This window comes from Dreissena polymorpha, chromosome 3 (genome assembly GCF_020536995.1).
Source record: "Dreissena polymorpha isolate Duluth1 chromosome 3, UMN_Dpol_1.0, whole genome shotgun sequence".
Taxonomy (NCBI): Eukaryota; Metazoa; Mollusca; class Bivalvia; order Myida; family Dreissenidae; genus Dreissena; species Dreissena polymorpha.
Window position 1 is genome coordinate 97,012,174 of NC_068357.1, and position 60,868 is coordinate 97,073,041.

Below are 60,868 nucleotides of genomic sequence, written 5' to 3' on the forward strand. Positions count from 1 at the left end.
GACTTGGATCTGAGCTTGACTCCCTCTGTGTAGCATAAACGACCACTTCTATAATTAATTTCTAGAAATGTAACAAAAAAAGAACAAAATTCCTTTTGTTCTTAAGTGCTTGGCGAAAACCGTGTTCTATGCAAAATGTCCGCAAGCGACAGTGCTTTAAGTATGAACGAGATAATGCCTTCGTGCCTCTGTCACAGATGTTTATTCAAGACCATTATCTTACTTAAATGGATAAGCGGTTCGTACTCAAGGTAATGTCACTACGGTATGTATTTTTGACGTTGTACATTTGTTATGTTAGAAATAAACCTTAATTGAAGAAAAAGAAAAAATAATATCTGTCAGTTCAGGCAATAAAGGAAACATTGGAACTGTAAGAGTTGAAATCACAAAGGCAGAAATTAACTCGTCACTAAAAAGTCGGGCTCGGCCTGAAATCTTACAAACTTTCAATAATGAGAATCTATAGAATGTGTTTCATTTACAATTACAAAATTCATGTTCGTCTGTTCATTTTTATAATACCATTTCAAACGATACTTACATTAGGAATATAATAGGGACACAATCAAGTTTAAGACAAAGGCAGCTATGTACTTAAAAAACCTGAAGAAAAAACATCTCCAGTATTGTCCATAAACAACAAACAAAAGGGCGTTAAATAAATATTATTCGCCATATTGAAATTACCCCGGCTATCGACCATGGTAACTTTAGTGTGTGTTTTTCTATTTAAAGGCTGTTAACACTTAATATTTTTACACATAAAATTTTATATTTAGTTTAAAACTCTTCAAACTCTCATACTTTAATCTTAGTATTTTGATAACGTATACAAAACAGAAAATGACAACCCGTCTGAATAAAACGGTACCCTGAATAATATCATGCCATTTTTAAAAGCGTTTACCACAAAAACTTTACCGAGGAATGTGATTGATTATTACAAGAAAAGCGGTACCAAATGCCAGGACACTTGACGAGGTCAAATATGAACAAAAAGATCCAGAAAGCGATTGAATACACTAAGAGCGGGACGTGTTAGTTACTAAATAACAAGTTAAATGACTCAGAGCAGTAATTATACAACAACAATTATTTGCGAAAAGTGAGGGGCGAGCTGGCGGTAAAAACTGAACATTTCTTGTTGCGACATGACATAAGTGTGATGCAAAGATTGCTTTGACCGAAAGCAACCAAATAAGGCCTTGAATGACACAAATGTATGTATAACTACAACCAATTAAAGAGCTACATTAGATCAAGGGTATGATTTCCGAACTTGAATTGAAAACGAAAATCCGCGCCGAAAAGGCGTTCTGTAAATTAAAACACATTAATTGATAGATCATGCTTATCTGGATTCCATCGTATTTTAGTTTAATGTATATCATTTCTATGTGAAATCATTCAGCGTCGTAGCCACGCTGAGGCACACCGAGGCAGTTGCCTCGGCTAAAATTTGCAGAGCCATGTTGAGATTACAAAGAAAAAAAGGAAAATTAATGTCAAAGAATAAAACCTATATAAGAAATTGAGGCAATTTAATGAATTTTAGGCACTCATATTCACAAACATATAATATCATTGAGTACAATAGGTTCGTGTTGAGGCAGATATTATTATTTCAATTTCAGCGTCGTAGCCACGCTGCAAATCAAATACCGATAGGTAAAAGTACGCTAATTCTGATACGGTTAAGTGTACAATTTTCGCAAAGAAAAAGAATCGTGATTAATTCTGAACAATCTGTTCCAAATAATATTAATAACTAACTGATTAAATGGTCATTTGTACGGTGATGCACATGGCTGAATGATCTTTTAGCAAGTTTAGTACATAGGTTGAATCATGAATCCTACTTAGTCCTTTTAGCACCCTTTTAGCCTAATTAGTATATTTAACACGTTCAGTACAAAGGTTGGAAAATACATGATAATAAGCCTATTAAGTTTATTTAGCAGCCTTTTCAGCCTATTAAGGAGGTTTGGTACATTTTTTGAAAAAATAAATCCTAAAAGCATATGTACCAGAACCGGTAGTTTTCGCCTATTAAGCGACGTAAGCAAGTTTAGTACATGTCTGTTATAAAATACATCATATTTAGCATATCAAGCTTATTTTGCAGCCTTTCAACAAGTGTATTAAATAAGTTGAAACAAACATCCTATTTAGGCTATTAAAAAACCCATTCAGCCTATGCAGTCTATTTTGCTTTTTAGCAATCTTATTGAATAGGTTGAACCATTTATCCTATTATTAAGTGTAAGCCTATTTAGCAAGCCATTTGCATTATTTACACAACCAGTTTGTATGAACTGTTAAGTGCCCCTTTCGAACAAACAAGAGTTATCCCAAGGAAGTGACATAGCGCACGCTGATCTTCCTTCGGCTGCCTGTCGGGCTGTTCTAGTTTCGGCCCAGGGTTTTAGTTAGGGTTGTCGTCAGGAAGACGTTCATCAAGCCTATTAAGCGCAGCTTACGCAATATCTACGGCAAGTCGATATGCAACTTTAAGAGGAAGAGGAAGAGACATTGTGCACGCTGATCTCCCGGCGGCTGCCTGTCGTGATTACCTTCTTTCGGCTCGGAGTTTTAATTATGATCGGCATCAGGGGGACGTACATGAAGCCTTTTAAGCGTATTATACTATATATCGACGACGAGTTGGTATGCACCTTTAAGGGCCCTCTTCGAACAAACAAGAGTTATCCCCCGGCATCGACCTTTTGCAATCATATCTCCCGCCGGCAGCGTGTCGGGCTGACCTAGTTTCGGCGCGGCGTTTTAATTACGGTCGGCGTCAGGGACGCGTTGATACAGCCTATTAAGCGTAGTATGCGATAGATCGACGACGAGTGGCTATGTATTTTTAAGGGCCCCTTTCGGACAAACATTAGGTATCCACCGCAATCGACCTAGTTTGCGCTGATCTCCCGTCGGTTGCCTTCCGGACTGACCTACTTTCGGTTCAAGGGTTTAATTAGGGTCAGCGTCAAAGGGACGTTCATGCAGCCTATTTATTGTATTATGCGCTTTAACCAAGGCGAGTGGGTATGCACTTTTAAGGGCCCCCCTTCGAACACACAATAGTTATCCCCCGTAGCGACCTATTGCAAGCATATCTCCAGTTGGCTGCGTGTCGGGCTGACCTAGTTTCGGCTCGGGTTTTTAATAAGGGTCGTCATCAGGGGGACGTACATACAGCCTATTTAGCGCATTATGCTATACATCGACGACGAGTGGGTATGCATCTATAAGTGTGTTTTTTTCGGACAAACAAGAGTTTTCCCCCGGAATCGACCTAGTGAATGCAGATCTCCGGTCAGCTGCCTATCGGGCTGACCTTATTTCGGCCCGTGTTATAAAAAGGGGTTGTTGTCCGGGGGACGTATTGACAGCCTATTTAGCACATTATGCGCTATATCTACGGCGAGTGGGTATGCACCTGTAAGGGCCCCTTTCGAAACAAACGAGTTATCACCGGTATTGACCTAGTGCACGCTGATCCCCAGTTGACTACCTTTCGGGCTGACCTAGTTTTGACCCAGGGTTTTATTTAGGGTGGGCTTCAGGTGGACGTAGATACAGCCTATAAAGCGTAGTATGCGCTATATATACGGCGAGTGGGTATGAACTTTTGTGGAAACCTATCGGATAATCAAAAGTTATCCCCCGGAAGCGACCTAGTGGAGACTGATTTACCGCGTTGATCATTACAAACACCATCATCACCGTCACCACCACAACCATCACCTTCACAACCACCTTCACCACCAACATCATCACCAACACCATAACTACCAACACTAGCAACATCATCATTTCCACAACCACTACCACCATCGCCACCACCATCAGCATCATAATAACCACGACCACCATCAGCATCACCATCACAACCACCGTCACCAAACCACCACCATCACCACCACCATCACCTCAAATATCACCACCACCACCAACACCACCATCATCACCACCACCATCACAATCATAACCACCACGATCATCACCACCAGCATCACCACCACCGGCTAAATTGAAGAATCTTCATGGCATCCGTAAACGATGCGCCATCCTTCTCCAGCAGTGGAACCGAATCGTGAAAGAGTCCCATCTGACACGAACTAGTAACTGAAATGAAAATAAATAACACATTACTTTATTGAAAATATACACTTTAGTATCATTTTAACCAACGATGATATTAAGGGGCGATAACAGATAAATAAAATAAACACGTATTAGCATATATACCGGTAGGTAAATTAGAATACGTCTATTTGCAAGAAAATGTCAGAGTTAACGTTAAACATCTGCACTGAAAAAAAAGGATAAGGTGATGTAAGACCTTAGTTACTGCCTTTAGTTAACCGTATTGCTGTTGAAAAACAGAACGAAAACGCTATCGAATAGACTTGATTTTTAGAGCTAAGGCGTTTTAACACTGCTTACGCTGACTCGGACGACTCGGACTCGCTGTACCAGCACCGTCGACCCGCGTCAGTGTTTACGCTAGCGGGCAAAAACGTGTGTCCCTCGCAGTAAAACTGAGGAGCCTTGCCAGAGTTTGAGCAGACAGACAAACAGACAGAGCGTCAACAACATTAAAACGCCCTAGCTCTAGAAATCAAGTCGATTGGACAGTGTTGTCATTCTGCGTACCAACAGCAGTACTGCTTACCATAGGAACTCAACGACAATCGCACATCACAATTGTCTCTTTAATTATACCTGTTTCACGTCAATTTCAAAAATATATGTTATCACTTATCTTTGTATTTGCAGGAGTGGCAGAGATGACATTTCAACGATCCATACTTCGGTCTTTTTACTGTGACCTCCAGCAGTTGGTCGTGGTGTATCCGATCCCATCGCGTGTTACTGTCTGTATCCAAATAAACGGACAGCTGTTCGAAAAAGATGTTAGAGATGACACCCATTGTGTTTATTAAATACAGACAAAGGACATGTCGTCAATATGCTTTGTCGAAATCTATTGATTAAAGTTTTAAAGTGTTCCAAATCACAATGTGATTTATTTTTTTTCCAAATTAGTTGCAGCGCGACAACCTTTTATTTACGATAAAAACTGTCAGTTTTGAACGTTCAAAAGGAGTGGATTCCGTAAAAGTATTCATACACATTTGGGCGCACACGTGCTATCGCTTCCATGTGGAAAACAGCAAACATATAAATGTGTGTTTATGTTCTGCTTAAATTCAGTGATATACTCATTGTTTTCAATACTTTTAGCGGTATTTTAGTCAACAAACTATTTTTTCGTGTGTACATGTGTATTGTTTTTTATTTTCCTCAACCAAACTTTTTAACACTAATCACAATTACAAGCTCTGTCACAATTGCAAAGCATACGCAAATAAGTAATAAGCATTTATATTTACCTAATCAGGCGAACTGCACATCCTTTCATTTCAATATCCCAAAAACCATTGATCAACCCTATAAAGTTTCACACCTTGATAAACCACCTGATCACATCTCAGAAAGGTGTAACGTGCCACTAGCTAAAATAAAAATAAATAAAGTAGTTGTGCAAAGATGGGCACTGTAATTGTATTTAATACAGCAATTATCAGCTTATTCACACAACTGAAGCATTGCGTCGAACTGATAATGTATGATTAAAAAAAGAATACTTTACACATTTTGTGATTTAAAGTCTGCATTAACTGTAGTCCTATGAGCTAACCCTAGGCTTGAAAGCGTATGCAACTTATAATTATTATATAAAAAGAATCGCTGAATGATATTTGGATGGCACCAGTCGAAGTTTTACGAATCCTTTAAACGTTAACACACACCTAGTGTTATAGATTTTTTAGTTTGGCCGCACACTGTCTGATCGTCGATGGTATTTTTTTTACTTGATCGGACGCAGGTTCTTTCGAATAAGATCGTGGCGACAAATTATGCAACGAAAGGCACTAAGTAATGTTCAATAGACTGATACATGAAAAGCAAGGGTTTAGAAACCCCACTTATCACCCGGAACAAACAACGCTGGTCCATTATATCAACCAATTAAACAAAGATAGCTTACTTTAAATAATAACGATTCACACGGTGTGTAACTTAAAAAGGATCAAAAAGGGTCAGCTTTATTTGTACCTGCAGATTAGTGTGTTTTCCCAAAAAGTTCCCTTTCCGGGATACACATATTATCGTCAAGGTATCGGACGGCAACCGGTACAGTCATCCAAAGGCCCTTATTTTACGTGCGGCGGTAAACCCTATTCATCTTTTAGTGAATTTCATTGGCAATATTCCTGCATGCGCGACGACCCTCACATTCACATCGGTACATTTATACTGTTATAAAGATTGAAATATATATATATATATATATATATATATATATATATATATATATATATATATATATATATATATATATATATATATATATATATATATATATATATATATATATATATATATATATATATATATATATAAAGAAATGGATCTGCGAATGATGCGGTTGACATGCTGCATCGTACGTCAGTCGGTTGTTGTGAATTATGCAGTTAACTGTAAACAACCGCGAATATACCGCCAGAAAAGAAAACAAGAAATATCTTTAAAAAAAGATATTCGGCGTATATCCTGACTTTGAAATAAAGGTAGAAAATTGACGTTTCTAATTTATTAAATTAAAAACAAAGGTTTTAGTATTGCTGTGCTCTTTTTCACTAAATAGTCGCAAATCCACCGCATGAAATGTTTGTTATGAAGTGCACGAATATTAAACCACATAACAGTGTTCGTAGATACAAACAAATTTTACTACGTGAGATCACATCACATGGTTTATCATGAATTTATTTCTTCGTCATCGAACCATGTGGTATGTTGATATTTAATTAAGACGCAGTTTTCTTTGCACACATTCAAATAACACGGTTACATTCGTGTCACGCGAAAATGGGTCTTATGGCATATGCGGAAAGCGTAGCTTAAGCCGAGCCTGCGCACTTACGCAGTCTGGTCAGGGGCTACGCTATCCGCTATAAAAAAAAAGCACGAAATGTATCGTGATATCTCCCGAGTAGCCTATTCAGATATCTCCCGAGTAGCCTATTCAGTATGCATGTTCTGACAAGACTGTGCGGATGCACAGGCTGCGCTGGAGCCACGCTGGCAGCATATTGCATAAGACCCATTTTCGCATAACGCGGATCTTAAAAAAAATAATATTGCGTCTTGTAAATGGAACATCAAACCAACATACATTCCGATAGAAAATTGAAGTCACACTGTCTTATCTATAGTAAACTGACCATTGTCGGTAGCTCTGGCTTTCATACGTCACACATGTGTGGCTAGATAATTAAATGATTTCCCTTTTATCATGGATACTAATATTTCGTGTTTTTTTTCTCACAATATAAGACACATGTCAATTACCGATAGGTTTTCACGATATAAAAGAACATGATACTACTTTTCATAATAAAATACTAAAACAAAACATAAACTAAAATCCTTCCAGATCTCAGCGTCGTAGCCACGCTGAGGCACGCCGAGGCAGTTGCATGGGCTAAAATTTTCGGAACAATGTTGAGATTACAAGGAAAAAAAGAAAACAATATTTTAAAGAATAAAATCTTTATAAGAAATTGATGCAATTTAATATATTGTAGGCGCTATGATATTCACAAACAAATAATATCATTAAGTACACTTGGTTCATGTTGAGGCAGATAATTATTTTAATTAAATAACTTCAATTGATGCCAAATTGGCTCAGCAAAATGATTTGGAAAAACCGTATATTAAACAAAGCGTCGCACTGTACGCTTCGATGCTAAAATCATGGTGGACATCGAAACGTACCGAGCTAGAATAGGGTGTTTTACGGCAAGGTCTGTCTCTATTTTAGACTTAGACACACTTCGGGTGGTTGGCGTTTTCGGCTTTATTGGTGTTCTCCTCTTTATGGCCGGCGTCGAGTTAAATCCGGGACCGTTTCAAGTGGAAAGAATGTTTGCTTACATTAGAATTTTCAAATTATGATATCCCGCGTATCCAACTTTTTTAAGAAGTTCAAGTCTTCTTTTTATTAGTCAATGTAGTTGATGATAGAACGGATAGAAAATGATGACGCATTGCTAAATAAAAATTTACACAAGAAAATTGAAAAAAATATGGCAAGAAACTTTACTGATTTAAGTTAAATATTTTGTACTCCTCATGATAATCAATATGTCCCTATGACGCACTCGGTAACACGTCCGACTCTGGATCCATTGACCAGTATTATATTTTCACTGCCTTGGTTCGAACCCCAGAGGGTCCTGCATTTTTTCAAATAACTTCCATCAATGATCCTTTTTATATGTGCTAATGATTGAAAACGCTTTTGATGTAATGTATTATGTAGCGCCCATGATTCCGATAATTTAGGTATAAAATGTGGTTTAAATGACCTTAAAAACGCACCAGAGACGTTCTAGGTATAAAACAAATACGGGGGGGGGGGGGGGGGGGCATGCCCGGACCCCCTTGTATGACCTAATATACTGCCTCGGCTAAAATTTGGGTCTGACCACAGGTGGTTAGCGTGTGGCTATGATATTAATTAGTGAAAACATCATTTTGAATGATAAATAATCATATTATAACGAAAAATTAACTTTTCTGAAAAAAAATATTTCACTATCAAATAGTTATATATATATTTGATAGTGAAATATTGTTTTTCAGAAAAGTTAATTTTTCGTTATAATATGATTATTTATCATTCAAAATGATGTTTTCACTAATTAATATCATAGCCACACGCTAACCACCTGTGGGTCTGACTACACCACTGTCATTACAGAGTTTTCAATAGATTGTTAAAAGTTTGTGTTTAATATGAATATATATACTCTGACTACCGGTAAGTTTCGTATGTATCATTAACCGAGATGGCAAAATAAAGTCTTTTTGTGTTTTTATACTTCTTTACAGAGTGCTGTATTCTATAGGTCTTTGGTCGATTGAAAGTAATAGTCAATAGTCGATAACGAAATATTCATTCGATCTAATCCATGGCAAGTTCGATCACTCTAGCAAGCAAAGACCATGTCTTATGAAAATAAATCTGATGAACGCGATCCAAGTTTGCTCACTAAACTGTACAATCGAGAGGTAATGCACATAAATAACTCAATAGTTATAATACACTTATTATTTAATGGCATGCATTAATACATATTCACAACTTACCGTTTGAAACGCATTTTTTCTAGAATTTGTTCTGTAAGGGGAGACTACCCATTTGTTTATTTTTTTTTTAAATGCTAGAATAAGCAAGAGAACGTGTTGTTTTTTTTAATTGGAAATATTTTTACAATACCGGGCGGTGATGCTATAAAATTAAAAAGAAGTAGATGTAAACATTGCATGGAAATAGTCTGAATTAAGTCAATAAATTACTTTCAACACACTTGATTGATTTTCAACTGTTGTGTTTGTTAAATATTTTATTTGTAAACACTTAAAATCAGCACTCAAATAACATTAACGGGCTATTTTCTTGGTGTCTGCCATGTTTTCATAAAAATACACACATTGTTATGAGTAAAGTCCATGATTGCTTATTGTAAAATAAAGTACAGATATGTATTGGGAAGGATTTGAATTGTTTTATTTATTTGTCTTGAAGTTATTGTTTGTTCCCATGGTTATATTTTTTCAAATCAAAATATTCACAGGTGTGATTTATCAGGGGATTGTAGGATGTCATTTTCCAATGGAAATTTCAACTAGCACATGACTTTTGTATAGTAGGTTAGTGCAAAGATAGTGAACTGAACAGTTATCTTAAATAAGTTTAATAACATGGTAAGAGCATTAATTTTATTGAAAGCAATTGACATTTGAGAATTCAAATGATTGTTAGTGGGCAGCTGATTGCTAACAGGTTTGTTTTATGTGAGTCATAGCAGGGGTCTCACTAAATTTTTAAAACAGAAGTCATTGGACTCCTAACTTGGAAGAAGTAGGAGTCTTAAAGGAAAAAAATAGGAGTCCCAATGAATATTGCACACGTCTTCAAATGTTCAGCAAAAATCCATGTAAATAAAGAATGAATATATAATAATACATAACATAATTGTTGGTTTCATTATTAAAACCCCAAATACAAAATGTACATTAGGAATTCTACTCATTATGTTCTCTTTTTATTTTATGCTTTCCGGTGGTTTATAGAGAAATATCAGTGAATTAAAACTGATAATTTCACTTTTTCAAACAATGAAAATTATCAGTGAAAATTATCGATAATTTTCACTGTTTATGTTAAATGACGTCATTTTTTGACGAAATGACGTCATTTTCCCAGCGAAATTCTGTCGTTAAACTCTTTAACAATGTATATAAAATGTGAAAAAAAGCAATAAAGAAAAAGAAAATTTGTTGGGTTCGGTGGATTATCGATTTTAATTCACTCATGATCATATAAAATATATATTTTCACTCGTGGCTGCGCCACTCGTGAAAATATTATTTTCTATGATCGCTCGTGAATTAAAAGCGATAATCCACCGAATCCAACCAATATCATCAATATTGTTACTTAAATAAAAAGTCATGTAGACAAAAGTATAATAAACAATTATTTACAGGCAAGTGTGCATTAAAGTGCTTAATATATTTACATACACACCCCACTTATATACATTCACTTATTTTTGTAAACAAAACATTATCATTGCCTTGCAATCATATTTCTCTTTGAAACAACAATAAAACCAGTTAAATACAAAAGTCTTTGTCAATTACAACAGTGTTACTGGATGACATTAATTAAACCTATGCCTTAAAAAACTGCAAGTTGTGAATAGTGTCTGCAGACATCAAAGGTCTGTGATGTGAATGCCGCGTTGGGGCGAGTTTCTAGGAAGTTAAACTGTAAATTTGTAACACATCAGCAAGTGGCCATTTCAAAGGGCATTTATCAATACTACATTACTGGTAGCATGCTCATAGTCATACTGTTAGATAAAGCATTAGAGCTTAGCTCCATAGAGGATGGGATATGAGAAAACTATCGGACAATTTCAAAACATTGCTGCATTTCATTAATTGGAACAGGTGTGAGGAGATAAATTGTGGTGGATTGAGTTTAAATAGGAGGTTGCTTTACAGGTTTTGTTTGTTTATGTTTTGACTTGAATAACCCAGTTATGCAAAAAGGTGCGTCCTTGGGACTCTCAATTGGTTTCCAGTAAGCATCATTTTTTCAAATGTATGCGTTAAAATACGCTTGATTAAGCGTTTCCAAGACCCCTGCATAGGTCATGGTAATAAAAGATACTAAGTATTTTTGTTTTTGCAGATCCATGGATCAGATCGCATTCACCGCAAGGCCCGCCCTCAGAGGTTGTTCAAGAAAATTCCAAAGAGGCTATGCTACAGACTCTCTGCTTTAATCCCACAATCTGTTTTGGAAACAGAAGGGTGTGTATGGCTTAGCCACATAAAACCCTGTTTGTAAGAGCTTTGAACAATATTCTTTGAATGTCACATTTGTAATCAGTGAAAGGGCAGTGTAGTAACTTAGGACGGCTGCAGTTGAAATATAGAAACATGAACACTTTTTCTTGCCATGCCAGATTAATTTATTTGTGCCAGTTTGCATTTTTGTCTTGCATTGTTGCGGTAAAAATATTAAACAATAAATTAACTCGGTCTAAATAAATGTTTGTATTGGTACATTTAGCTTTATTTTAGATATGTATTCCTGGGCTTCACAAAGTGTGGTCAGTTTGTGGTCTCGTACACATGTCACATGGATGCGGAGGAACAGTCTGGCCTGCCTTGCTACATGTTCAAGCTGCAATGGTGGTGGTTTGTGCCTAGCAGACCTCTGGTGAAGGTAAATGCCAGTACACAAATAAATCAGGGTTTTTTTTTAGAAAAAGGGGAAGACGCTGGGTAAAAGGGGAAAATCGAGCGCGAAAAAGACATATTTGGGGAAAATAATAAAAACTGTTCATTTCAATGTCTATAACTCGCCTACAGACTTCAGGTTTTTTTTTAGAAAAAGAGACATGTCTCTGACCTTTTTGTTCTTAAACACATGAACAAGTATGATATTAAAGTCAAAGTCCTAAATAAAGTTGCAGGGGTAGATCTAATAATGGGAAATGTTTTCAACTGGGGCCGGGGAACGATTTCAATATTGTGATTTCAATTTCATGATGAATGGGTTGACGATCTAGATCTGCTACAGTATTGGAAGGGAAAGGTGCGGCAGCTGCCGATTGTCTACTTTCACTTTCACAATAATCCGACAGTATTAATCGATGTTGATTACATTTACCTCCGAATCCTGCTGGGTTTCAACGGTTTTTGATGATTCATTCATAAAAAATGCGTCAACGCAATTAATATTTTCCGAGTCCGAACTTTTTATTTTGTTCGTGTATGAACGCCAATTGTGAGACTTTTTTTCTGTTTTAACATTTATACCCATCTTGGCTTTCACATAACCCGGATGAAAACTCGACTGGTTTCCGGTAATTAATTGACAAATCACCCTTCTTGTGCAAGACCGGAATCCAGTAAAATAGTCACATGATTAATACGATTAGTTGCCCGGTTTCCATGACGTAATTTAAGAGCTATATATAGAATCACTGGGATTCCCAGATTTGAGTGTTCGTCGGGAGAGAGAGAGAGAGAGCGAGATGTACATGGTACAAATAGGATAAGTGTCAACTTCCCAAAAGAAAGAAAAAAACATTTCTTTGAGGGTAAAATATTATATTTTGGTGAAAAATTATATTTTTGGAGGGGAAATGGTAGTTTTAGGGGAAAAATTCTGGTAGGGGAAGACGCCGATTATTGGCGTCACTTTCTTAGTAAAAAAAACACCCTGTAAATACTGAGGAATTTTACAAGATCTTTTACAGTTGAGGTGTTTTGGTAAACACAGTAAGGGTGGGGTGGGAGGGCTAGGTAATTTTCTCCCTCTGATGTGTTCCAAAAAATCTATCCCTTGTAAGTTATTTCTTAATGACCAAATATCAAAAGTGAACATAACCTTGTGTATTAGTGAGATTAACTTTAAATTGTCTCCCGTATGAAACTGTTGATAAATCCAACTAAAATGGTCACTCTCCAGGTTCTGGGCAATATTGTAAAAACAAATGGATTGCCCCTTGAGGTATTTTGACAACATACTACTTAAGGAAATGGAATGATCATCTGTTCCCATTAAGAAAAAAAAGATAAAATAAGCAGATCAATACAAAAAAAGAATTATTGTCCTTGAAACTGTTTAACAATGTCTTAAACTTTGATATTCTCAGTATTCATGGTGTCCCACAGTACCAGAATTTTAGCAGATGTGGTTTTCCTTTCCGCCAGGTGTCTGAAGTTCAGTTGTTTGGAGAGGTGGAGATCTTACAGGACCTCTACATCATGTTCTGTGAGTGGCCGGAGGATAGGACTCAGGTTGTTGTGTTTGGACACAGGTACTGGGTAATGTTTATGACTTTGGACACATGCAATGAGCCATGTTCATGATGTCACACTTAGCTTCTGGGCAATTTGTATGTTTGCACATAGGTACTGGATCGTATTTATGATTTTGATGAATCAAATGTTTTTTCAAATTGTTTCAAAATAATGTACACATGTACAAGTATAATCCTAATGGCTATTTTGCCAACAGTGAAATGATAAAAAAATTATTATGTTATTGTTATTTTCTCACTCAAGCTAGATTGTCATCATGTTACCATTCACTGGTATTTTAAACTCATTTACCACATGGCATAAAATAAAACCAGTCTGATACAAATTGTTTCAATCTCAACAATCAAAATAGTAGTAACAGTTTCTGATTTAAGCATGGAAATTAAACTCAAAACAAGAATTTTTACTAATCATTTCAGTTTCACATAAACTGTGTATTCTGATTGGATTATCTGATCATATGTCATTTTTTCATTTCCAAATGAACCCATTCTGTATGTAAATGCATGCATAAATATTCAAGATTGCACTACTTTTTCATTAACAAATTGCAAAATAATGTAAATATTTTGCGAGAATCGTATTGACATTGTTTTTCAATTATCATTACAGAAATGACATCGTACTTAGATGTGAACATCGATGATATTTGTTTTGACTATTTGAAAACAAAACAGAACCTTGATTCTAATGCCAGCATTATGAAGTATTGTTGCCTTAAGAAATTCACCATTATAGGCAATTTTTATCTATTTTAAGTATTGAACAGCATTTTTTCTGCATTTCATTGTTGTATGAAGTGCTCTTCTAATTTATACATAAATGCCGTCATAGCTTATGCAAATTGGGAGTAATTTTCCCTACAGTCTATACACTGATTAAGTTCATAAACATGTTTCTTCAATTCTCAAGTGAAATTAATAGTGTTAACAGATGTGTGAGGTTGTGTTTCAGCTTGCCCCGTGGTGAACAGGAAAGTTGCCAGTGTTACCTGACTGTGACCGCCATTCCAAGTCTGGCCCCCTGCAAGCAGTGCAGGGACCTGCAGACAAGTAGGCAAATCCTAATATAGATTTCAGTGTGGTTATTTTTTGTGTGAAGTTTTTGCCTGGTTTACTTGTATAATATTTGAAACTTATTATGATGCATACTGATGTTGTATATGTCATAACAGAATAAGAGATATTGTGAACTTATTGTGACTTTTCATTTGTTTGATTTTAAATTAAACCCAGTCGTGTTTTTTTGATTTAAGCTATTTCATGAAAAAACTGCTACATACATTTATGTGGAAAGATAATGATTTTTTAAAATAATGGCTGTATATAGCTTGTTGTATTTGAGCTACACATCGGTCATAAGTTATGTTGATAATTTTGTTCTTGTAGGTCCCGATGACAAGACCCTCTGTCTCAAGCACAGTTTCTGTCTGCACACCAAGTATGAGCTCACCCCACCGTTTCCCATCTTCTTCCCTCGGGTTCAGCTCAAGTGTGACGGCCAGGTGATCATCAACACTGGCGACTCCGTGGTGGCACTACACATCGATCTGGATGGCATGGAACACAAGCCTGAAGGGGCATCAGTATTAAAAGTGAAAGAGTTGCTTGTCAGCGACAAAAGCAAAGAGATGGTGTGCACCTCCCCTGAACCTAATAGGGAGTTTGTGTGGAACACAGGCACATCAAATTCTCTGCCCTTGAGTGTGGACTGCCCTCAACTATCTACTGAATCTCTGCCCTCTGTCTCAACTTCATCGTACAAAACGGAGCAAGTCGATAACCTGGACTTAACTTTGTGCGCCGATCACGAATCGCAAAAGGAAAACACGTCTTTCAACAATCAAGACTTTAAGCTCGAGAGAATTAAAAGCCCTCCGAAATCACCAAAATCCAGTCTTTCACAGAATCAAAGAAGCCCTGTGATGGTACCTGAGAAATGGTTTGACTCAATTAATCTACCTCACTGCCACAGTACCTCCAACCCACCTGTCTCAATTCAGTCACCTTCTAGTCGTAAAGCTCGATCCATCAGCACAGCCAGTGCAGAAATCCACACCAGGGATTTATACAATTTCGACTCAGACGACAGCGAAGACAATAGTTACAGTTTCATGTGCCCTAGTGTTCCCAAAGTGACCCTTAAAGCCAAATCTCCGAGTGGATCTGACGTCGTTTCACATCCACACAATCTTGTGATATCACCCAGTGTTCATTTGCAACGCCAGCTTGCCTTCAGCGTTAACAAAGCTAGTCCCTTACTGAACAATAGCCAAGCATTGAATTGTCCCACCTCTGCAGAAAGTCCAAAATTAACATTTGAGCATATTCAGTCCACTCGAGGTATTTTTGGACTGGGTCGCTCTTTCTTTTCTCCGAGTAACAGTGAAAATAGTTTTGGTGGTACCAGTAGCAGTGCTGAGAGTGTGATTGTGCAGGTCAACGATGCTAGAACTGTCACTCATTCATGGAGAAAATTCTCCTACCATGGTGATGCAGCTGTGGACTCTACGCTTGTTATAGAAGGTCAGGTTTTTATGCCCCCGGTAGGGTGGCGTATAGCATTTGAACTGTCTGTCCGTCCGAAAACTTTAACATTGGCCATAACTTTTGCAATATTGAAGATAGCAACTTGATATTTGGCATGCTTGTGTATCTCATGGAGCTGCAAATTTTGAGTGGTGAAAGGTCAAGGTCAAAGTCATCCTTCAAGGTCCAAGGTCAAAAAACCAATATAAAGGGAAGTAACAAGCTTTAAAGAGAGATAATTTCTATTTATCATTTGGCAGGTACAGATCATTTTTACAAGGGAAGGAATATTTTTTATTATATCACTTTAAATAAATAAAAGTGGCGCAGTAGGGGGCATTGTGTTTCTGACGAACACATCTCTTGTCTAGCAATGTTTTAAGTCTTTGATTGATTATATTCATATAACAATTATAAGGTACCATACATTGCAATTTTCTATACATCTATACATCAAAGGTCAAGGTCACCCTTAGCTGTAGAAAGGTCAAATGTGGACATTTATTTATGCAGCTTATTGTTTTGTGACTTAATCATTTATAAGCCAGCTTTAAACATAAAATAACATGGCTCCAGTTATCATCACATGGAGACAACATAGTGCATGCAAGACTGTGTCCAAAGTTCAATGGTTAAGGTCGCACGGTTATATTTACAGATATCAATACACAACTCCAATGCTCTTAAAAGGCTTTTTATATGCATAAGATCTTCCTGGAAGAAAACATTTTTAGCTCGACTATTATATATGAAATACAGTCAAACCTGAATTCAGCGGTCAGTCAAGGGAAATGATCAAAGTGACCGTTGTCCACAGGTGACCGTTTAATTCGGATCACAATTTTAAGAAGGTTGGTCGGTTGGTAGTATTACTACGTCGTTACCCCACCCAGTCGTGTGCATACAGTGTAAAGCAAATGCTCATTGCATTAACAAATCATAATAACAGCATTATTTTACGCGTGTTCATTGAATAATAGAGAATAATATCTTTTAGATTGATTTAATTTCATATTGTTAAATTAAACAATGACTATCAACGCTGGTATAATTGTTTACTCATGCATCTCATTCATTCAGTAAATAAAGCTTGTCACGTTCCATTGACGTCACGTCCGTAAAAGTCTAAAAAGCGGATTCGGTGTCATAAATCGATAGTACGGTGTAATTGAACCATTCTAATTCAAAGAAATAGCGGTCATTTAATTTAGCGATAATTACTTTCAACAAGTCATAAACTCTGATATATTTTCTTTTGAAGATACCCCCACAATTATCCCCGGAAAAGGAACCTTCTCAACACCTTATAATTTGTTTACTCGCAGCGGGCCACTTTTATAATATCATAGACAATTACCGCTTTCAGACACTTTAAACGCAAAATAGACGGACAAATAATATGCTGTGTTTTTAATTTTCGCGACTCGAGACGACTGACGCGTGACCGTTGATTTCAGGTCAAACATGAATTTCGGAGTGGAATATAGTGGCCGTTGGCCGTTATGGTCAGGTGGCCGTTAAATTCAAGTGTAATATAGAGTGTTTTTCGTCGGAGGGATTCCAGACTGACCGTTGTCTGCAGGTGACCGGTAAATTCAGGAGGCCGTTAGGTCAGTTTCGAATGTATATAGTGGAGCTATCCTACTCACCCCGGCATCGGCATTTCTGTTTCCATTAGCGTTTGCGTGCAAATGTTACATGACCCCAACCTATAAACAAGAGCAGACAACTCTATCAAGCATTTTGTCATAATTATGGCCCCTTTTCCACTTAGAATATGCAGCAAATGTTAAAGTTTTCGTACTACCCCATTTATTTTCATTGTCCCTTGACATATTGCTTTCATATTTTGCATACTTGTTTACCAACATCACCCCAACCTACATGTATAAACAAGAGAAGACAACTCTATCAAGCATTTTGTCATAATTATTTCCGCTTTTATACTTAGAATATGCATATTATTGATAAATCTATGTTAAAGTTTGCGTACTGCCCCAAATATTTCCTATATCCTTTGACATATTGCTTTTATATTTGTATACTTGTTTACCAACATGACCCCAACCTATAAACAAGAGCAGACCACTGTATCAAGCATTTTTACATAATTACTTTTACACCCTTTTACACTTAGATAATTGAACATTTTGCTTAAATTGCCATAACTTCTTTATTTATGATCACATTTTATTACTACTTCGACAAAACAACACTTACCTGAATACCACAATGGATTCCACCCAAACAATACCCCACGCCCCTACCCAAAATCCCTCCCCCCAACCTCTGCCCCCCCCCCCCATTTTTCTTTTTAAACATCTAATAAATTACCCCACCCCACTGTATACCCCCTCTCACCCCCCCCACCCCCTACCCCCCCCCCCCCTACCCCCCAATTGTTTTATATATTTTTTTTTAGCTCACCTGAGCACAACATGCTCATGGTGAGCTTTTGTGATCGCTTTTTGTCCATTGTCCGTTGTGCGTTGTGCGGCGTCAACATTTGCCTTGTTAACTCTCTAGAGGCCACATTTATTGTCCAATCTTCATGAAATTTAGTCGGAACATTGGTTTCAATAATATCTTGGATGAGTTCGAAAATGGTTACGTTTGCTTGAAAAACATGGCTGCCAAGGGGCAGGGCATTTTTCCTTATATGGCTATATATGGCTATAGTAAAATCTTGTTAACATTCTAGAGGCCACATTTATTGTCTGATCTTCATAAAAATTGGTCAGAAGATTCATCCCAATAATATCTTGGAGGAGTTCGAAAGTGATGCCGGTTGTTTGAAAAACATGGCTGCCAGGGGGCGGGGCATTTTTCCTTATATGGCTAAAGTAAAACCTTGTTAACACTCTAGAGGCCACATTTATTTTCCGATCTTCATGAAACTTGCTCAGAAGATTTGTCCCACTGATATCTTGGATGAGTTCAAAAATGGTAACATTTGCTTAAAAAACATGGCTGCCAAGGGGCGGGGCATTTTTCATTATATGGCTATATATGGCTATTGTAAAATCTTGTTAACACTCTAGAGGCCACATTTATTGTCAAATCTTAATGAAACTTTTTTAGAATATTCATCCCAATCATATCTTGGACGAGTTCGAAAATGATGCAGGTTGGTTGAAAAACATGGCTGCCAGGGGGCGGGGCATTTTTCCTTATATGGCTATAGTAAAACCTTGTTAACACTCTAGAGGCCACATTTATTTCCAATCCTGATGAAATATGGTCAGAAGATTTGTCTTAATGATATCTTGGATGAGTTTGAAAATGGTTACGTTTGCTTGAAAAACATGGCTGCCAAGGAGCGGGGCATTTTTCCTTACAGGGCCCTCAATCTGTCATATCCGAAATTCGGCCGCATCCCCCCCTGAAAAGTATATTTTTTCCCCTTTTTGGGGGAAAAATTCCCCCTAAAAAAAAAAAAAAAAAAATTTTTTTTTTATAGATAGATGTGTCTTATGATTATTATATCTCAATTCTATTTTAATTTAATCTTGTCAAACATACTAAACTATAAAAAAAAGCAATCAATATAGTGCAAACATGTACAAATGTTATAATTAGAGAGTAAGTTAAAAATCCCCCCAAAAGGGAAACGCCGCGTAAATTCCCCCTGCTATGGGTAGCGACCCGCTTCCCCTAAAATGGATTGAGGGCCCTGCCTTATATTGCTTTACATGTATAAGGCTATAGTAAAGTCTTGTTAACACTCTAGAGGCCACATTTATAGTCCAATCTTCATGAAACTCGGTCAGAAGATTCATCCCAATAATATCTTGGACGAGTTCAAAAATGATGCCAGTTGGTTGAAAAACATTGCCACCACGGGGGCGGGGCTATTTTCCTTATAAGGCTATTGTAAAACCTTGTTAACACTCTAGAGGTCACATTTATTTTCCGATCATCATGAAACTTGGTCAGAAGATTTGTCCCAATGATATCTTGGATGAGTTTGAAAATGGTTTTGGTTGCTTTAAAAACATGGCCACCAGGGGCGAGGCATTTTTCCATATATGACTATATTAAAACCTTGTTAACACTCTAGAGGCCACATTTATAGTCCAATCTTCATGAAATTTGGTCAGAAGATAAAAATTAGATTGGTCTCAATGATATCTTGGATGAGTTCGAAAATAATTATGTTTGCTTGAAAAAAAGGCTTCCAAGGGGAGGGGAATTTTTCCTTATATGGCTATAGTAAAATCTTGTTAACACTCTTAGAGGCCACATTTACTGTCCGATCTTCATGAAACTTGGTCAGAAGATTCATCCCAATAATATCTTGGACGAGTTCAAAAATAATGCCGGTTGGTTGAAAAACATGGCTGCCAGGCCTAGGATCATGAAACTTCATAGGTACATTGATCATGACTCGTAGATGACCCCTATTAATTTTCAGGTCACTTGGTCAAAGGTCAAGGTCACGATGACCCGAAATAGTAAAATGGTTTCTGGATGATAACTGAAGAACACTTAGGCCTAGGATCATACAACTTGATAGGTAGATTGATCATGACTCGTTGATGACCCCTATTGATTTTCAGGTCACTAGGTCAAAGGTCAAGGTCACGGTGACCCGAAATAGTAAAATGGTTTCCAGATGATAACTCAAGAAAGCTTATGCATAGGATCATGAAACTTCATAGGTACATAGATCATGACTCAAAGATGACCCCTATTGATTTTCAGGTCACTAGGTCAAAGGTCAAGGTCACGGTGACCTGAAATAGTAAAATGGTTTCTGGATGATAATGCAAGAACGCTTATGCCTAGGTTCATGAAACTTCATAGGTATATTGATCATGACTGACTCGCAGATGACCCCTATTGATTATCAGGTCACTTGGTCCAAGGTCAAGGTCACAGTGCCAAAAAACGTATTCACACAATGGCTGTCAAGGTCACGGTGACTCAACTTAGAAAAATGGTTTCCGGATGATCACTCAAGAATGCTTACGCCTAGGATCATGAAACTTCATAGGTACATTGATCATGACTCACAGATGAAATAATGATGAAACTTGACCAGAATGTTTGTCTTGACAATATCTAGGTCAAGTTTGACATTTGGTAAAGATTGAATGAACCGACTCCACTCAGGTGAGCTAACTAGGGCCATCTTGGGCCTCTTGTTTTTGAAAGATCGTCTAATAAGTTATTGAATATGAGCAATTTCCCCATGATGGCTTACGTTATACTGTCAAGCACTTGAATAGTCGAGCGCGCTGTCCTCTGACAGCTCTTGTTATATTTTATAACAAGCATTTTTCACAATGGGTTCAATAATTGGCAGACAAACAAAAAGTTTTATTATGACTTTTTATGTAAACAAAATTGTCTGTTGGGGAATCTGTGAACCAGTCCTCGAGAATATTTGAATTCTGAATTAGACTTAATTAGAAGACAAACATTAAGATGAAATTACACTTAATTAGAAGACAAACATTAAGATGAAATTACACATTTCTTAGCACTAGCTGTTTTGCAACAGCTTAGTCTTTTTAGTAACTATATGAATTGTATTAGCAAAACAAAAGTTTAGCTGAACATGGCTTTTTAAGGTTAATCTTAACGCAACTGTGTGGAAAATTTGTTCACATGTAATACTAATATTTGTCACATCTGTATCTCATTTCTGGACTATTTTATGTTTGCAGATGACTTTGACCTGACCTACAGAAGTGTTCTACCAGCAGAGGTTCGAGGGACCAAGAACAGACAACTCTCGCTCAGTCTTGACCCAGCAAATGATGGACATAAAGTATTACATATTGGTTTCAATTGTCACATGTTTTCATTTTTAGTCTGGTGTCATGTTTCACATCTAGTTTAACAGTCTTCAATTGACGGAAATAAGAAAAGGTCCACTAGCCAATTGTCTAGAATGTGTTATAGTACCCAATATTGTCTGCAAAATCTCTTTATGTCCTCTGTACAGTATCATAGCAAGACAAAGGATGTACAGCCAGGTTCATAATGTAACCTTATATCCCTTAACTGTGCTCAGTAACAGGAAACATAAGACATGCAATTCGTTTGATCCAGGTTAAGGACTTGTTCAAAAAACAAGATAAAATATAGCAGCAGGATATCTGGGGAAAAATGTGAGGGAATTTCATTGATTTTAGGAACCTTACTGTTCTTTTGACCAATTTAAGGTTGTTTGATGAACCAAAATAAAAAAAACAGTGAGTTCTTGTTTATTGAAACTTACCTTCCATATCAGGAGCAGATTTGTGTGAAGCAGCTGACCTTTGACATCGAACATTACATGGAGGAAGCAATACGGAGTGCTGCCCCTTGGGCAGATCGATATATTGCCTTCACCAACTATGATCTACAAATACTGGATGTAAGTACTGGCTAGAATTTGTGTCATTTCATTTACTTATTTAGTATACTTCCCAAATACAAAATGTTGAGGTATAGCAATTTGTTATGATTATTTTGTGAAGAGTGTTTGCAGACTTCTTTCGTTTTTATCCAATCCATCATGAAAAAAAATGCGTATGGACAAAATTTCTTAAGAAACCCATATTGGAAACTATAATCAAAGAGTCATGGTACTTGAATTGTTTGTAAGCCTGCCATGTTAGCTGTTGTTAGTCCACCAATGTTCAACGGATATGAACAAAACTTCATGAACATGTTTTTAGTTGTAATACTATTGTGTAATATCTTGCCAAGTTGTATGATATACTTTATTGCATATTAACTTGGACTTGTTTCTATTCATAATCTTTCATATTCGCAGGCTTGAAGTGCATTAATTTGAGGATTTGATTGCAAACAGTTGCTTTCAACATGATTTTCAGTGTCTTGAACAAAATTAGACTGGTCTGTCAGTGCTACTTTTTCTTAAGTTGCTCCGATCTTAAGGTCATATGCGAAGTGCATTTTTTGTTTTAAATATGTTCTCATTGCAGGAGCAACTTTGTGTTAAATTTCATTGTCATATTAATATGATTTTTAATAGGTAATTTATGAATTTAAATGAGATAATCATTTTCATAATCACCTGTACTTTATAGGTTTATCCTGATAGAAATGAAGTGCTGGCCAAAGTATTCGCTCTGATATCTGCAAGGGAAGATGGCAAGAAAAGGAAATTCTATAAACGAAGGTTAGAAAATTATATCAGTTTTCAACAAGTGTTTCGCTACAATTTTTAGTGATATTTTTGGCATCTTTTTGTTACCAACATCTGAAAATGGTGAAATACCAGTTTACATTTAAGTCCAAAAAATGTTTTGAGTAGGTAATTTTTCTAATACATTTGACTGTGGAGAATTGATGTACTTGATGTCATAAATGTTATGTTAATTTCAGCAAAAGTCCAGAAAAACTTTACCAGACCAGTTTTACCTTTGAACTCAATATTCAATCAGGTAAGGACAGTATGGTGTTATTTGTATATTGTATTGTAAAGACATTTAGCAATTGTAAATTTCATGCACGGCCTGGTCAGTGAATGATTGTGTTTAAATTGTAGTGGATAAAGTCTCAGTGTCGTAGTGGATATGGTGTTTGTCCAGGAAGCAGAAGGTCTCGGGTTTCTACTCTGAAACCAATCATAATATCTTCTCTTAAGACGCTAAGTACTGGTTCTACCCAGTAAACAGACTCAAGTGTCTCAGTAAGATTTCTGCTTTCATGAAATCAAGCTATAATAAAAAGATGTAAAGCAAAGTGGAAATAAAATAAAATTGCGTGTTAATGTTAAATAAGTCTTGTTCCTTAGTCCAAATAGTAAACTTTAGTTTAAGAACAAAAATACATCATATTTGTTAACAGGTGTGTTTCAGTTTTGGTGCAATCAAGCTTAAAAGAATTGATTTCCACTGAAGTGGAAAAAAATTAGTTGTGTTCTGAGAAAACTGGGCATAATGCATGTGCGTAAAGTGTCATCCCAGATTAGCCTGTGCAGTCCACACAGGCTAATCAGGGACGACACTTTTTGCTTTTATGACATTTTTCGTTTAAATGAAGTCTCTTCTTAGCAAAAATCCAATTTAGGCGGAAAGTGTCGTCCCTTTTAGCCTGTGCAGACTGCACAGGCTAATCTGGGACGACACTATACGCACATGCATTATGCCCAGTTTTCTTAGAACGCAACTCAGATTTAGCAATGGAATGTGAGCCATACTCAAAATAATACATTATATTAGCCCACCTCACGTTAAGCAATTGTGATGACCATATTTCTGTTTTCATGCGTTGGGAATTGTGCTCTTTAACTTGAAGCACATCACGACCGAGACGCCTCGTTTATGTTTCAATCTTAATTGAACATGGTCAGAATGTTTATTTCTGAGTCATATGCGCATAGAAACTAGGTCATCTGGCTCTAGTGCATCAAAAAACAGACCAAAACTGGAAAAAATGTACCACCCTTTTGCCAACATTTATAATATAAGCTGTATGAAACTTGGTCCGCATGTTTATCTTTCCATAATATCTGGGAACATTTTAAATATGGCTCTGGTCCAAAACTTAGGTCACCAAGTCATCTTGAGAAAATGTGTTACCATTCTAGAGGTCACATTTATGACTCAATATTGATGAAACATATTCAGAATGCTTATCTTTACAATATGAAGGCATTTTTTGAATCTTGCTCAAGTGGGGTAAAAAACAAGATCATCAGGTCAAGTCTTTAACTGTTGGTGTCTGTGAACTCAGGTGAACGCTAATGACCCTCTTGATCAGTAAAAAAACACATTGTATGTATTGTACAGGTGTGTATGAGACCCTTGTGATTGAAGACCTTTCTCTGATGGATGATAAGGACCTGAGGAGGTAAGTGTCCATGTTCTTGAATAGAACACACCTGTAGCAACAGGCATTTTCCTAAAGTATCTACCGGTGCGTTAAACAAACACATTCCCAGAGCGAAATTAAAATAAAATCCCAATTTAAACAAATAAATCCTGATTTCTTGATTTTATACATAAGTGTCTAATGATTATTATATCTCAATTTTATTTCAATTACACCTAACAAAGTATAATACATGTACTATTATTATCCCCCGCCAGAGGCGGAGGGATATTGTTTTGTCGTTGTCCGTCCGTCCGGCTGTCCGTCCGTCCGTCAGGCACTTTTGTGTCCGGAGCCATATCTTGGAAGTGCTTCGGCCGATTTCATTGAAACTTTGTATGAGTATATATATGCATAAGAGGATGATGCACACCAAATGGCATTGTACACCATCTGTTAAAAACAGAGTTATGGCCCTTTGTATCTTGAAAAATGCTTTTTACTATAGGCACTTTTGTGTCCGGAGCCATATCTTGGAAGTGCTTGGGCGGATTTCATTGAAACTTGGTATGAGTATATATATGGATAATAGGATGATACACGCCAAATGGCATTGTACACCATCTGATAATAACATAGTTATGGCCCTTTACATCTTCAAAAAAATGCTTTTTTTTAGTGTCAAATATAACACTTTTGTGTCCAAAAGTATATAGGCGGGGGATATCAATTCAACGAATTTGCTTGTTTATAAATTGTTTTGTTCTTCTTATTTGAATTGTCATAAAGAATTATATTTTAGTTTTGTCCAAATCAGTGGACTTTTATTTCGCTTGCTTGCTGCTTTCCAGCAAGGATTGGAAGCCTGGTTTCAGAGAGAATGCGTTGCTAAGACGTCAAGTGTTCATTCCACAGTCATTGAAGCGAAGTGTACATGTGCTGTCCAATGAAGCCGTTTTCAAGGGTAAATTTTTCTGCTTTGAAAAACTTCATTTTGCAATCCATGATTTCCTATGAAAATTATGTGCAAAATCTGATATAGATAAAAAAAAATCTTATAAAGATCAGTAAAATCAATTATTAACAATTAAATTAAATTTAATCATTAAGCTTTAAAAGACTGGCTTTGTGGTGTTGCCATAGTTCTTGAATACATCTTAAATTGTTTTGTTGAGGTATGTTAACATCTGTTATTAGTGTTTGCTAATATTGGCTGTTTGTACCAATATTGAAGAAAGAAATTATATAACTTTTAATATTATTTATTACTAAGCAATAAATGAAATAATTTTCATTCTAGGTATGTATGCCAGTATTGTCAACCATTTATTACAGACATTATCCAAACTCAACCCCATAAATGTTTCAAATTGTTGAATCCTTTCACAGTTGTCTTTTTAGCTCATCTATTTTTTGAAAAAAAATTATGAGCTATTGTCATCACCTTGGCGTCGGCGTTGGCGCCCGGTTAAGTTTTGCGTTTAGGTCCACTTTTCTCAGAAAGTATCAATGCTATTGCATTCAAACTTGGTACACTTACTTACTATCATAAGAGGACTGGGCAGGCAAAGTTAGATAACTCTGGCGTACAATTTGACAGAATTATGTGCCCTTTTTATACTTAGAAAATTGAAAATTTTGGTTAAGTTTTGCGTTTAGGTCCACTTTTCTCAGAAAGTATCAATGCTATTGCATTCAAACTTGGTACACTTACTTACTATCATGAGGGGACTGGGCAGGCAAAGTTAGATAACTCTGGCGTGCATTTTTACAGAATTATGTGCCCTTTTTATACTTAGAAAATTGAAAATTTTGGTTAAGTTTTGTGTTTAGGTCCATTTTATTCCGTAAGTATCAAAGCTATTGCTTTCATACTTGCAACACTTACTAACTATCATAAGGGGACTGTGCAGGCAAAGTAATGTAACTCTGACTGGCATTTTGACAGAATTACGGGCCCTTTTTATACTTAGAAAATTGAAAATTTGGTTAAGTTTTGTGTTTAGGTCCATTTTATTCCTACAGTATCAAAGCTATTGCTTTCATACTTGCAACACTTATTAACTATCATAAGGGGACTGTGCAGGCAAAATTATGTAACTCTGACTGGCATTTGGACGGAATTATGGGCCCTTTATACTTAGAAAATTGAAAATTTGGTTAAGTTTTGTGTTTTGGTCCACTTTACCCCTAAAGTATCATAGATATTGCTTTCATACTTGGAACACTCGCAAACTATCATAAGGGTACAGTAAAAGGACAAGTTGCATAACTTTGGTTGTCATTTTTACGGAATTATGGCCCTTTTTTGACTTAGTAACTTTGAATATATGGTTGAATTTTTTGTTTCGATCCACTTTACTTCTTAACTATCAAGGCTATTGCTTTCAAACTTCAAATACTTTCATGCTATCATGAGGTTACTGTACCTGGCAAGTTGAATTTTACCTTGACCTTTGAATGACCTTGACTCTCAAGGTCAAATTATTAAATTTTGCTTAAATTGCCATAACTTCTTTATTTATGATTAGATTTGATTGATACTTTGACAAAACTACTCTTACCTGACATACCACAATAGACTCCACCCAAACCATCCCCTGTGCTCTCCCCCCCCCCCCCCCCCCCCCCCCCGAATCCCCCCCTATTTTTTTTTTTTTAAGATCATCTCACAAATGACCACCACACCCTCACACTATACCCCCCAACCCACCCACCCCCCAATTTTTTTTTTGAAACGGTTAAATAACACAAATTTTTATTTTTATTATTTTATGTTTGAAATACCGTCCTACCATCGCACCCAAGAATCCCCCCCCCCCCCCAATTTTTTTTTTTGCATTTTTGGAAAATAATGTAATAAATGTTCACACCCCCACACTAAACACCCCTCTTCACTCCACCCCTCCCTCCTTTGTGATTGAAAATGAGAGTCCCTTCACCTTCAAAAAGAAAAGAGATGAGCGGTCTGCACCCGCAAGGCGGTGCTCTTGTTTTGGAGCATGTTACAATGGAGAAATTGTGTAATAAATTGTCATTAATGACATTAAATGGGATGAAACAATATATAATAATATTATAATAATATAAGAAATAAGCATATATTTTTTAATTTGAGCATTTGTAATTCTCTTTAAGATCATAGTTCCTTAGTATTGTGGGAGAAAACCCACCCATTTCAAATAAAGTTATTTGGATACAACGGTATTTTAAGGTAGATAATATGATTTTCATCACTATGTGAGATAAAAAAAATAGATATTGTAATTGTGTATTTTTTTATATAATTTCTAATGCCAGTTTTGTATTGATTTTAGGGAAGTCTCTACAGATGATCCTGTTTCCTGAGCATTTCACAGCACTGGTCCTGTAACTAGGTCACATAGAATAGAAGCTTCATTGAGAGCTACGCTGGAAGTTAGAAGTTATCAAAAACTGTGCTAAATACAGAAAATGTGTTATGTGAAAATGGGTTTTATGGCATATGCAGCCAGTGCTGCACCAGACTATCCTGGGCATTCACGCATTCTGATAAGAAGCTACCCTTTCTGCTATCAAGTCACGCAAGGTTTCATGGTATCATTATCAGAGAGTGAACACGCAGGTAGGTCTGGTCCTACACTGGCTGTGTATGGCATAAGACCTTATTTTGCATGACTCGTGGCAGACGGTGGTTTCAGAAAGCCTTGACATCATGGTAAGCCACAGCCAGCTACATTGTCAGACATTCTATTCATGTTAGAGTTCTGTGAATTCAAAAACTGACCATGATGTATAGTGATATGTTGATTTTATGTGTGACTAGATTTTGTTCTTAGACACTGGCACCAACTTTGTTGAAGGTCGTGCAGATTTAGGGATACTTGCATATACCATGTTCACTTGTGACATTTTGTTAGAATTTGTAAGCTCAATGATTATTGTCAAAGCGTATCTTGTTCAATTTAAAGATTCAATTATTAAAATATTTAAAAATATTCAATAATTTAGTTAAAATTCAAGTAATAAACACCAGTAAATACGATAATATTTAACACCAGAGTAAGCTTTTTGTTAATGTGTATCTGGTATGTCATTGTCTAACCAGTATAATAAAATGAAATACATTTCAAACAATAGTCAAATGACACTAAGCGGTGACAATGTAAATATTGAAACATCTAAAAATAAGAATATGTATGGCCCCTATGAGCTTGTTGAATGAAGAAGAGTGATGCAAAAAGGGCAAATTTCATCATTATAGGATATTTTGTTACTTGAGTAGGATGGATTAATTTATGTTTCCTTGACAAAATTCATTATTTTAAGTATTGCCTTTTAGCCCATGCTCTGGTCTTCTATTATAAGGCTGTAAAGCTGATATCAGGGGTGTGATTTTTCCGCGGATTTCCGCGGATCGGGTTGTCCCGGATGTCACTTCTGAGATTTGCGTAAATTCGTTTCTAAAAATGTGGAGGAGAAGGGCTACTACCGATTCCACGGACGTATTTCATAAGCGGCCCTAAGTATCCGCGGACCGCGAAATCTCTCCGCATTTTACACTGGTAGATTCTGCCTAAGCATTTTTAAATCGAGCCATATAATTGGCTGTCGTTTCCCAATCTTCCAATTAAAATTGTGTTCTTAAAATGCGCTCTGTGATTTGTTTGCAAATGGCGCCGTTGTGAAGAGAAAATTAAGATTATTGAAATAACAAATAGCAATCGAATAAACGACTGACATCACCTAGTCTGATAGGAATAATGAAATGTGTTTGTCAAAAAAAAGACTACGTTTTAAATACAAGCAACACATATTTTGTAAAGAAATGTGCCCACTGAATTTGTGTCACGGAAACCGGTGTTTCACTGTTTGCAAATTGGAGTGTAGTCTACTCGCGAAGTAAAACAATTTAGAGAGTATCGTTCGAACATGGAAATAGACAAACATGATTTGATTTTTATATGTCAGTGGGTCTGTGTATAATCAGATTCATATGCATATTCTGCTTTATTATGTTTGTCACGCTGTTCAGTTAACAGAAATAGCTTTGAACTGAGTGAAGATGTGAAATGCAAGATATTGAAAGGTAAACAAATTAAATATATTAATTTAACTCAGTTAATGCATCATTAACACCAGAAGAACACTCAAGTGTGTTTGTTTATATTTAGTCTATTAACTGTCATTCAATACATTGAAAATCTGCTGCTATTGATCACAATAAATACTTAACTGTTTACTTTGCATCCTCAGTATGTTAAATGTGAAGTTTAACAGGTTTTTATAAAGAAATATTGTTATGAAGTTCAAAAAGTTGTTTATTTTAATGTCTGTTTTTATGTTTGTCATTGCGTTATGTGCGCCATTCGCGTAGTCAAAATCAGTCTACATAATTTTCCTCCCCTCTGACTTTGCCTCAATCACACCCCTGGATATGTAAACAAACAATTATTTACAATTCAAAATACTTTACATAAATCAAATATGTAAAAGATATATGTATGGGAATAACATGTTATAAATGTTAATTTTTTTATCATTTTTTTGTTTCTTTTTTAATCATCCCTCATATTCTATGTCAATTTCATTCTTCAGTCTTCAGTTTAAGTATCATGTATTTTACCTCATGTCATGGACAATTAATAGTTTGTTTTACTAGACCTGACTCGATCATTATATATTTTTTAGTATTGCTTGTGCTTTGTTCATTATGGGAAAAATAGAATAATTCACTGTGATGGAAGACCACCATCTTTGAGCAGTCTTCAAGCATGCTAACATAGGCTAAAAAGCCTTAGACAAGTTTGCTGCCTGTCTAGTATCTAACAAGTGCATATGCTTGTTTTCTTGTATAAATGCTGTTGATATGAATAATGGCTATTGAAAATTTTACTTTACATACTTTTATCAATGCTTTTGTTATGTTAAGGCCATTTGAAAATGTTCTTTTTTGAAAGACTTCACTATTTTATCTTGCATTTCACTGGGTTGTGCTTGTTTTACACTTTTACAAGTTTTAGACATTAAATCTGAAATATTATACTTAATTATTACCAGGTGTTGTGATTTCTTAACTTAGATGCACTAGTGCAGGTGATTGACGACGTAGGCTGTCTTGGCAGCGAAGTGGTTGGTTTACTTGCTTCTGACCTAGGTTTGTTTCCTGTTTGGGGGCACATTAGCATTGTTAGTGGTCACGCCCACCATAATGCAGCATAAGGTTTCGAAGGACCTCATTAACCAAATGCAATAAAACATTTACAGAAAGCTTGTTATTTGAAACTACAAAGTACAATACAAATAAAAACTTATATTTATTCTTGCAATTTATGTTAAAGTAATGGCATTTAATAGTTGTTTTTGAGGTTTGATTATCTTACAGTATGAATATTATACAGTTGAATGTTTTTTGTGTGTAAAATAGCAATATAAACAGTATTAGTAACAAACGTTTCCTTCTGACACATTGAAGATTTTTGCTACCACCAATTATTTTTATGTTGTTTTCATTGTATTTAGTCGTTTTTGTTTTGTTGTATTTTTTTATTGTCATTTGCTTGTTGTTAATGATTATGTATGCAGTTTTAATTTCTGTAGTCTTTAAATTCCTTACTTTACTAAGCAAAATTTTACTTTTTTACCCCATTTTTTTAATGCAACCACTTAATTTGTTTTCAACATATTAAAGTGTACTTAAGTTAGGCCAACACGCAAGGGCAATCCATTTACATGTATGTAGAATCAGTAATTAACAAAAGCAGTTTGATCAAGCAAGCCTAAATTGTTGTACGATTACTCGAGACAAAGACGATGTTACATGCCTGCCTACATGGAAATAGAATCTGAGGCAGCCTGGTTTAAAATTCATTAGTCGCAGACTAAGCAGGCATGTGGTTATCTTGATCGATGTTAAATTGAGGAAATCATTAGTAATTGCTCTGCTCATAAATGCACATACAATTATTCACAAGTATTTACATACATTAAGTTCCTATGTACATTATCACTTCACCCACTGGTCATGTTACAAACTTTGTAATACGAAAATGCAGTCTTTCTACATATGTCATTTGATATTGTTCAATTGTAACACTGTGAATTTGTTTTGACATGTTTTATGTTGTTGTTAATGCATTATTGTATTTGAAGATGCGTAAAGAAATACAGATTTAGCCTTGCTGATTGGTACATGTACATTCAGATGTTTTTATTGATTAGACTTTTGATCTGCAAGACATAAACAAATAAATATATAATGTCACAAAGAAATGTTCTTATTGATAAATGCAACCAAATTTGATTTCAATTGCCGAGTATTTGAAGAAGAATAATGACTTCGCTAGTTCACCTTGTAAATAGTTGACAAAAGGCGAAATAAAACGCTTGTTATTTTGTCAATTACTTTATTATTTTGTTTCAAGATGATAAAATGAACACAGAAATTGTTTCCATGCACAATCAAAACATGGCAAATATAACAGAATGCATGATGTACATGTACATCCATCACAGGAAAAGAATATTTACAATTTCAATTTAGGTACATACATGCAAATACTATTTAAAAGAGCATTTAAGAAGTGTCCATATGGTGAAATTGGGTATAACACCGTACTTCACTGTGGTACAATCATAAATGTTTTACAAAAGAAAGCAGTCAGATGATAAAAATGAAACATACCGCCATTTTGTATATTTCTTTACATGCGTTAACTTTAAAAGCCCAGTGAGTCGAATATTCACTTGGCAGACTACATTTGTTTATACAACATCAAAACTTGTAAAGGAAGAAAACTAAAGAAAGAAACTGCTAAAAGCATGCACCAGCATCACACTAGTCTTGTCAACTTTTGGCAACAAAAGACAAATTGACATCTGCAAAGAATTGTATTTCTGACTGTACTTTCTTGTTAATGTTAAAAACGCACAAATTATTGTAATGTACATGTCAAACTTCAATTTAGTATTAAGGCAATTTTTTGATGTCTGTAATAAAGTTAGGGTAACATAGAATCAATTTTGATTAAAGCATATTTAGCACTTCAATAGTACCTGATAAGCCACATCACATTTACATCTTCAATTAACAAATATCTCAATGTAATAGTAAACTTGAATTGTGATATATATTATTTATACATTTTTTACATGAACAATATGATTTTTAATATGAAAAACTTATTGCACAACTTTCACTTATTATTTCCTGTGCACCATCCATGAGTGTTAAATAATTGTTCTTAACATATAAAACAATTACTTTTACCACATCTTGTATGTAAGTGGGAGAAGTTAAACTGTTGGTATTGTCATTTAAAAAATGAACAATTATCAAGTTTATGACACTGTGTTAATTTTTATCTTTATTATTAGCTAACTGATATTGATGTACGTGGGATCCATGACAGTATATGAGATAAAACCCATATTACATATCAACACATTGTTTATGTTTAAAATGTCTGATGTCTACCTTCAAATTGATTTTATTAACAATAACATTAGGATCACAGTTAACACTTCCATCAGTAACAGTTTTCTGTCTAAAAATTGCAACATGCTTTGCACTGTTTAAGTATCAATTTACTATAAAATACATACATGTTAATCAAAGATGCTTCAAAATATTACAGATCCTTGTTAATTCCTATAAGTAGCTATTTATAACAATAATTTAACACACACATTTTTATCTGAAAGAGATACAATAGTAGCTTTAAAGCCAGGAGGTGTCTTCAGCAAGCATGAATGGACAAAGACAGGGGCAGACAACCCTGTCTTGCATTAAAGGTATGATGAAGCCATTAACCTCTAACATGTAACTAGCCATATACCATAAAACAAAATAATAAGTCATTAAATGACTAGGCTTCGAAGTACTGGTCCAACATTGTGAGTTGGTACACAAAATGAATCCTCAAACGCACAGACAGCTGTGGAGACCGCATACGAATGATACATGCTTAATGAAGAAGATGTAAAGTTTTAATGAAATTGAATCTCTTTGCCCAGTCTACCGGTAAATAGTTACCATGCGAAGCAATGAAGACGAAAGTCCCTCAATGAGAAATAATCAACCCAGTTATAATTATGGTGCTTTACTTAAAATAGTGATCATGGAAAGGAAGTCACCCTTACAATTAAATAAAACCATAGTTCCATAATTATGATAGTCACACATATATATATATATTAACATATAATATAGAAATATGTACACCAGATTTGGCCAAAAACACATACGTTGTCGCATAACATCACAATTAAGAATTGTCACAGTCAAGAATCACATATCAAGTCTACTTAGTAAAATTGTTCAAGTAAGGGAGAAATCCCCTTCAGGTACTTCAACCAAAACGGTTAAGTTTCTGTTAAGATATTAACATTTTTGCACCGACAAAAATTAAGTTTTTGCCAATATATTAACAATTTTGCACTAACAAAAATGTCCAGAGCTTCAAAATAGCAAACATTTTCAGAGCTTCAAAATAGTAGCAGAATACTAGTATCCAGCCGTTCACCACCATACCTCCTAGCTTGTTTTTGTTTTGTTTTAAAATTTCATATATGATTATCCATAGGTTCGTAATAGAGCACTGGTACTTTCATCCTCACAAATCAGAACCTTCTTGTGAGCAGAATCTATCCACAGTTGTGTAAAATATTGTGGGTCTTGGGTGAACATGTGGCGTCCTCCAAACACTTCTAGTTCCACAGATACAGAACACACACGTTAACACTTAACTGTTAATATCCATGTAAACTCACTTCATAACTCATCAAATCTGTGACACAAATACCAATTTATCAGATCCATCCACACACATATTCCCAGCACACAGGCCAAGCTTGCGACATCTTTCCCTGAGCACGAAAGTTTCACTAGGCCATGAACACTATAAATATGATGAAGAATATAATGAGAACGGCAAATATTTTTATCATGAGCCATCTGTTATTGGTCACAGATTGGAAATATTTCAACAGTTCACCATGAGCAGCCTCAATATTTATTTGAGTGTCCTCTACATTAGAGTCGATCCTGAAAAACAATAAAAACATTAAAGTAACATTAAACAGTGTGTCTGCTGCCATCTCGTAACTTATAAATTCACAATATACGTCTTCCAAAAATAATAATTCCGTTAAAAACTGTAAACTTTGAAAAAGACTAGCCTTTATGTAAACCTTGTATGTGCTCGTTATTTATACTTACAATACTTTAGTATAAGACTGCACTAGAAAATACAGCACAGATATTTGTAGGCAAACAATAAGGCAATCTTAAATGATAATTCTTTATTTCCTAACAGCTGTATGTACCTTTGCACCGCCTCCTCCTGTTCCTTGACCATGTGTACCAGCTGTGTGAATATCTGTCCCAGCTCAACAATGGTGGACTCGATATTCTGCATGGTCTCCGCTCTACTGGTTATATAGGAATCCTGGACAGCGGAAACAGAAATCAGAATGCTTTAGATTACCATGCAATAGAATACCAAAGGACCTCATCTTGTGAATAGCTAAAAATACTAAAATTACAATCCTGTCATTTTGGGACTAGATCTACAGTGTTGGGACTTCTTAAGTTTCTTTTATTTTTTTATTGCATATTTATTTTTATAATTGTTAAACTGTTCTGTATCAATCAGTAAATTCCATTCTGGAATGGTTTAAATAGATAAAATATCCCACATTCAAATTTCTGTATTACTGTGTCAAAATCAAGTATTAATATAGAACACAATTCAATCGTGTAATTTATGTTGAAAGAGTTAACATGCAACAAAAGAGGCAATGGCTACTTTTAGAACACATGTTGTCTATGTGTCTCTACTACTACAGCATTCATGACCTCACTCTGTGTCCTCACTAGGTGCCTACCTGCTGATCTATCAGCTGTAGTTGTTGCTGGTACCGAGACTTCTCATCTTCACCAAAGTTGATAGTGAAATCTCCACCGGACTGGCCACTATGCTGGCCACTGTGTTTTGCTTCATCTAGCAACAAAACCGACTGGCCTGCAACACAAAATATTGACAGTAATTTGACTACAGAGAAACAGCCGAGACATCAGCAGCTTAAGCAAAATAAAGTCACATGCAAATATACCTTTAAGCTTCTTGATCTTTTATAGCGAAAATCGAATGTAAAAATATGAATCAGTTTTCAAGCCATTTTTTCAAAAGCCCAAATAACAGTCTTGTTTAAAGAGACCACAAAAGGGAGTAACCAAAAGTGGTCTCTAAATAAAATGGTCTTGAAATAAAAAAGACCATTCTGGAAAAAAAAGAAAATCTTCCTAAGTATAAAATTCATAGACCGATTCAGTAACACAAATATATTGTTCATCATTTAAATTATATGAAATAATCCAGATATTAGTGCATTTAAAGTTTTAAACATATTATTACCTCGCACTTTTGTAACTAATAATAATCCAACAAAACACTGTTGCCGTTTTTGACGATATTTTTTTGTTGAGAATTTCATAAACACAAACATTCGCCTTTTTTGGAAATGTATGGGAAGTTGGTATATCTACTTTTACTTGTGACCTAGACCATGGAGTTATAGACATAATTCTTTCGCATGACACATCGTCCAATGATTGTGAAAAAATGTACCAGGTATTTTTAAAAATCTCACAATAAATGACATAGTTATGGCCCGGACAAGATCATTTATGGCCATTTTTGACCTTATAACTCAAAGTGTGACCTTGACCTTGGAGTTATTGAGGTAATTCTTTCGCGCGACATGCAGTCCAATGATGGTGAACAAATATGGCAAATGATTTTAAAATCTCACCATGAACGACATAGTTATGGCCGGACAAGCTAATTTATGGCCATTGTTGACCTTTGAACTCAAAGTGTGACCTTGACCTAGGAGATATCAACGTAATTCTTTCACGCGACACACCATCTAATGATGGTGAACAAATGTGCCAAATGATTTTAAAATCTCACAATGAACGACATAGTTATTGCCCAGACAAGCTCATTTATGGCCATTTTTAATCTTTGAACTTAAAGTGTGACCTTGACCTTCGAGATATCGACATGATTCTTTCGCGCAACACACCGTCCCATGATGGTGAACAAATTTGCCAAATGATTTTAATATCTCACAATAAATGATAAAGTTATGGCCCTGACAAGCATTTGACCCTTGAACTCCAAGTGTGACCTTGACCTTGGAGATATCGACGTACTTTTTTCACGCGACACACCGTCCCATGATCGTGACCAAATGTACCAAGTTATTTTAAAATCTAACGATAAATGACATAGTTATGGTCCCGAAAACTTTCGGTTTAAAACACACAAGTGACCCCATGACCTAGTTTTTGACCCGGCATGACCCATATTCAAACTTGACCTATACATCATTAAGATACAACTTGTGACCAAGTTTGGTGAAGATCGGATGAAATTTCGGGATAGACAGACCGACCGACAGACCAACAAAGTGACTCCTATATAGCCCCCATTACCAATGGTAATGGGGGTATAATTATAATAATCATATAAATCACTCAAGGAGTTTGATCAATTCAGTTGTTACCTGGGTTCCCAAAGCCATTCTGAGACACTGGTGTCATCATCGAGGACTGGGAAAACTCCTCCCGACGAGATTTCTGGTGTTTCAAGTTCTACAACAGACAGCAGCATTTCATAATTTACATAATACTTAATGCATCAATACATGTGAAAGAATGATTATGTAGAATGAAGGATAAAAAAAACTCTGAAGACATTATGAGAAGAGAGATTTGTTTAAATCTCTTTTTAATACATGTAGACACCACCTGGTTCAAGATTAAAACCTATAATATACTTTGCAAAAAGATATGCAGTTGAATAGTAGGTTATCTGCAGTTTTTTGTAAAACAATCGTTTTACACACAATATATTGATATGATTTTGAAAGTGAAAGTAACTGGGATCCCAATGCACTGATATTTAAACATTTTTTTACCATGTAAACACAATTCTAAAAGAAATGTGTGGAATATACCCCAAATTATGGTTATAATACATACTTTATGCAAATACAGTCTAACCTGACCTAGCATTACAACATTAAGGTAGCAAATATTCATATTAAATATGGATTTGAAAATGAGGTTTGCATAATTTTTGAGTGAAAAGTAGGTTTGCTAAGCCAAACATAATACAGTTTATTAAGTGCATGTATATGCAAATACAATAAAACATTGTAAAGCTTCTTCTTCTACATGTAAAAGAAGCTATAAACATGTAAAAGAAGAAGCTATAACAATTGGTAATCAAGTCTATAATGTATACTAGCTAACTCACCTCTGTTCTAACTTCAAGAACCTGCTTGAAGTCATTTGACATTGAAGCCAGCTTCGACTGAAAAACACATAGAAGTGGTATGTTAACAATGGTAATAAAAGCATATTAATACATTCAAGACATCACTGACCCGTGGTAGCTACAGTAGCAACAGACACCTTGTCATCAACCCATGTCCAAGGCAACATGTCTTAAGATGAGGATATTGTTATTAATCATGTTGTATAAATTATTTGTTAATAAGGGGACATAACTATGGCATTTTTACATAGTAAAATAACAAGTTAAAAAGCACAATTTTATATTTTACGGTACAATGCATGCAACACACAAAGGCCATGGTGAATCCAGTACACACCAGCCCTTCCAGTAGCTTTCAAAAGTTGGAAGTCCTGACTGACTTCCAAGAAAAATTGGACGTTTCAGTCATAAGATTGGAAGTCCCATTTTTATTTCAGTATTTTAATAAATCCTACTTATGTCCCAACTCTATCAATTTCCTGATAATCTTGTGTAATTAAGATTTCTATTTTCAAACCCAAAGTATGGCCAATATTAATGATGAATGTGTTGAAGAATTGCATAAACACATACGTCCTCTATTTAAAGCATGTGCATATACAAAGTTAATTGTGGAATGGAGAATTCGCATTGAACATGCGTGAATCAAATGACGAATACACAAGTTAAGTAAATTCTAGCTACAAATTAACATTTTTCATGTATTTAGTGTTAAACCCTTTGTACTGATTCAAAGCATGTGAAAATTAGACTTCATTTACAAAATTACGTCATTCTTCCTCGAGGAAGGGTGGGCTTTAATATTTGATAGCTGAATAAAACAAGAAATGTGTTTGTTGGAAACACTATGTCCCCTTCTGCGCCGCTTTGAATTTTTGTTTTGACCTTTGACCTTGAATGATGACCTTGACCTTTCACCTCTCAAAATGTGCAGCTCCATGAGATACACATGCATGCCAAATATGAAGTTGCTATCTTCAATATTGCAAAAGTTATGGCAAAATGTTAAAGTTGGAGCAAACAAACCAACAGACAGACCAACAGACAGGGCAAAAACAATATGTCCCCAACTATAGTGGTGGGGCACATAAAAATTGTAGCTCAGAGAACGCTAAGATTTTTTCTTTTGGTTTAAAAATGCAGAAACTTTTCTCTGAAGTATTTTAGATAGGTCAGTATTGATCTGTGACGTGTGCAGTTATTGCATGCACCTTTGTATTGGGCTGGGCCCTTATTTAGCAGCCTAAATGCTGATTGGCTGACGTGATTACCAAAAAAAATTGATTGACAGCTGGACAAATTAATATTTGTTACTTGATGAGAAACTCATGCCATACAGTAACATGTAGGCGGAGGCAACAGATTGAATGACAATATTTAGTGTTGAGATTTATACGTGCTTTGTGTTAACTTATAAAATAAGGTTCATGAGTATTATCGGACATGAAAGGGACTTCCACCAGTTGTACAATTGACGTACGAGTGTCATTTTGGGGCAACTAAGGGAAGCGCTGACACTCATTGTTGCAGGTGATGAGTAAGCCTACCAACCTGTAAAGCCACAACCACTGTGTTTGAATGACTCTGCTTTTGTCGTCCATTCTGACCCTGTTGGCCCCGCGCCAGCTGCTGCAGCTGAGCTATCTGCTTGTTAAGGCTGTTGATGTCCTCCTTGATAATATACGTCAACTCTTGGATCTCCAGTGGCCGATCATCAAACAGGGACTTTCTCTTTGCCACTGAAATGATCGAATAAGAGATTTATATTTGACTTGTCACAATAGGATAAATATAACTACGCCTTTTGTCAGGTAAATCTGTGTCAACAAATATAACTCATACAATGAACACAAGCTTTCAGAATTGCAAAACTCTAAGCTTGCTGATCAATCTATGGATTCTTGGTTTCTCCATTAGCTAAATCCATTAAAACTGGTTCATTTGAAATAATGTTATAATCCCCTTAACCGTTATATACAAATATTTACAATGAACATATTAGTTAACTCACAGGATTTAAACATCACTTACATAAAGCAAGTTTTTCCAACTTGGCAAATGTGTTGGCAAGATCTCTTCCAATTCGCCTGAAATGAAAAAACAAACATTTGAAATGAATCAGCATGATGATTGTAAAGGATCAATTATGATTGAAGCATCAGTAGATTGAGATGATCATATGAAATCAATTATGGTAATTATCAGATTAAAAAAGGAACAATACAAATCTTGTTGAAATCGCATTTAAATTTAGTTTCAAGATGGTAGGAGACCTAATTATTAAACATTAAACTGATTAAAGGTACTAAAAGGATGAAAATACAAAGTGTTAAGGATATTAATATTTTACCATATTTGTTTTAAGTACTAATTTCAGAAACAAGTTTTCTCTATAAATCTAGGGGCCTCATCACAAATTAAAGTGAAAAATGGCTTGTGGGCCTCCACTTAATAATATCACTTGTGTTATACTGAATACTACTCATCTGATATTCTAATATAACAAAAAATGCAGGTATTTTTTACAATCAATAGTCACATAGGCAAATCATAATCATATACAAAATAAATGTACATCATAATCATATAACAATTACTTTGCAATCTGTGTGAATTCACTCCGCTGCTTGATTGCCGCAGACTTCCTGACTGCAGGCGAGACTCCATTGACTTGGTGTGCCTGGAGCGACTTCACAGCAGACATAAACTCATGGGTGCGATCCCTACATGACATGTCGCTGTCATATGATGCCAGGGGTATTTCACTGGAGGTATAAGTCTGGACAGGTGGGGTCTGACTCACAAAAGTAGTTGGGGCTTGACTTTGATAGCGACCATATGGATTTGGTTGATCATCTGACTCAGAGTTGTTTCTCCGGCGTCGGGCTAACATTGGTGCTTACAGGAAGACATCTGGTCAATAGAGCATGTTTCCTGTCAAATTAAATAAACCACACTATTAATTTATACTTTTAAATATATATTACATTTTCATTCAAGCATAGGGAGATTTCTAGGACCACAAAAAGCAAAGCCTTAAGGGTGCTGCAAAAATGGATTTGTATGTTGAACGTTATTTGCCAAATCCAAGAAGTTCTTGTTCTTAATAAAACAACTCATGCTTTGAATTATAATCGCTTGATCGCAAATGTAATCAAATCTCAGCTCAGATTTTTTATCGATCGCCCACTTTGCTATGGAAAAATACACAAAGGATATTCAGAAATACACCAAGAAATAATAAATCTACACAATTAAAAGGTAACTGTTAAAACAAGCAATGTGTTTGTGAAACACTATGTCCCCATATATATGACCTTTGACCTAGAAGGATGACCTTGACCTTTCACCACTCAAAATGTGCAGCTCCATGAGATACACATGTATGCCAAATATCAAGTTGCTTGCTTCAATATTGCAAAAGTGTACATTAAATGAGCGATTTTGACTCATATATTTGACCTTTGACCTTGAAGGATGACCTTGACCTTTCACCACTCAAAATGTGCAGCTCCATGAGATACACATGCATGCCAAATATGAAGTTGCTATTTTTTATATTTCAAAAGTTATCGCAAATGTTAGAGTTTGACCAAACCAACAGACCAACCAACAGACAGGGCAAAAACAATATGTCCACCCACTATAGTGGTGGGGAACATAAAAACAACAACTCTGAAACTGCATCTTTAAATACTTTACATATTTATCTCCCTTAGATCATGGAGAATTTGTTATGTCCAGTTATCCAGTCATACGTATGATAAATTGAACTTGCAGGTCAATCAATAACAAGGGCTGTTTGTAAAACATGCATGCCCCCCATATGGGCCATATGTAGTTGCAGCCATTGTGTGAATACGTTTTTTGTCACAGTGACCTTGACCTTTGATATAGTGACCTGAAAATCAATAGGGGTCATCTGCGAGTCATGATCAATGTACCTATGAAGTGTCATGATCCTAGGCAAAAGCGTTCTTGAGTTATCATCCGGAAACAATTTTACTTTTTCGGGTCACCGTGACCTTGACCTTTGACCTAGTGACCTGAAAATCAATATGGGTCACCCCAGCGATTTTCCTCCTTCTTTATAAAGTACCGGTAAACGGCACTTTCCCAATTACGAAAAAAATACAAATTTCCCAATTGCTGTCCTTAAACTCCCAATTAAAGGTAAAAAAAAAAAAAAAAAAATTTTTTTTTTTTTTTTTAAGCAACATTTAGTTAGTTTCCCTTTGCAGCTCTATAGCTTGAACCTAGGTTTATATATAATATTGACAGCTTGAAAACACTTGGTTATCAATTTTAAAGTATTTGGGAGCAAAAAATCAAATACACCAATTTCCCAATTTGAGGTTTTCACGACTCGATTTTTCCCAATTTTGATGTTTTCACAACTCGATTTTTCCCAATTGGACCGGTACGGGTACTTTTCCCAATTGGACAAGGAAAATCGCTGGGGTCATCTGCGAGTCATGATCAATGTACCTATGAAGTTTCATGATCCTAGGCATATGTGTTCTTGAGTTATCATCCGGAAACCATTTTGCTATTTCGGGTCACTGTGACCTTGACCTTTGACCTACTGACCTCAAAATCAATAGGGGTCATCTGCGAGTCATGATCAATCTACCTATGAAGTTTCATGATCCTAGGCATATGCGTTCTTGAGTTATCATCCGGAAACCATTTTACTATTTCGAGTCACAGTGACCTTGACCTTTGATCTAGTGACCTCAAAATCCATAGGGGTCATCTGCAAGTCATGATCAATCTACCTATGAAGTTTCATGATCCTAGGCATATGCGTTCTTGAGTTATCATCCGGAAACCATTTTACTATTTCGGGTCGCCATGACCATGACCTTTGACCAAGTGACCTCAAAATCAATAGGTGTCATCTGCGAGTCATGATCTTTCATGAAGTTTCATGATCCTAGGCCTAAGCGTTCTTGAGTTATCATCCGGAAACCACCTGGTGGACGGACCGACAGACCGACTGACAGGTGCAAAGCAATATACCCCCTCTTCTTGGAAGGGGGGCATAAAAAAATAAGTAACAGGGCGATTACTGAAGAGGTTGATTTTTTGTAATTAAAAGCATCAAAAGGACAGTATCTAGTTTTCAATTTTTATTAACACAATACCAGACGCCAAGAAATAAACATTTTCTTCAGGCTGTCACGGTTGCATCGGTACAGTGTTCAAACTATAACTGGTTTGGGTAGATGATAAATTATGTATTGTACTTATGATTTACTCCTCTAAAGAATCTGTAAATATCACAGGGGCATGGCATGTGATATGCTGAGATGCTCATGTTTTTTTTCTCGCCATTTTGGGAATGTGGCCAGATTCTTTTGGATTGTAAAAATAATTGTTGCTTTGACACAAAATTGGAAATTGGTGAAGCTTATTTGGCTTATAAATAAACTATAGAATTAAGGATAAAATTGTTTTCAATATTAGACTTACTTAGGTTTAACTTAATTATATTGCTTAATCGATGAACTAAACCTTTAATTGTGAGTTTTAGGCTATCATTTGGGGAAAATGTACATGTTTACAAAACAAGAGGGCCATGGGGCCCTAAGGGGTTCACCTGAGACCAAAAGGAACTAGACTATTCTGAGAAAGTGCGAGCTGATTCCTGGAGATTAAAAAAAAACTGACTTCTAGAGTATCCACATGTATTTTTATTTGATCTAGAGACCTAGTTTATGAGCTCATATGACCCAGTTTCAATCTCAGCCGAGATTTCATTCGGACAAATGTTCAGACAAAGTTTTATGAAGATTAACCAATAAATGTGGCTAATATAGCATCAACAAGTTTTCACCATATATAAGGCAGCTATTTTTTTTTTTAACAAACCGAAAGAATTTTCGAACTTGTCCAAGAAGTCATTAGAAGTATTCTGACTAAGTTTCATTTAATTGCACTAAAAATGTGACTTCTAGTGTTTACAAGGTTTCATTATAGCCATATTAGGAAAAATGCCCCCGGATAGCCATGTTTTTCGACCAACCAAAACCTTTTTATAAATCAGCTAAGCTGCCACTAGACCAAATTTTCTGACCAAGTTTGACTGACTAATGGGGTTGTTTACCCTCGGGACTTCGGTTAAAAGCCATTGCCCGAGCACACTGCTTAACATATATACTGTGCGTTAAAAAGGCCGAAAACGGCCATATGGTCAGCCCGACTGTCCTGGGCTGAACCATAAATATAATAAGGTACTTTGCAGTGTTGATGCGGTGCTTTCATAAAAATATAATAATATAAAATTAGCTTTACTTTAACAATAAAAACGTTTAATACCGTATATACGAGAAACTCAAAATCTAAGCATGTAAAACTACGCTAAAGAAGATTTTCTATTGGTTGACTCCTTTTTAAGAACTTGGCGCTGATTGGTCGGAATTCCTTAACTTGCTTTTAACTTGCAAAAGCAAGTAGGTCAATCCGTTTTGAGATGAACAATTTGCACAATGAAAGACCTTGACAATATTTAAAACGTAAACAATGTAGAATTTTATGATAGGACATATATGGAACAAAAAAAAACAGGATTATTACATCCATTAGTACTTAAATTTATTTGCATTTACAATGATTGTTTTATATTGTTTAACTACTATGAAGGTGTTATATTGTTTTTTACATTATTAATATTATTATTATTCTATTGATGTTATTTGTGTTAAAAAGAAAGAGGAAGAAAGAGAGTAGCCCAATTTGCATAAGTAGTGATGGGGGAAACACATACTGATGCAGGGATTTCAATAGATTTTAAAAACCAGGAGTCAATGACCCCTGGACTGAAATTTTGAGGAGTCAAATTGAAAAATGCTGGGGTCAATTTTGAAGCGCGTTTATTGTGTTTTTTTCTGTATTATTAATGTTTTTTAGATAAAAATATGCTCTAAGAGTAACACAATATCTTAAAAAGTTATACTGTTTTATTAAAAAACAAGACCATGATACATAACACAACATTTTTTAATGGTACACAAAGATAATGACAAAATATCAATAATTTGGGCGAACAATATCCACATTAAGTTTTTCATTTCACAACTTTTATTATTTCTATCAATATACTATGTTTATTTGTAAAAACAATAAATGCTCATTAAAATCTACTTCATCATAACACATTTAAGTCTTTTAACACATTTAAGTAATTTAAGATATGTACCGGTAGCACCTTTTCATCACATATGTATCATTATTATATTACCATCATCCCTATGATAGCTTTTGTAACAAAACACAATCTAAATGCATGGAACATTTAGTATATCTATTACTGTTTATCCGTATACTATACAGGTCCAAAATATGTACACTTTAGAATGCCTTACCTGTAGTAGTTTAAATTTAATAATCCAAATTTTAATTGTTGTTTCTGGTTTAACAAACCTTATCAAATGTATGTTAAATCCAGTTAATGCTTTCTCCATTATTGAATCACCATTACTTGTAATTTGGATCGGTTGCTTTGAATTGAACGCGGGTTAAAATTTAATTTACAATACGTCTGCCATTTACAATGTCGAAAGTCATGACGTATGAAATTTATTTCTACTCGGATAATTTGTACATAATCGAGGTAATGTGTTTTCTCAATGTTTATGTCTAGTATTATGACTTGTTAGTATAAGAAAACTGAACTGGTATTCCAGTTTATAAAAGATATATGGGTGTTACTCGTAATTATCGGTGGATTAACAAACTGACAAAACTCGCTGGACTGAATAGTGGATCTACGTTATTAATAGACCTTTGATCAATTTTGCTTTTTTCTTTATTTTTGCCGACTTTCTTTAACCTTGCCGTCTGCAGTCTGCAAAAAATAATCTGATAAAAAATTATCGGATGGTCAATCAATTATCACGTAATCACTGCTGCTAATTACCCAGTTAGTGCGCACGCACTATTTAGATGGTGACATGTACATGTATATTGGAAGAGATGAGATAAGATAAACAACGCTAGGGTATTCTCTCGATTATAGACAGAGTTTCAAATACTGAAATATTAATTTCAATTAGGAGCACAGCAGGATTTATTAACATGGAACTCGATATGTTAACTGACTGACGCAGGGGTCTAATTTTCGATGCGTCAAAATGACGCACAGCAGAAAAAAGGGCTGCGTCAAAAAGGAGTCATTTTACTTTGCTCGCGTCAAAACGCAGGATTCTGCATCTATTGAAATCCCTGAGATGTATATACTGCAATGGGTTTGTTGGAGTCTTTAAACTTGACCAAGTTTCATAAGATTGGACCATATATGTGACTTCTAGAGGGTTAACAAGGTTGTACTTTAGCCGAATTCTAAGAAAAACACTCCGCCCCCAGGCCCCATTTTTTCAACCAGCCTGAATCATTGTCAAAATAAGCACAGATATCATTAGAAGAAATGTTTTGACCAAATTTCATGAAGTTTGGACTAAAAAAGTAATTCTAGAGGGTTAAAAAAGTTTGTTAAAGCCATATAACGAAAAAACGCCCCGCCCTCTGGTGGCCATCATGTTTTTCAACAGACCCAGGGGTTCCGCTGTCAATCGCCATTGGCGCCAAATGGCGCTAATTTTTTTTAAGTGGCTCCAATTTTTTAAAAGTGGGGAATTTCAAAAAATCGGTAAAATCCTATCCGAAAATGTACTGCAAGTCGAAAAGCATGCGACCGAGCATAAGCGGCCAGCGTTTGTCAGTTGTAAATATTGATTTACGACGATGTAAGCGACCTACAGTGTAGAGTGCACTGAAATCACGGAAGCGTGAAAAGTGTTACAGTCGGTGTTTTTACTGCTATTGTCAAGTTTTATGGGGGTTATTATCGGATTAACGGTTCTGTTATGATAAAGAACACTCAATTATGTAACACTTAGGACAAACTGGCACAAAAATCAATGATTATAACGATATATAAGGCGGCTACTCTTTAATCAATAACATGGTAAGTGTATTGTTATTTACACATTAGTTAAAGATTGTTCATATTTTTCACAGTTTATGTTGATGGCTTTCGTATATAAAGAGACATATATGATTACATATTCACAAGCAATCATGGCGTTTCATGACTTCTTCAATCCTCGAAAGCGTGCTTTAGAAATTGAAACAAATGAAAGCAATGCAAATCCTTAATAAAAGCTGCGCCATGAGCGCATGATACGCCCGTCGTTCGCCAATGAAGTAGTAAGGTAATAAATAACCCTTTGAATCATTTTTTTACTTCAGTTTATTTGTATTTGAATACATGGTTTATTTTATAAGTACATGAGCATGGAAATCACGAAATTTTGACGAACAAAGTCCCATAACTCTGGAACAACAATTCAGAATTCCGTCAAAAACGAAAGGGGATCAGGGTTTATCAATATTAAGATTGTGTTGAAATTTGAAAAAAATCCATCGAAGGATATTTGAGCTACAGTAGGACATTCAATGAAATCACGAAATTTTGACGAACAAAGTCCCATAACTCTGGAACGACAATTCAGAATTCCGTCAAAAACGAAAGGGGATCAGGGTTTATCAATATTAAGATTGTGTTAAAATTTAAAGAAAATCTGTCAAAGGATATTTGACGTAGCGTACGACATTAACAGACGGACGGACGGACGGACGGACAGACGGACGCGGGGTATACCATAATACGTCCCGTCATAGACGGGCGTATAAAAAATCCATCGGGGGATATTTGAGCTACGGTAGGATACATGAACAACAATAACATTTAAGGTCACAGTGACCTTGACCTTAGAATGAATGACCTTGAAATGACCAGTGGTCATCTAAGTGTGCTTGCAAACCTTCATGTCAAGTTTGAAGACTCTATGTCCAAGCATACCAAAGTTATAACAATTTTAACATTTTAACATTTAAGGTCACAGTGACCTTGTGTGACCTTGACCTTAGAATGAATGACCTTGAAATGACCAGTGGTCATCTAAGTGTGCTTGCAAACCTTCATGTCAAGTTTGAAGACTCTATGTCCAAGCATACCAAAGTTATAACAATTTTAACATTTTAACATTTAAGGTCACAGTGACCTTGACCTTCAAATGAATGACATTGAAATGACCAGTGGTCATCTTCTAGTACTGGCCAATCTTTATTTCAAGTTTGAAGACTCTAGGTACAAGCATACCAAAGTTATAACATGAAATAAGAACTTTAAAATTTTTACATTCAAGGTCACAGTGACCTTGACCTTCAAATGAATGACCTTGAAATGTCCAGGGGTTACTTACTAGTTCTGGCCAACCTTCATGTCAAGTTTCAAGACTCTAGGTCCAAGCATACCAAAGTTATAACAACTTTAACATTTTTACATTCAAGGTCACAGTGACCTTGACCTTCAAATGAATGACCTTAAAATGTCCAGTGGTTACTTACTAGTTCTGGCCAACCTTCATGTCAAGTTTCAAGACTCTAGGTCCAAGCATACCAAAGTTATAACAACTTTAACATTTTTATATAGCTACAGTAGGACATTCAATGAAATCACGAAATTTTGACGAACAAAGTCCCATAACTCTGGAACGACAATTCAGAATTCCGTCAAAAACGAAAGGGGATCAGGGTTTATCAATATTAAGATTGTGTTGAAATTTGAAAAAAATCCATCGAAGGATATTTGACGTAGCGTACGACATTAACAGACATACGGACGGACAGACGGACGGACGGACAGACGGACGCGGGGTATACCATAATACGTCCCGTCATAGACGGGCGTATAAAAATTGCAAAAACATGATAATTCTGTAGCAAAGCGAAAATTCAATGATAGCTGGAAGTCGGAATTCCCTTTCATTTCATATGATGCGAAAACAAAGTCAATGTTTTGTGACTACTGTGTTAAAAGCCAGTTCAAAAATGTATTTACATCTGGTTGTAACGTTATGAAAAAGGAGTCCTTAACTAAGCATGTAAAAACAAAGGGTATGTTTGTGTGTGGTAGCCAATTGTTTAGTTTAAAGTGCATATTCACATTGCTTCCCAGCTGTATTGTTTGTATTGAAATTTGATTATACAGTATGGAAATAATAAAAACAAAGTCTCATGGTATTATTTATTTATTCTTTTCAGAACACCAGACTGCTGCTGAGGCGATGCAGCTTCGGAAGGATATTGCGGCTGCCAGCAAATCATCAATCTCAAAGAATGAGGCAGCAATGAAGGCAGCGCTCGCCAATGTGCTGTTCCTGGGGCCACGACTTTTATATTTCTTGGTTTACAAAACCGCCGACCCTAATTTTTGGAAAATGGGAAAAAAAATAAAATCGGAAAATCGTCTTTTTTTTATATATTTTATTCCCGACCGCACTGAAAAACGAGCGAAACGAGAAAAAAAAACGATCCGGTTTGAGTACGGTTGCGAATAAAATCAAGTAAGTACAATCAACGATTGGTTCACATATATTACAGAGATCGGGATATTTTTCAATGTGACACAGTATGTACCAGTCCTTTTATGGGCACTTCTCAAAATTTATTTAATTACAGACAATAGGAAAATCAGCGTCAGTAAAATGTCGACCGCATCAAAATTTATTTCCGAGTCTGTGACGCAACTATATTGTTTAACATGTTTATTATATTAAACATACCCGATATTATAGTAGATAAAAAAGTATTACCTTGCAATTTGATAATTAGTATAAATAATCCAATAAAACACGACCATTATTTACGATATATGTGTTTAGGAATTTTGTAAACACGTCCGCCATAGTTTATAGCCTATAGGAACTGTACAGAAAGTTTGGAAATCGGAACAAATCGGTATATCTCGGAAAATCATTGATAAATGTATTTGTCGTTTTAATGCTTAGGGCCGAGTAATTTCGGCAAATCGGAACTCAACTTGCGTATTAAAAATACTAGCTCAATTAACCGTTAAACTCCGCCTCCGTTCTCTGCAAAAGATTCGAAGGCGGAGCTATGCACGTGCTATTATTAAATTGGAGGATTGCAATTGAGAAACAAACGCACGATTGGTTCGGCATGTTGATTGCTAGACAAAGGAAGCCAATTTTGTCGGCGCGAAATTTGTCGCTTTATTGCTTCAGACAGCAAGCGGCTTTCCTTTGATGACGTCAAACTGTCAATTCACACAGACTGCACATTTTCGGAAGACTTTAACTGGCTCCTTGTTTACAATTCCAGTAAAAACACTTGCTAACATTAAACTTTGGATTAAATTATCAAAATAAAGCAAAAGCCAAGTTGACAAATATGATTGTATTAATTCGCGTCAGTTTAATAAAGACGTGTTGCGTTGTAAATCAACGAGTTTTCATGACAACAACAACTTTAACAAACATTACCGCGACGACGCGGGGATCGATCTACCTCGATTTTTTTCATGGACGATGTCATAAGTCCAATAAGAGCAAACACATACTTTGTGTATGAGTAGTTTATCTTATATAAGATTTATGCAACGGGCATCGCATTGCGTAATGGTGCGCATCGAATTACGGAAATGAAGCGCACTTTTTCGTTTTAATGGGAGAAGAACGCATGTCATTTAATGGAGTGTTTAAAATTGCCTGATGTTACAAAAGGTGCTTTTAGGTGACTCATTTCATTTGAAGATAAAGATGTGTTTCATTGCATAATTAGATTTTTCGTCTCTGTGTTAAGGTTATAAAAGATATGATGTCTTTGTTCTGATGTTATTAGTATTAACTTATTTTTCCAATGTTTTTTTTTTTTTTTTTTTTTTTCGACCGCCCGATGGACCATTTTCAAAATTATTTTTGTAAACCAATAAAAAAAAAAGTCGTGGCCTGGCAAAGAAGATGGTTTATGTGATTGTTTATCATGTGCAAACCAATGTTTTTATGTATAAATAAAGCTTATTAAGACTTATGAAGTTACTTATTATTATTTATGTATTTACATACTTTTAAAAGTAATAATATAGTCAATGACATTGATGTTGTAAGGTTTCTTAGACGATTGTCATAATTAATAAGGTCGGAATAACTGACAGTTTCGCGCCGCGAAAAAGTGGCGACAACTTTTTTTGGGCCAGTGGAACCCCTGAGACCAGAACGATTTTCAAACTCATATAAGACATCACTAGAACACATGTTCTGACAAACTTTCATGAAGATTGGACAATACATGTGCCCTGTACAGCATTAACAAGATAACTGATGACCAAGCACGACAGGTGACCCACAACGGACAAAGGTGGTTACAAAAGCTAACCATGAGCATGCACGGCTTTTTTTCCTTCTGTGAGAATGGCAGTTTTTCACAACTTTGGGAAATTGCTGTCCCCCCCCCTCCCACCCCGGTGGCCATGATCTTCATTGGACCAGGACCATTTTCAAACTTGGCCAAGATATCATAAAAACACATTTTCTAACCACGTTTCATTGAGATTGGACCAAAAGTGTCCATCTCTCCCTGTCTCTATGTTACAAAAGGATTTTGCTGTTTCCTTATAATAAATGAAGTGCTTAAAAATTTTCATTGATGGAAGTAATACAAACATAGTTAAATCATTTTTGATGTAGTAGTTTTGTTACATTTTTTCTTTTGTGGAGTAGGTAACAACAAAATGACTCGCTTAAATTGCATAGAAAACTGGGTTTTACTTAAGTTATAATGAAAGCAACTAATTTCCACACATCACTGTTTCAGTGTTTGTAAACAATTACAATAAACTTGTCAATAATGTGTAAAACGAGAGTGAAGTCATCATTAAAATGCGCTATAGAACGACACTGTCTTGTTTATTTACAATATGTTACACAACAAATTACACAACGGAGTGTCGGGCCTAGTTACAAGCTGTCAAAACTGTTTGTGGGAGGGGGATATGTTATTTCACTAAAACAAAATATAAAACTTTACACTTTATTATCACAATATTTTACTTACAGCAATGAAGAACCCCAATTTGTTATTAAATTAATCTGTATGAAATGAGACGTTAAGCTGTGTTTGATTAAATTATGGTAACAATAAACATGAAACAAAAAAGAAATTGTTTAGTCCACGACTCAATATGAGCGTCATTTCCTGCTTCATTTACGCATGCGCACCTGTGAACACCGATGTAGCGTGAGAATTGCAAGAGGTTACAATATACTAAAATATTTTGGAGTGCAATGCTATACTCTCTAAAAACATGAACATCATTTATAAGAAGACACAATTCTCTGTAGGGGCACTTGCCATGGCTTTATTTTAGAATGTTTCTTTGTGCATGTGGTAGGGAAAACATTGATGTTTAACAAAAATTCACTCTTTTGCTTGAAGGTTGGAGACTACACGAGACTTTGACAGATGGCGGGAAAGCCTTCTCAACTGGTACGAAGCCGGTAAATAGATGGCCATAAAACAGTGACCGCTGATTCGCGTCGAGTTCTTTCTTGCATAACGTATGACCCCCCTTTTTTATTGTTTAAATCATTGCGGCTTGGAATGCTCTTTAAGAAAAGGTATGGTTATGGGGATGTCTATGCGCAAAAGTTTGACTTTATTTTTTGTTTAAGTTATTGCTTTCACATTGAATTTGTGTAGGAAATCTTTTAGTATATTGTGACCTAAACTAACTTTAGGTAAAAATGAAATATCATCTGCAAGTGCAAAATATGACTGGGAAAGCTGATTATTGGTCATTTCTTAGCAAAAGAGAAGAATATAAGTGCATTAAATGCATGAATTCAGATTATTCGATCTGGAATAGTTGTTTTTCAAGTTGACCCCCCACCCTTATATAGGCGAATAAGGGCTAAATTGCTTTCCGACTTAAATTCAAAGGCATTCCGGTTGACCGTGTAGCGTTAATGTGCAACATGAAGTCAGAATTTAACGCCAGGGACTCCGTGATCCAGTAACGCAACAATAGCTTGTGCGTAAAGCATGAACATTCAAACAGAGCCCCATTTCACCGACATGGAATGGCGGACATTTTTACAGTTTGGACAGTGCAGCAGACACTTAACTGAGCCAGCTTTCATATTTAGTTCAATCCTGAACATAACAAGCTTTATCACTTGCTATTATTCATAGAAATACACATACAATACATAAATGCATTTTCTTTTTTCATTTTATACCTATTTCTATTGGGTATTTTGACCTTTTCAGGTAGAGGTCTGGGACTTAGCCGAGGGCAACTGGAGAAGGGTTGTTGATGGCAAAACAGGTAATAATACTTAATTATTATCATGTACACAAGCAAATAAGCATAGTTATGATGCTTAAGGTGTGAAATACTGTCATAATAAGGTTTGTGGTCACTCAAATCCTTGCCGTCATGCAATTCCCCGTGCAGTTTGTATTGATAGCTCCGCGTCCTGACACGTAAAGCTCGTGCTTTGTTGGCAGCGGAAGTTGGCACTTAACAGGTTTAGTTGACACTAAGGTTAAATGCAAGATACGTTAACAATCTCATATTTTTGTGCAATTATTTCAGCTAGTGGTCTTGTTTACAGTAGACGTTAAAAACGATTTTGCTACTAGCGAAAGGCAAGTCAGTCATTCTTTGATTTTTTTGTTCTGAAAAGTGCTTTCTGCAATGCGTGCTTATACTTTTGTAAGATACGCTAAAAAGAAGTACAATGCCTTTTACCAAAATATGAATCATTCTCTGCACACATGAAATGCAAATTATTTCATTGTGAATGAGATACTAATAGACTGATGTAATGACAGCGATGAATTGAAAGAATCTGTTTGTCTTACATGTACACTATACATGAAAGGAAGCTATCATTGATCTCGTTTATTATATATATATAATTATAACTATTATGAAAAATTATTCCGTTAAAGGCATGGTCAAACGGAAAAACTTCATGGTTAGTATAATATATCATTCCTTCACTAAAATGAATGATATATCTTTGGATAGTTGTCAATTTTGTGGTTTAAATTTGAAATGACATAATGTGTTACGTCTCTTACAGAGTATATTATATATACGATTTTGTAGTGACTGTCATGTTTTATACATAGCACACACAATGTACCCATATTCGATTTTTCATCATTCAAAGTCAAACGTTTCAATTTGTTGCATCAAAATATCACTCACTACAAGTTGGTTTTTAACTACTTAAAAAAAATGAAAATGTCCCTTTAATTGACAATGGGCGATTTGACACTATTGAGTTAATGATGTTAGCACAGTTGACATAATAGTTTCAGATTTTAATTATGTGTAATTTAATTCGCACCTTTCGCTTAACTCAACGTTCAATGGCACGCGCACTTATTATTGCAACTAATGCAAGCTATAATTAATATGTGAATACTTTCTAAAAAACCACTATCCTGAGAAAATGGATCTTATTTAATTGTGGTTCCCTCTTTGATCTTATGTTGTCTGTCGACTTTAAGAATAATGTGTCAGTAATAAAAGTATTGCTCCAGATTCACATACGTTTTAATAAATGAAAGATGCAAATGTGTCCAATTCATCTTTTTCAGTGCGCTTAATTTATCTTCTTTACCTGTGACTACGTGCTTATTTTTTCGAAGAAATGAAAGATTCAAATGTGTCTTATTGATATAATACTACATGCTATACTGCCAGGGTCATGCGATAATGGACCTTATTTCTTAATATCCACCTTCACACTTTATTAGCGCCGTCTTTATTAAGGCTATGTCTGTTTAAAGAACAGATTACGGGGCGCCCAGATTACAGTGAACTTTATAAAAATGTGCAACGATGATGTGGGTCCACCCTCGTTGTTTATTTTAAATGTACATAACAATTTGGCAATAAATGACATCAGTTATTTTTTCAGTAAATCCAATTTGTTCATAACAGTAGCCAGGTGCCCGAGTATAGAGCTGATAAATAGGGATCACCACTGCGGGTGGCTAATACACAGTGTATACTTCACTGTTTTATTATTGGAATTGTTTTTTATTTGATTGGAATTAATGAAGTGTATTAATTCGGGTCTGTTTGCGATCATTTTATGTGCAAAACTGTGTTTCTTACATAATTTCAATCGTTTTGCTTATATACACAATTTCATGAAACCATTTAATTAAATACATTGGCGCGTTGGAACATGAATAATAAATCAAGCTGACGAGTGGTATCAGTTTTTAATTCGCATAACTCGCTTAAATTAACGTTCAATGTCACGCACACTTAATAAAATTATAAAAACATCACGTGTATCATTATATTTGTTTAAAACAAGAGTTCCGCGGTCGGAGATGACCGCATTGAAGCCGGATTTTTGATTTAAATGACAGGAAAGTACCTTTCGTGTTTTTGTCAATGCAATACTTAAATTACTGAAATATTGTTCAAAGGTCAAAATGAAATGTAAGTACTTTTCAAGGCATGAGTTTGAAGACTGTAAGTCCAAGCATAAGAAAGTTATACCATGAAATAAGAATTTTAACATTTTTACATTCAAGGTCACGGTGACCTTGACCTTAAAATGACCAGTGGTCATCTACTAGTTCTGGCCAACCTTCATATCAAGTTTGAAGACTCTAGGTCTAAGCATACCAAAGTATTAACAACTTTAACATATTTACATCCAAGGTCACAGTGACCTCGACCTTCAAATGAATGACCTTGAAATGACCAGTGGTCATCTAAGTGTGCTTGCAAACCTTTACGTCAAGTTTGAGATTCTAGGTCCAAGCATACCAAAGTTACAACAATTTTAACATTTTAACATTTAAGTTCACAGTGACCTTGACCTTCAAATGAATGACATTGAAATGAATGACCTTGAAATGACCAGTGGTCATCTAAGTGTGCTTGCAAACCTTTACGTCAAGTTTGAGATTCTAGGTCCAAGCATACCAAAGTTATAACAATTTTAACATTTTAACATTGAAGGTCACAGTGACCTTGACCTTCAAATGAATGACATTGAAATGAGCAGTGGTGATCTTCTAGTACTGGCCAACCTTTATGTCAAGTTTGAAGACTCTAGGTACAAGCATACCAAAGTTATAACATGGAATAAGAACTTTAACATTTTTACCTACCAAAGTTATAAGAACTTTAACATTTTTACATTCAAGGTCACAGTGACCTTGACCTTAGAATGAATGACCTTGAAATGACCAGTGGTCATCTAAGTGTGCTTGCAAACCTTCATGTCAAGTTTGAAGACTCCATGTCCAAGCATACCAAAGTTATAACAATTTTAACATTTTAACATTTAAGGTCACAGTGACCTTGACCTTCAAATGAATGACATTGAAATGACCAGTGGTCATCTTCTAGTACTGGCCAATCTTTATTTCAAGTTTGAAGACTCTAGGTACAAGCATACCAAAGTTATAACATGAAATAAGAACTTTAACATTTTTACATTCAAGGTCACAGTGACCTTGACCTTCAAATGAATGACCTTGAAATGTCCAGTGGTTACTTACTAGTTCTGGCCAACCTTCATGTCAAGTTTCAAGACTCTAGGTCCAAGCATACCAAAGTTATAACAACTTTAACATTTTTACATTCAAGGTCACAGTGACCTTGACCTTCAAATGAATGACCTTGAAATGTCCAGTGGTTACTTACTAGTTCTGGCCAACCTTCGTGTCAAGTTTCAAGACTCTAGGTCCAAGCATACCAAAGTTATAACAACTTTAACATTTTTATATTGAAGGTCACAGTGACCTTCACCTTCAAATGAATGACCTTGAAATGACCAGTGGTCATCTGTTAATCCTGGCCAACCTTCATGTCAAGTTTGAAGACTCTAGGTCCAAGCATACCAAAGTTATACCATGAAATAAGAACTTTAACATTTTTACATTCAAGGTCACAGTGACCTTGACCTTCAAATGAATGACCTTAAAATGACCAGTGGTTACTAACTAGTTATGGCCAACCTTCATGTCAAGTTTCAAGACTCTAGGTCCAAGCATACCAAAGTTATAACAACTTTAACATTTTTTATATTGAAGGTCACAGTGACCTTGACCTTCAAATGAATGACCTTGAAATGACCAGTGGTCATCTGTTAATCCTGGCCAACCTTCATGTCAAGTTTGAAGACTCTAGGTCCAAGCATACCAAAGTTATACCATGAAATAAGAACTTTAACATTTTCGAGCACGCCGCCACCCCGCCCGCCCGCCCGCCCCCCCGCCCGCCCGACAACATCAATCTATAAGCCGAGATTTTTTCGAAAAAAATCCGGCTAAAAATTATGTACACATATTATATGTAATACATTGGTATATTTTGTTTTTGTTTTTTAATCAACCAGAAAAAAATAAAACATTGTCATATATAAAGCGCTTTACCTTTGCAAAATTCTACATTACATAAAGAAGTATCGTAATTATTTAAGTGAACGTGCTTGACATATTTATAATGCATTATTTGTAGTACAAACGGAATTTGACCTTTAACTTGATGCAATCCACATTTTTTAGCGTCGTATTGTAACAGTAGCAGACAACAGGCATCAGGTTAATAAGAATGATACAGCCAAAACTTGAACAATTCTCTGTTGAGTTCATTGTGTGTCATACTTAGGTAAGACGATTAAAAAGCTATTCATTATTGCCCTGAATAGGAGCTTAATTAAGGTCGACTGAAAAAAAAGTGCACTTAACAGCAACTTTTTGGGGAAAGAGAAGGTCTCATAATTCGTGTCGTATACAGTCGATTTGGGATAATATTTACGTTTGAAGTCTAAGACTTTCATACTTTTCAAATTTTTAATACATAAAAAATCTGTTCAAAATTCGATTAGAGTAGTTGCAAAATAGTGTTTTTAAAGTCACTTAGGTGTAAAAAAATGTATGTCTCCAGTAACGTCTAAAACAGGGTTAAATAGGTCGGCATAACAGTTTTTTCTTTATATCATGCTGGAGTTATAAACCTCTTCTACAAGGGTTTGTTGTTGAAGAACCATAGCATTGTCCTTTTATATGTTATAAATATTTATATTTATATATAATATCTTTGTAATGATGAGTGTTATTATTAATTATCATAATGAAATCGTTTTGTCTCGGAAGGCTTTAGTCCGCCATGTAGCTTTCATGGAAAGCTTTGTCCGCCCCAGTTCTTTCACGGGAGAGCTTTTGCCCGCCCCTATGAATATGACGGTAGGGTTTTGGTTCGGGTGCCTTATATCCCGGTTATATGCATGTCGAAAGAAAAGCGTATTGCACGAAAATCGACTTTAAATACTCGGAACAAAATCTTAGGGTCGGCAAGAAAAAACACGTAGGGTCGGGTTACAAAACAAACAACTATTTTTCGCTTTAAAACTGTATCTTCAAAACAGAAAATGTCATAATTTGGTAGGTAGGAAAATCAAACAACTTATACCAACCTACAGCGCACGTCTGACATTGAAAAAATTCGTTTGCATATTTTTGGAACGTCATAAAAATTCTTTTACAACAATATTATTTTATTTCCAGTGGGTGGACAAATATTGTATTTATAATCACTTTTATCTTTTCCGAACTTTAAGCAAAACATAATTAGGCATTATAAATCATAGAACTTATACCAACTTTGGACGATAACAAGAGTGCTCAATTGAAATTGTACAACGTTGTTGTTACATGTATTACAAACCTTAGAGGGCCCCTCTACTAAGATACCATTATAATTCATATGGAAAGTATAACATTGCTTTTATAATCACTTTCAATTTTTTCCGGACTTTTTACGGTAAACATATTTAAGTAGCATTTGAATTCACCAATTTTTGTGTCAACCTCGGACGCTTATAAAAGTGGCAATCTGATTTCTTACATTGTTTAGAAACCGTAGAGGGTCCTCTTTACAACGAAGGAATAATACTACTTTTTCAGTCATATTTACAAACGGTGGAAGAACACCATTATAATGGTATCAAATAATGTATGGTCGGTTGGGAAAGTGATGATTTTATAACCACTTTCACCTTTTCCGGGTAGTCCTAAAGGCATTTGCGCGTGTAAAAAACGTTAAAATAGGCCGACTTTGACCGCGATTTACAGGCTGACTCTGAACCTTCCTTAAAATATTTTTACATGGTTAGAAACTGTGGAGGTTTTCCTGTACAACAGTACCATTATAAGTAATATCGAGTCAATAATAATGTTTTTATAACCCCGTTTACCTTTTCCGGGTTTTCCTTAAGGCATTTGCGTGTGTAAAAAACCCCGTTAAATCAGGCTGACTTCGACCGCGATTTACAGGCGGACTCTGAACCTGCCATAAAATATTTTGACATGGTTTATAACTGTGGAGGATCTTCTTTACAACGGTATCATTATAATTAATATCGGACGAATAATAATGCATTTATAACCATTTTCGCTTTGATGCTTCGCCTTATTTCATATTATGCTTTCTCACAATATTTTTTTACATATTTAGAAACAGTGGACGAATACCATAACAACGGTACCAAAAATGTATGGTCGGTTGGAAAAAGGATGCTTTTATAACCCCTTTTAGCTTTTCCGTGTTTTCCTCAAGACATTGTTGTGTAAAAAAAACACGGTATTTTTCGGTCAACTTTTACCGCGATTTACAGGTTGACACTGCCCCTGCCATAAAATATTTTAACATCATTGGAGGTTCTTCTTTGCAACGGTACCATTATAATTAATATCGGACGAATAATAATGTTTTTATAACCCCTTTTACCTTTTCCGGGTTTTCTTTACGGCATTTGCGTGTGTAAAAAAAAACCGTTAAAACAGGCCGACTTTGTCCGCGATTTACAGGCCGACTACGACCCTGCCATACAATATTTTATATATGGTTCGAAACTGTGGAGGATCTTTTTTACAACGGTACCATTATAATTAATATCGGACGAATAATAATGTTTTTATAACCCCTTTTAGCTTTTCCGTGTTTTCCTCAAGACATTGTTCTGTGTAAAAAAACGGTATTTTTCGGTCAACTTTTACCGCAATTTACAGGTTGACACTGTCCGTGCCATAAAAAATTTCAACATCATTAGAAACTGTGGAGGTTCTTCTTTACAACGGTACCATCATTATTAATATCGGACGAATAATAATGTTTTTATAACCCCTTTTACCTTTTCCGGGTTTTCTTTACGGCATTTGCGTGTGTAAAAAAACCCGTTAAAACAGGCCGACTTTGTCCGCGATTTACAGGCCGACTACGACCCTGCCATAAAATATTTTGACATGGTTAGAAGTTGTGGAGGATCTTCTTTACAACGGTACCATTATAATTAATATCTGACGAATAATAATGTTTTATAACCCCTTTTACCTTTTCCGGGTTTTCTTTACGGCATTTGCGTGTGTAAAAAAACCGTTAAAACAGGCCGACGTTGTCCGCGATTTACAGGCCGACTACGACCCTGCCATAAAATATTTTGACATGGTTAGAAGTTGTGGAGGATCTTCTTTACAACGGTGCCATTATAATTAATATCGGACGAATAATAATGGTTTTATAACCATTTATATCTTTTCCGGGTTTTACCTAAAAGATTTCCGGGTTTTCCGGATATTTCCGGGTTTTATACCTCGCCGCTATATGCACCAACTTAACGAAACTTAGCCCCCTTTATCATTCGTTCAATTAAACGTCATCAATGATGACGTCCAATACATCACTCATTCCATACTAAATCCCCCCAAACATGTTAACATATTAAATCAAAGTACTGGCAGTACTGGTGTGACGATGCTTTTGAAGAGGATGGATATAAAACATCAATTTTAGTTTATCTATATTACCACAATTGTGTTTGT

General features: G+C 35.5%; 2 protein-coding genes across 3 annotated transcripts; one reads left to right on the plus strand and one right to left on the minus strand.

The window, feature by feature from the left end:
• The first annotated feature begins 9,062 nt into the window (after positions 1 to 9,062).
• On the plus strand, positions 9,063 to 32,949 carry LOC127875441 (DDB1- and CUL4-associated factor 15-like). The gene is made up of 13 exons (XM_052420502.1): positions 9,063 to 9,162; positions 11,357 to 11,478; positions 11,752 to 11,896; positions 13,393 to 13,499; positions 14,458 to 14,555; positions 14,892 to 16,028; positions 21,704 to 21,807; positions 22,273 to 22,398; positions 23,078 to 23,169; positions 23,376 to 23,434; positions 24,785 to 24,845; positions 25,658 to 25,770; positions 28,124 to 32,949. The coding sequence occupies exons 1-13, from the start codon at positions 9,097 to 9,099 to the stop codon at positions 28,177 to 28,179; spliced, it is 2,286 nt and encodes a 761-aa protein (XP_052276462.1). The 5' UTR covers positions 9,063 to 9,096; the 3' UTR covers positions 28,180 to 32,949.
• Positions 32,950 to 33,284: 335 nt separating this feature from the next.
• On the minus strand, positions 33,285 to 52,222 carry LOC127875442 (syntaxin-5-like). Of its 2 annotated transcripts, none has more exons than XM_052420503.1 (9): positions 52,055 to 52,222; positions 40,732 to 41,068; positions 40,166 to 40,221; positions 39,686 to 39,873; positions 38,114 to 38,170; positions 37,359 to 37,446; positions 35,673 to 35,809; positions 35,112 to 35,233; positions 33,285 to 34,830 (listed from the first exon to the last, which is right to left on the minus strand). In XM_052420503.1, the coding sequence occupies exons 2-9, from the start codon at positions 41,025 to 41,027 to the stop codon at positions 34,671 to 34,673; spliced, it is 1,104 nt and encodes a 367-aa protein (XP_052276463.1). In that variant the 5' UTR covers positions 41,028 to 41,068; positions 52,055 to 52,222; the 3' UTR covers positions 33,285 to 34,670. The 2 variants fall into 2 exon arrangements, with proteins under 2 accessions (XP_052276463.1, XP_052276464.1); XM_052420504.1 differs by having other exon boundaries at positions 40,732 to 41,047; positions 52,055 to 52,220.
• Positions 52,223 to 60,868: the final 8,646 nt, after the last annotated feature.

Excerpts from the sequence above, each read along its gene's own strand:
- LOC127875442 (XM_052420503.1), bottom strand. The coding sequence starts at position 41,027 with ATGTTAGCCCGACGCCGGAGAAACAACTCTGAGTCAGATGATCAACCA. Across the intron at positions 39,874-40,165 it reads GTTGGAAAAACTTGCTTTAT|TGGCAAAGAGAAAGTCCCTG; the intron begins GTAAGTGATGTT and ends CGATCATTTCAG. Across the intron at positions 35,810-37,358 it reads GAATGGCTTTGGGAACCCAG|GCCAGTCGGTTTTGTTGCTA; the intron begins GTAACAACTGAA and ends TTTGTGTTGCAG.
- LOC127875441 (XM_052420502.1), top strand. The coding sequence starts at position 9,097 with ATGTCTTATGAAAATAAATCTGATGAACGCGATCCAAGTTTGCTCACT. Across the intron at positions 9,163-11,356 it reads CTAAACTGTACAATCGAGAG|ATCCATGGATCAGATCGCAT; the intron begins GTAATGCACATA and ends TTGTTTTTGCAG. Across the intron at positions 11,479-11,751 it reads TCTGTTTTGGAAACAGAAGG|ATATGTATTCCTGGGCTTCA; the intron begins GTGTGTATGGCT and ends GCTTTATTTTAG.